The sequence below is a fragment of the Rutidosis leptorrhynchoides genome, chromosome 6, assembly GCF_046630445.1.
Source record: "Rutidosis leptorrhynchoides isolate AG116_Rl617_1_P2 chromosome 6, CSIRO_AGI_Rlap_v1, whole genome shotgun sequence".
In the NCBI taxonomy this organism is placed as follows: Eukaryota; Viridiplantae; Streptophyta; class Magnoliopsida; order Asterales; family Asteraceae; genus Rutidosis; species Rutidosis leptorrhynchoides.
In genome coordinates this window covers 63,081,251-63,153,339 of record NC_092338.1, presented here as the reverse complement: position 1 = coordinate 63,153,339, position 72,089 = coordinate 63,081,251, and the positions used below count along the sequence as shown (strand labels likewise).

At 31.7% G+C, this 72,089-nt stretch overlaps 1 protein-coding gene, 1 long non-coding RNA gene and 1 pseudogene across 2 annotated transcripts; all 3 read right to left on the bottom strand.

Moving 5' to 3' along the window:
- Positions 1 to 39,499: 39,499 nt before the first annotated feature.
- On the bottom strand, positions 39,500 to 58,026 carry LOC139853695 (DNA damage-binding protein cmr1-like; annotated as a pseudogene).
- A 1,967-nt stretch (positions 58,027 to 59,993) lies between these two features.
- On the bottom strand, positions 59,994 to 61,454 carry LOC139856017 (uncharacterized). The gene is made up of 6 exons (XR_011761639.1): positions 61,413 to 61,454; positions 61,170 to 61,211; positions 60,924 to 60,986; positions 60,649 to 60,807; positions 60,485 to 60,539; positions 59,994 to 60,222 (listed from the first exon to the last, which is right to left on the bottom strand). It is a non-coding gene; the product is annotated as an uncharacterized lncRNA (long non-coding RNA).
- Positions 61,455 to 63,357: 1,903 nt separating this feature from the next.
- On the bottom strand, positions 63,358 to 64,422 carry LOC139853694 (protein HEAT INTOLERANT 4-like). Its single transcript, XM_071843063.1, has 4 exons — positions 64,299 to 64,422; positions 63,995 to 64,173; positions 63,662 to 63,711; positions 63,358 to 63,443 (listed from the first exon to the last, which is right to left on the bottom strand). Exons 1-4 carry the CDS (start codon positions 64,317 to 64,319, stop codon positions 63,358 to 63,360), a joined length of 336 nt encoding a protein of 111 aa, XP_071699164.1. The 5' UTR covers positions 64,320 to 64,422.
- Between the last annotated feature and the right edge of the window lie 7,667 nt (positions 64,423 to 72,089).

The window sequence follows — 72,089 nt, the reverse complement described above, 5'->3', positions numbered from 1 at the left end:
AACATGAACTTTAACTATTAAACAACTTTTAATCATCCAAAATCAAAGATTAAGCTAACCCACTTCAAAAGTTCAAACTAGTTACTCAAATCAACAAATCGAGCAAACAAAACATATATTCATGCTAGACACGAGCCATAGATACTAACTAACACAATTTCAAGTCAAAAACACGAATTTATAGAAATCTAGAGTTTTTAGAAAGTTACCCAAACTTGATGAAATTTGTATCAAAATGTAGAGAATGAAGAGAGGATCACGAAAATGTAATTTGTTTTGAAGTTTGCTTCCAATCCCGAATTTAGATGATGATTTTATGAAGTTGGGGTTTGTGTTCAAAAATGAGAAGTAGAGAGAAAGGGAAGGATGAAGGTGGGTGGTGATAATGAATGGATGAGATGGGGTTTGACTAGTTGACCTAGTCACTAGTTAGGCCCCTTTGCAACTTTGGTCCCTCGAGTTTCAAAGCGGGTGCGGGAATTAACCAAACGAATATTTTAAAAACGCTCGTGTAAACGGGTGACGTTAAAATTAAATAACGAGGGATATTATTTAAAAAAAAAAGACGGTGTTAAAATAAATTTAACGGAAAAACGCGGGATGTTACATATGTAAATTATGTATTGCAAGGTACTAATATACATCCTATAATCTATTTTTTATCAAAAATCCTTCATCTGATCGTACGAAATGAATCCTTCAACCAGTTCGAGTCCCTCGAATTCCGATAGCTATTCCGATAGTTATTCCGACAGCTATTCCGACGTGGACGTTCACTTAAACTCCGAAAGCAGCGTCACCGGAATGAATCAACCAACCAACCATCCCCAATTAATATGATGAGTTCGTAGTTGATTTAATTAATGGAGACAAGAAGAAGGCAATCCTTTCCATCAACCAAATTCACCACTTAGTGAAGAACCTGAAGCACTTACCGACGAACCACACCGAAACACCATTTTCACCCTCATTTCCCGAATATCTCACCACGATTATATTCTATCTAAAATTCTAAACCTTATTCATCCGCTCGTTCCGACCGACAATCATCCTGGAGTAATAAGCCAACGAACTTCGTGCTCGAATAATCAATTCGGAGAATATGGTGCAAAATGTACCAGCTTCAGCAACATCACCGGCACCAACAGTACAATCAATAACAGCACCAATACCATCAACAATCCATGTTTCAATATCATCATCTGTACTTTGAGTATGATCTTCGTTCTACGTATCGTTCTACCTCATTTATCTTCGTTCGACATGGCGAATATGTAATCTCTAAAGTTTTAGAGATTATTTATTCTAGTTCCAACCGAAAAGCAAATGAGTTTAATATCATATTAACTCATTAAATCCATGAATACATCTGAAGAAAATATATATGTATATATGTTTTCATAAAGTTTGTAATTAAAAATTCTCTTGTACAAACTGTTAATGGTGAAAATATTTTAACGGGTAGGTAATACCCGAAGAATATTTAGATGTCGCATTAATAAGTTACACTGTACATTCTTCGAATCTGATTCAACAGTCATTTACTGTCCTACTTGCAACCACAGCTATACGAATCCGTTCATCACAGAATAACCATTTCATTCAATTTCATATTTGGATTTTGACCTAACATAATCTGACAAGTGGCATAATGAAGAAATAATAAACACAATAAAAATTGATTAGAAACAGACTAATTAACAACATGAAATTTTATTAAGAAACCACGCTAACAAGATCCTAGCTAACTGTTCCTAGCTAACTGATTACATTTTTATTTATAGCAGTTTATTTATCGCAATTTACATTCTCGCAATTTTATTTATCGTCATTAAATTTCTGTTATTTATTTTACGCACTTTATTTATCGTCATTATGTTATTTACGCATTTTAAATATCGGGACACATATACAATGTTTTGACATATCATATTGACCCATCTATATATATATATATATATATAGTTTGAGTTGTGATCGAGTCTGAGACATGTACACGGGTCACGATACGTATTAATTAATTCGAATATTATATATTAAATTATATATGAATTATTGGACTGTTAACTGTGGATTATCGATTGTGAACTAATGACATTAGACAATTAAAATGAATTAAAATATTGTTAATAAAATATGAAACTAAACATTTCTTCAAGTTGCCACTTGATTTCACCTTAAACCTCATTTGTATCTTGACAATTACAATCTGCATTTAAACCTTTCATAATTCTTGAAAACACTTCAATCTAGAGGATGAGCCAACCACACTTCATCTACAGAAGGAAAGATTTATGCATATAGTTATGCACCTGAAAACACTCGGAACCTGTGTAAACGTTTAACACGTGTCTGTTCTAGCTCCTTTGGCATTTTTATTACCGAAAATAACATTTCAATTCCTTTTCCAATTAGCAAATTTTGTCACAGCTCCAGAAAGTCAACTTCGACTTTTCATTCGAAACAACCTTATTATAACCTTGATATATATATGCGTGCTCTTTTATTGTTACCAGGGAAACTTTTATATTCCACCATATTACCAGCAGACGTACCAGCAACCTCGTTGCTTCTTGGCTTAAATCTCTCTGATAGATCACTATATTTATTCATTAAAACCCTATCATATACTCATCCGCATCTTGTAACGAGAACTGTCATACCAATTACTGGGAATCAGCAATCAGTACTTTGAAAACTCACAGCATATCTACATCAACAATTATATGTATAACATTTATCTCTTAGAATTATGATTATTCATTCTGAAATTCTGAAAAGCACTCAGTCTACAAATCAATACATTGAACTTTGAAAAAAAAAAACAAAAACAAAAAAAACTGAATGAAGCAGCAAAAACCGTAGACAACCGTAAACGACCTTAATCATCAGAAGTTGATGATAAAAATAGTATGTTGGAAAAGCTTAGAAAAGTTGGAACTGAAAAATGGATTGAGCTAACCACGAAGGAGACCAATGACAAATACAAGAACCATACCCTATATTCAAAGAATCCAGGTAATTCTGGATCCAATGAAACCTACAACGTATATCTTGCTCCGTACTCATGTTAAAATCTTGCGGAAAATCTTTCTTCATCAACCATCGATATTAGAAATTCCAAAATATCATCGTATCTTTCATTATAAATATCCTCCATATTTCTGAAGATATTTTTATAACTATTCTTATCTGAAATAATTAATTTCTTCGTGCTATCAGTGTTACATCATATAGAAACTGTTAGTTTCTATATTATGTAAACTTTCGAGCTTAAAATATGAATATTATTGAAGTAATGTTGGAAACTGATGCATGAGTTAGTATAATATAATGACACTTGATCAACGTAATTATATTACAGTAAGTCATGCTGAGTTTCTAATGGGACGTGATGATTCACAGATCATAACTTCATCACGTGCCATGTTACATAACTCTTTCATTCTGCTTAACTTCTGAACATATCAAGAAAGTATATTCTTGATAGTTCTATTCTCAGTGATTCTGGTAATTTGACAAATCAAATTGTGCTAATACATTCTTTCTTATTTAGAACATGATGTTTATCCGAAATTCCATACTTACGAATTCTGGACCGTTACTCGCTTTACTAGAGGTCGGGAGGATAATAAAAAAAAAGCAAAGAACTCCAAAATATAAGAGAAAATATAAAGCCCAATAACAACACGGAAGTTACAAACCGTGGGTATTAATACGAATAACAATATAAAGACACGGTATAATTAAGAATAGTATCACCCCAAAGCAATAGTAGAAGTAAACAGATTTTTCTGATGGAAGATTGGAAAGAAGGAGGGCAGAAATGATAATTAGCAAAATATCAGGGATTAGAAATGGATGAAACATATTGACGAATGTTTTAAAATTTGAATTGAAGGAGGAAGAATAGAAAGTGGGAGATGTAGAAATAAGGAATCGAAGGGAGTAGATTTATAGTGAAGTATCAGACGGAGTAATCGAGGCAGATCACCGTATTTAATTATAGAGATCTTAATTTCCTTATTCGCCGAAGAATCAAATCTTTTAGATTTCGAAGATTATCTTTAAATCCCTTGAATTCCGGAATTCAACCCTGGTTATGTCAAAAGCTAGGACGAATCTCTATTTCTTCATTTCATTCTTTCGTGATAGCTTCATTCCTACTCTTCGAATAATCGAATTATTTTTATCCATGTTACTCAATGATGATAAAACTCAATTTATCAACTCATATTCGTCATGAAAACATTTTTATTGTTAGTCATGACCACCTCACTCAAATTTCGGGACGAAATTTCTTTAACGGGTAGGTACTGTGATGACCCGGGAATTTCCGACCAAATTTAAACTTAATCTTATATGATTTCGACACGATAAGCAAAGTCTGTAAAGCTGAGTCTCAAAATTTTGGAATAGATTAAATGAATGCATTTGCCCTTTGACCATTCCCCGACGATTCACGAACAATTGTTTGTAAATAAATATATATGAATATAGCAACTTTAAAATGTTAACAAAGTATTAAACGTATAATGTTATATTTTATTTATTCCAATATATTTAATATATTTCAATTACATAATGAAACATAATATTAAAACATATTGTAGGTAAATAGTTTCAAAAATAATTGTTAAAGGATTGTACTACGTTGGTCACTCGATTATTATTAAATTAGTTTAGATACAAATTTATAAGGACCTTAAAATAAACATAGGTTCGTAGATAGATTATGTAAATATTAGATTTGTTAAAATTACATTTACTTTCTTCTAAGATTCACTACTCCGTATATCTTAATTGAAAATTTTACGCGTAAGATATCAACAACAGAGCACGAGGTACAAGTCCGTAAAAATAAGAAATTTAAATAAAAGTGTCGGTCACATTGAGAGGCCATATTAAACGTTTTTTCTTTCTTTCTTGTAATATATTATTATTATTATTTGTTATATTATAGATCATGTGTAGACAACTCATGAAAATTGACTACCACTAATCTTTATTCCTTTAACTAATCGACAATTACATATTCTATTTGGCCCTCATGAAAGATCATCACAACATTATTGCTAACTTCTATTACTACTTCCATATTTCTATTTCTTTTCTTATTTTATAAATCAATCATCCATCCACTGACATATCTCTTAAATATATACATACATATAAAGCAAAGTTAATCAAACACTTTATTCTACATAACCACAATACCACTGCCACAATCGAGAATCGTTGAACCTGCTACTAACACGGTTGTTGCTACTACTGCACTTCTGTTTTGTAGTTAACTCAGAATCATGAACCAACCGCTGTCCACAGCTCAATCAACCGGACTGCACCTCCTCCAGTATACGCCACAAGCCACCTATGATCATTCCTAGCCTTACCCTTCCCTTGTTCCATTTCTATTATTCGATGACCATCAGGAATTCAAACAAACACATACCATCGTTTAAAACAATTCTCCTAGTTGTTTGCTGCTACTCCAACAGTCTTTCTGTTCCAGCCTACCACGACCAACATCACCTCTGCAAACTACTATACTGCTGCTGCATACCAGGTTTCATTATGTCTTTTTCAATTGAAGAAGCTGCTACTGCAGTTATACTGTCCGGTATCTTTTATTTCGAACTCAAACACAAACCAAGCACCCTAGTTGTGCTACTAACTGGCTGCTGTTACACCTGCAAACCATCAAGCTAGAACGTTTTCGATTTCTAATGTTAAATCCTAAAACAACCCATAATACCCTCGAATATTTAATACTCAGATCCTTCATATACAAACCAAACAGATAATAAATGTATCGACTAAAAACTTATGATAAACGATGATAGTTATATGAATACATACCTATATAAAACAGGTAAATAAAACAGATGAACATCATCTACTAATTCGCTTTCTGGTTCTGCTTTCTGGTTCAACACAAGACCACATTCAATACCCTCACTGAACCTGCAACCTCTTCGATTATTATTTACTCAGATTCAATAGTCATCACTGCTTCATTTTTTTTTTCTACTTTAAATCACTATTCGAACACCAATAACCCTCATCATATTTATTGATCACCATCATTAAACCATTAATTGTTACTCTAAGTTCGATCAAATAATGTACAGGATTTATAAAAGAATTTAAGAAATTAATAGATGTTGAGGAATCGATAACATACCTGATCTATTGATGAATCGATGACTTATTGATCGATTGATGAACTGATGACCTATTGATCGATTGGTGAACCGATAACCTATTCGATCCGTTGATCGTTGCTGCAACTTTTCACTAATCGATACCTATTGATAATCAATTTCTTGTTTCTACTACACTCGACGAACAGAACCCCAAAAATTGAAATTAGGGTTGATTGATACTGTGAATCGTTATCTAAGGATAATATGGAACTGTGTTGCTAGATCCGTTGTTGATTTGGGGATTATAACATTAAACGGGCCAATTTATTTTTGTTGGACTACATTACTTGAATGGGCTTGGTAGATATGGCAATTTGGACAAGCCCACTAGCATGGTATACCATTATTCTTATTATTATTATTATTATTATTATTATTATTATTATTATTATTATTATTATTATTATTATTATTATTATTATTATTATTATTATTATTATTATTATTATTATTATTATTATTATTATTATTATTCTTATTATTATTATTGTTATTATTATTATTATTATTATTTTTATTATTATTATTATTATTATTATTATTATTATTATTATTATGTATTATTATTACTATTAATATTATTATTATTATTATTATTATTATTATTATATAAAGTATTATTATTATTATTGCTAATGTTAATTATACGACTATTATCATCGATAATATAATTAATGTCCTTAATATTATTGTTATTACTAAGTATTATTATTATCAATATTAGTATTAGAATTATCGTCTAAACATCCTTATTAATATTATTATTAACATGATTATTAAAGTTAATATTAAAAATATAATCATTATTATTATTACTATTAAAACTATTAGCATTAGTATTAAAACGACCGATAAAAGTATTGCTATTATTATTACTAACGTTAACATTGGAATTAACCTTATTATTTTCATTAATACTAATATTAAAATCATTGTTATAGTTATTAAGATTATTATGATTATTATTAACACAAGTATCATTATTAACAATATCATTATTATCATTAATATTATCATTATCAATAAAGTTATTATTATTATCACTAGTAAAACATTAATATCAAAAACTACTTTTTAAGCAGATAAAGATTTTTACATAAAATATACTTATTACATATACTATGATTATATTAAAATTTCACATAACTATATATATATATAAAGTACTAATATTATTTATATAAATACTTACAAATAACAAATTATCAATTTTCAAATATAACATTAGACAAGTATGTATATAAATATAGATATATTAATATAACTATATAAATATTAACTATTTTGAATATATACATAAATTAAATATATAATATATAAATTGAGACATAATAAATAAATTTGTTCGATTACGATTATGAGTATTAATAAATATACAAATGATATAGGTTCGTGAATTCGAGGCCAACCCTGCATTGTTCAGTTTTCACCATATGTATTTTTACTACAAAATACATTAGGTGAGTTCATTTGATTCCCTTTTACTCTTTACATTTTTGAGATTGAGAATACATGCGCTGTTTTTACAACTGCTTTATTAAATGTTTTTTTTTAAATATATTTTGAACTGCGAATACATGCAAATGCTTATTTAACTGTTTTACAATATTTATATGCGTGAGTTTCATTTTCTCCCTTTTTACTCATTACATTTTTGGGCTGAGAATACATGCAAATGCTTTATTAACTGTTTTACAATATTTATATGCGTGAGTTTCATTAATCCCTTTTTAAATGCTTTTGCAATATATATTTTTGGGACTGAGAATACATGCGCTGCTTTTATAAATGTTTTACGAAATAGACACAAGTAATCGAAACTACATTATATGGTTGAATGATCGAAATCGAATATGCCCTTTTTTATTTAGTCTGGTAATCTAAGAATTAGGGAACAGACACCCTAATTGACGCGAATCCTAAAGATAGATCTATCGGGCCCAACAAGCTCCATCCAAAGTACCGGATGCTTTAGTACTTCGAAATTTATATCATGTCCGAAGGAGGATCCCGGAATGATGGGGATATTCTTATATGCATATTGTTAATGTCGGTTACCAGGTGTTCAATCCATACGAATGATATTTTTGTCTCTATGCATGGGACGTATGATTATGAGAAATGGAAGTATGAAATCTTGTGGTCTATTAAAATTATGAAATGATTATTTATGTTAAACTAATGAACTCACCAACCTTTTGGTTGACACTTTAAAGCATGTTTATTCTCAGGTACGAAAGAAATCTTCCGCTGTGCATTTGCTCATTTTATAGATATTACTTGGAGTCATTCATGGCATATTTCAAAAGACGTTGCATTCGAGTCGTCGAGTTCATCAAGATTATTATTAAGTCAATTATAGTTGGATATATTATGAAATGGTATGCATGCCTGTCAACTTTCGATGAAATGAAAGATTGTCTTTTCAAAAACGAATGCAATGTTTGTAAAATGTATCATATAGAGGTCAAGTACCTCACGATGTAATCAACTGTTGTGAATCGTTTATAATCGATATGGACTTTGTCCGGATGGATTAGGATGGGTTTTCACATTAACAACGGTAGCTAATCGTTGTTACGCGAGCACGTCACATTAACTCGCTAGTACAACGTCCGTCTTGCTTGATGATTGCTGAACACAATACAAAACAATTAGCACAAGGTTAGTTCACATAAACCAAAGCACTTACAATTCCCGATTAGACCCAAAGTCCTACAAGTCCCGCATAAAGCGCTCACACAATAAAGCCCAAGTCTAGGCACCTATCTCAAGTCGCCTAAATCCCTTAGACCATGCTCTGATACCACTTGAAACAACCCAACCCGTATTCCATACGATAATTTTTTTTTTTTATATAATACACATTTACGCGCCAATTAAATATATAAACCATCCCACAAGTTCCATTTAAACGTACATCAATTTAAATGTTTACAAAAGGCACGAAAGCCATTAATTAAGTTTAATACAAGTTTGACCCACTACAATGATAGTTTATAATCCAAACGACACTCGAGCATGGTTTGGGACTAAACTACCCAAAACGTTAGGCCAACTTCAAAAGCTAACACCAAAAGCACCCCCCGACAACGTAAGCGGGAGACCACTAGTCCAAATGTATGCCCTTACCCTTGTCCAAGCCGGAACCTATAAAATGGTAAACAACGAGAGGGTAAGCAAGGCTAAGTGAGTGCAACAATTATACGTACATATATATAACCTACTTACTTGCAAACACTTACCAAATCCGCATACATACTAGTTACATAATTAGCATACCTTTCACATGTATAACGCTAAGAACCACGATAACAAGGCTAGTATAACAATAGCATATAACACAACAATACATTATGCTAAAATACAAGTATAACGATGATGTTCACTGTGACAACCCGGAAATTTCCAACCAAATTTAAACTTTAATCTTTATATGTTTCTGACACGATAAGCAATATTTGTTAAGTTAAATTTCAAGAATTTTAAACTATGTTCATACATTCATTCAACCTCGACCAAGTTCCAACGATTCACGAACCATTAAACGAATATGATTATATATGTATATGTGTATATATATATTATAACTTGAAACGTAAACAAAATATTAGATTAAATACTTTATATGATTGTATCTGTTTCAAAATGTTTATCAATGGAATTAGAAGATAAGATCAAATGATTGAATTATCAGATATATTGAATTATGATTACAAGTCTCTGTTGAAAGGCCCACGTTGATTTGAGAAATCTTTTCATTTTAACAATATTCGGAAAATGGTAAAGTGATTTATAAATATGAACAAATTGTCAATCATTGAGAACTAGACAAAGGATAGTGGAAGATTGAATCTCATAAAGACTCGATTGATCTATTTAGTTTCAAACGTACAAAAACGTTTTCAGTTTAAAAAGAACTTTATTATTAAAACGTATATAACTTTTATAAATATCTAGAACCACTTTTGACAACTCATTACTTAACTAGTATGATAAAGATAACGATATTTATATTTTATTTTATTAAATATATATAACGATTTAACTTAATATTATATATATTTATACGCGTATTATACGTACATAGTTTTATATTTTTACTATACTTAAACTTTACCTTTACTTTATTTTTACTTTACTTTAACTTTAATAATTCATACTTTAATAATTTACTTTAATAATTCATACTTTAATAATTCACTTTAATAATTCATACTTTAATAATTCACTTTAATAATTCATACTTTAATAATTCACTTTAATAATTCATACTTTAATAATTCACTTTAATAATTCATACTTTAATAATTCACTTTAATAATTCAAAAATCTATTATAAATAGAATTCAATAGGTTTCATTATTTCATAGAAACTTGAAAATAGTTTTCTCTAAACTCTCTCAATCGATTTACATATATATATTTACTCCGTATTATCTCAAGATATTATTAGTATACATAAAATATTACGACGGAGTGCTGTCCGAGTGATTTCGAAGTTGTTTTTTCGAGTGGGATAAGATTAAGGAAATTATGGGTTATAGCTATGGAGGTGATTGAGTATGGTTCATGGGTATGCTCGTGAGGTCAATATAGTGTTTATCATCTCCGTTGCGTTTACGTACCTTTCCTGCAATATTGAATCTCAATATTGATATATGAGTACTCATAATTTAATTTTTACATACTAATAGTGTATCCCTGACTAGTGCTCGAGTATATAGGATTATGCATGCTTGTAGTTTTGATATTGCCATTAGATAGGTTATGTTGATTCCTGAATTAGTTACATATACGATTGAGATAAGGTATAAGATATGCATGTCGTTGGAAAGCTAGCGAAAAATAGTTGAATTTTGGTTTAAGAATCACTTGAATCCAAGTAATGGTTAGAAAGTTATGAAATAAACAAATTGCATAATTAATTTCGTAATTAAAATTGCTGATGATAATTAGTGAACTAATTTTTTGGGTTATAAAAAGTGATAATTTGGATTCTACTCGTCGAGTAGATGAATTTTCATATAAAGCACGTCTCGTTTCGTTGAACGGTTGTCAAGTTATGGACAAAAGAAGTTTTGCAAATTTTGATGAAATGTCGAAACGGGAACTGAAATTCTCGCTGATCTGCGTTGTTTCATATATATAAAAAAATACCACTGAATTCTTTACTGTAAGGTCTAATAAACAACTCTAGCCGTTTGTCAATTTGAGTCTCGACGATTTTTCTAAAAATCATCAAAGTTGACAGTTTGGTCACATTTTAAAATTCTAAAAAGAGCTGAAACTTTTTTATTTAAAAATGTCAGTTTTGTATCAGTTGTCATGGTCGGCCTGATATGTGTTTACTCTTGCCAAAAATCATGTTATATCTTTGTGGTAACGAGAATTCGCAGGCTTTGACCGTTTGTCAATACGAGTTTTGAGGAATTTTCTAAAAATCTTCAAAGTAGGCTACTCGGTCACTTTTGTAAATTTATTAAAGCTGAAAAATTAACTTTGAAACGCCGAAAACGCGTTGGCAACTACGAGTTGTCTAGGTTTAGTTTACTTCTGTAATATTTATGCTTAATTTTTTTTGGTAATGTGTAACTTTTATCTTTGGCCGTTTATCAATCGGAGTTCCGATAATTTTTCTAAAAATAGCTGAAGTGGCCCGTTTAGTCATGTTTGACCGAAAATCATTTTTGTATAAGTTATTATATATTTGCATGCGACCTCATTTTTACTTTGACCTTTGACTTTTGACTTTAACCTTTGAACTTTGACTTTGAACTTTGACTTTTCCTTTTAACTTTTCAGTTAACTTTTTGTGTTGATTTTCTCTATAAAAAAAAAAAAAAAAAAAAAAAAACCTAAAATACTATTTTATGATTATGAAACCATTTGTGTTACGTTGTTTCACACGTCACCTTTTACTAGAATCTTAATTGAGCATGAGTAATATAACATGTTACTATACTGTAGAGTTAGACTCGAGCTATAGGATAGGATTACACTATGACCTGACCTAAATTGCTATACAAATATTGACCAACATATAAATATATATAATTAATATAGGTTCGTGAATCCGAGGCCAACCTTGCACTTGTTCAATGACGTTATATGTATTTTTACTACGAAATACAATATGGTGAGTTTCATTTGCCTTTTTACCCTTTATATTTTTGGGACTGAGAATACATGCGCTTTTATAAATGTTTGACGAAATAGACACAAGTAATTGAAACTACATTATATGGTTGAATTATCGAAATCGAATATGCCCCTTTTTATTAAAGTCTGGTAATCTAAGAATTAGGGAACAGACACCCTAATTGACGCGAATCCTAAAGATAGATCTATCCGGCCTAACAAACCCCATCCAAAGTACCGGATGCTTTAGTACTTCGAAATTTATATCATGTCCGAAGGAGGATCCCGGAATGATAGGGGATATTCTTATATGCATATTGTTAATGTCGGTTAACAGGTGTTCACCATATGAATGATTATTTTTATCTCTATGCATGGGACGTATATTTATGAGAACTGGAAATGAAATTCTTGTGGTCTATTAAAATGATGGAAATAAATGATTATGATAAACTAATGAACTCACCAACCTTTTGGTTGATACTTTAAAGCATGTTTATTCTCAGGTGTTAAAGAAATCTTCCGCTGTGCATTTGCTCATTTTAAAGATATTACTTGGAGTCTTTCATAGCATATTTCGAAGAACGTTGCATTCGAGTCATTGAGTTCATCAAAGATTATTATTAAATCAATTTATAGTTGGATAGTGGATATTATGAAATGGTATGTATGCCTGTCAATTTTCGATGTAACGAAAGATTGTCTTTTAAAAACGAATACAATGTTTGTAAAATGTATCATATAGAGGTCAAATACCTCGCAATGTAATCAACTATTGTGAATCGTTTATAATGTATATGAACGGGTCCTTTCAGTTGGTATCAGAGCGGTGGTCTTAGCGAACCAGGTCTGCATTAGTGTGTCTAACAGATAAGTCGATAGGATGCATTAGTGAGTCTGGACTTCGACCGTGTCTGCATGTCAATAGTTTTGCTTATCATTTTGTGTCAAAAATTAACTACTTATCATCCTCAGGAAATTACCTGCTTATCATTTTTAGTCTAAGACACGTCTTGCTGCATTGATTGCATGAATAGTGTATAGACAAAAATTCATATCTTAGCGTATCTGCTAAATCATATCTTATCGTATCTATTATTGTAAACGTTGCTTGATATATCCCGTAAATTCCTCCGTAATTTACGAAATCTTTTGTTCTAAATATATGGATATTCTATGTAATTAGAATACCATCCGATAACCGAAAATCATTTCATATCGGAAAAAAAAATCCTTATTCAATCGTACGAAATGGAATTCATCATTAATTCAAGTTCCTCGGATTTCGAAATGGAATCCCACTCCAGCTCCGAAAGCAGTGTGACCGGAATAGATCAACCAATCAGTCATCACCTATTCTGGATGAATTGGGGATGGGTTCGTAGCCTCCTCAATCATTGGAGACAAGAAGAAGGTGATCCCTTTCATCCACCACATTGCCCTCTTGACGAAGAACCTGAAGCACTTACCGGCGAACCTGTCTGAAACACCATTTTCTCGCTCAATTCCAGAGTATCTCGTCACGATTATATATTACATCAAATTTTAGATTTTATTTATCCGCTCGTCCGAACCGACAATCACCCCGGTGTAATAGAAAAAGTCAACGAGCTTCGCGCTCGGGTAGTGGCTTTGGAGAATATGGTGCAGAGATTACAAACACCAGCAGCAGCATCAGCAGCATAACCAGTAACACCGTCATCAACGCCAATAGTACCATTACCACCCCAACCACAACCACGTCGTAAACCTCAACTTTACACTCTGTCCCACGAGCACCAATGTCATACGCCCTGTAGATACCAAGGAATACCAACAACAATAACCGACGAAGTATTAATTCATAACTTCATTGGAGAAACATTCCGCGCAGATTATGTAATCTCTAAAGTCTTAGAGATTATCTAATCTAGCCCTAACCATAAATCAGTTAAGCGAACCAAAATGATAGAAGGAAGAGTAGAAACCCTGACAAAAATGGTGTGTGATTAACAAGCTAAACTTGTTTTACCAACAGCATCAACAGTACCGTCAGCGTCACCAGCATCATCAGTACAGTCAACATCAGAATCAACAACACCTATAACATCACAAACTCCGTCAGCTCAAGAATCACTATGGACATCATTACGAATCAATAACCCGTATATTGTATCAACGAGTTATGAAGAATTAACTCATTCCCTTTGAAGAAATTATATATATATTTTATATATTTTGAAATAAAAATAAATCTTTCCGTGCTAAGCTATTGTGTGTGAATCTTAACTACTCGGTTAATTCATATTACAAATATGCAATAATGTACGTCCTTCGGCCGCAACTTAACCAGCGTTAACTACAATCTCTGTCGCAATTCAACAAATTCCAATTCATAATAAATCAAGTATATATTTGATTTTACACTTTCATCATCGATGTACCCGAAACTTTTCAGATAACATCATTCGTACTTTGCGAAATTCACAAGAATTCCACGAACCGAACATCATACATCAACAAATAACGAAGTATTGATTCATAATTTCAATGTCATTAAAGAAATACTGCGTAAAAGTTATGTACTTTTTAAAGCCTTTAAGGATTATTCAATTCTAGTTTCAACCGTAAATCAAATGAGTTTAATTTAACATTAACTCATTAAATCTATATTACATCTGAAGAAAATATACATATATATATTTTCATAAAGACTGTAATAAAATTCTTTTGTACAAAATATTAATTGTGAAATTTTTTTTAACGGGTAGGTAATACCCGAGAGATATATAAATTCACAATTAATATATTACATTCTTCGAATCTGATTCAGCAAATCATCCATTATACTCCCTACTTTCACAACAATATACATTCTTTTATAGAAATCAAAACAACCATACTCATTCAAAATTTAATTACATATTATGATTTTGAAATCTCAAAATTCAACTTGAGATATGACCAAAATCATCACTCTTAGATCCTTACATCTTTCACAAGCTATATTTTGACTTCAAAACTGTGTTAGAACATCAAATGTATGTTAACGATTACAATCTGTGTTCAAACCCTTCGAAAATTTCTGAAGACACTTCGAATGATGAGCAATCGAGATGATGATCCAACCACATGTTACCCACAGTTATGTACCTGAAAAACTCTTGAAACCAAAGTAAAAGTTTAAACAGCGTATCCGCGTCAGATTCTTTAGCATTTATTAGCAAAAATAACTTTGCGACTCCTATTCAAAGTAGCCAGTTTTGTCACAGCTCCAGCAAGTCAACTTCGACTTTTCAGTCAGACTAACCTTATTATAACCTTGAGATATACACCATCATTACCAGAGAACCTTTTACATTCCACCACATTATTAACAGATGTATCAACAACTTCATTACCCTTTGACTTTAGCCTCTCCAAAAAGTCATTATAATTATTCATTGAAACCCCATCATTTACTCATTCGCATCTTGTAATGAGAATTTCCATACGAATCATTGGGAATTAGCAATCAGTATTTTGAAATCTCGCAGCATGTCTACGCCAACAGTTATATGTGTATATATAACGTCTATCTTCTAGACTTAATTTGAATGTGAAGATTCTGAAAAACACTTCGAACTACGAATTGGTTCTCCGAAAATGGAAAAATACTGATGAAGCAGCAAAAAAACTATAAACGACCTTAACAGTAAAAGTTTGATGATAATGAATAGGTGTGCTGGCAAAGCGCAGAAAAAGAGAACTCTTGGAACTGGAAAACGGATTGAGCAAAGTAGGAAGGAGGCTGTGGACAAATTACAAAGACTGAACCTGACTTCAAAGGATCCAAATAATTCAGTATCTGCTGAAGTCATTAACGAATACCTTGCTTCTGACTCTAAGCCCCTGCGGACAATATTCTTCTTCATCCTCTGATATTAGAAATTCTAAAATATCATCATATCTTTCATTATAAATATCCTCCATATTTCTGAAGATATTAATTTTTCTTATTTGAAATCATTTACCTCTTCGCGCTATCTGTATTACATCATAAAAGAAACTATTTTAGTTTCTAAATTCTGAAACATTCAAGTTTAAAATAGGAATATTTTGAAGTAGTGTTGGGAACTGAAGCATGAATTAGTATAATATAATGACACTTGATCAATGTGATTATATTACAGTAAGTCATGCTGAGTTTCTAAATGGAACGTGATGATTCACAGATCATAACATCATCATGTGCCATGTTATACGACTCTTGTATTCTATTTAACCTCTAAAATATCAAGAAAATATTTCTTGGTGATTCGGCCTTTTCCAAGGTATTTTAGTAATTTGACAAGTTAAGATCGTGCCATCACAATTTCCTTCCTAGAACATTAACAATGTTCATTTCGAAATTCGTATCTGTGAATTCTGGACCATTACAAGCGGTGCTTAATCGCAAGAAGAAGAAACGAAAGGACAAAACTTTGAAATAGAAATTGGGGTATAAATTGCAGCAAATAAAAGAGAGCATTAACTGTGAATGATAATGATTATAGAAGACAGAAGCAGAGACTTTGAAATATAAGGGAACATATAAAGCCCAACGACAAACCAGAAATTATAAACCATATATATCGATGCATATAGCAATATAAAGACACGGGAGAACTAGGAACACTATAAACCCAAGAGTATAGTAGAAGTAAATAGATTCTTCCGGCGGTAGATGAAAAAAAAAGAAGAATGACCGATATGAAAGTTAGAAGTATATCGAGAATCAGAACTGGATGGAGCATATTGATGAATACTTTAAAATATGAGTTGAGGGGGAAAGAATAGAAGGTGGTGAAACATGACTAGGAACTTAGAAATCAACAGATTTAACTCACACAATGGCAGAATAAGTGAATCAAACCCTCTAGTGAATAGGTTAAGTTTTTTTTTGATTAATTTAGTCAAACCACAACTAAATCAAGTGTGATTAGATCAAAACCTAGAGCTATTATTCACCACCTGGGTGATTTGGACTGAGAGAGAATCGAAGGAGCTCACTAGATCTGAGTGTGTGTAACAAATGAGAGGCTTAACCTAAAATGAAGAACATAAGACTTTATATACCCCTGCTGTTGACACACCCATACGATTCATTCATCACACGTACGAGTTGGCTTCATCAACTGTACGGGTGATCACTCACTCATGTCTTATCATTTAGGTTGTAATTGTGAATTAGCTCAGCATCAACCATGCGTATGAGCCTGTCAGCCGTACTAGTGAGGCTTCACTCATACGTCTGACTAAGTCTAACATAGTCAAACATCTAAATCTCGTTCCTGTAGTTCCTGTAACCACATACAACCACGGATAGGATAATAATGAGCAATCATGGTGGCCTGTAAACTGTTGTACCTGCAATGGACGTGGGTAGATGTCTAGGGACTTGCATAAAATGCATCAATAGATGGTGTGAGTTGTAAGGAAATGAAGGAGGTGAATTTATAAGAAAATCTCCGACAGAATAATTAAAATGGACGATCGCATTTAAAGCGGATCCTAATTCCCTTGATTACCGGAGAGTCAAATCTTATTAAGAAAATTTTCTTCAAATCCCTTAAAATCTGGGAATCAAACATATCTACGTCAAATGATAAGATGAATCTACACTTACTCATTTCACTCTTCTATGTTAGCTTCATTCGTACTCTTCATATAAATAGATTGTTTATCCAAATTATTCGCTGATGATAAAACTCTAATTTTCAGCCCGTATGCATCATGATAACATACTTATTATCATTCACGACCTTTCCACTCAAATTTCGGGACGAAATTTCTTTAACGGGTAGGTACTGTGACAACCCGGAAATTTCCAACCAAATTTAAACTTTAATCTTTATATGTTTCCGACACGATAAGCAATATTTGTTAAGTTAAATTTCAAGAATTTTAAACTATGTTCATACATTCATTCAACCTCGACCAAGTTCCAACGATTCACGAACCATTAAACGAATATGATTATATATGTATATGTGTATATATATTATAACTTGAAACGTAAACAAAATATTAGATTAAATACTTTATATGATTGTATCTGTTTCAAAATATTTATCAATGGAATTAGAAGATAAGATCAAATGATTGAATTATCAGATATATTGAATTATGATTACAAGTCTCTGTTGAAAGGCCCACGTTGATTTGAGAAATCTTTTCATTTTCACAATATTCGGAAAATGGTAAAGTGATTTATAAATATGAACAAATTGTCAATCATTGAGAACTAGACAAAGGATAGTGGAAGATTGAATCTCATAAAGACTCGATTGATCTATTTAGTTTCAAACGTACAAAAACGTTTTCAGTTTAAAAAGAACTTTATTATTAAAACATATATAACTTTTATAAATATCTAGAACCACTTTTGACAACTCATTACTTAACTAGTATGATAAAGATAACGATATTTATATTTTATTTTATTAAATATATATAACGATTTAAATTAATATTATATATATTTATACGCGTATTATACGTACATAGTTTTATACTTTTACTATACTTAAACTTTACCTTTACTTTATTTTTACTTTACTTTAACTTTAATAATTCATACTTTAATAATTCACTTTAATAATTCATACTTTAATAATTCACTTTAATAATTCATACTTTAATAATTCACTTTAATAATTCATACTTTAATAATTCACTTTAATAATTCATACTTTAATAATTCACTTTAATAATTCAAAAATCTATTATAAATAGAATTCAATAGGTTTCATTATTTCATAGAAACTTGAAAATAGTTTTCTCTAAACTCTCTCAATCGATTTACATATATATATTTACTCCGTATTATCTCAAGATATTATTAGTATACATAAAATATTACGACGGAGTGCTGTCCGAGTGATTTCGAAGTTGTTTTTTCGAGTGGGATAAGATTAAGGAAATTATGGGTTATAGCTATGGAGGTGATTGAGTATGGTTCATGGGTATGCTCGTGAGGTCAATATAGTGTTTATCATCTCCGTTGCGTTTACGTACCTTTTCTGCAATATTGAATCTCAATATTGATATGTGAGTACTCATAATTTAATTTCTACATACTAATAGTGTATCCCTGACTAGTGCTCGAGTATATAGGATTATGCATGCTTGTACTTTTGATATTGCCATTAGATAGGTTATGTTGATTCCTGAATTAGTTACATATACGATTGAGATAAGGTATAAGATATGCATGTCGTTGGAAAGCTAGCGAAAAATAGTTGAATTTTGGTTTAAGAATCACTTGAATCCAAGTAATGGTTAGAAAGTTATGAAATAAACAAATTGCATAATTAATTTCGTAATTAAAATTGCTGATGATAATTAGTGAACTAATTTTCTGGGTTATAAAAAGTGATTATTTGGATTCTACTCGTCGAGTAGATGAATTTTCATATAAAGCACGTCTCGTTTCGTTGAACGGTTATCAAGTTATGGACAAAAGAAGTTTTGCAAATTTTGATGAAATGTCGAAACGGGAACTGAAATTCTCGCTGATCTGCGTTGTTTCATATATAAAAAAAAATACCACTGAATTCTTTGCAATAAGGTCTAATAAACAACTCTAGCCGTTTGTCAATTTGAGTCTCGACGATTTTTCTAAAAATCATCAAAGTTGACAGTTTGGTCACATTTTAAAATTCTAAAAAGAGCTGAAACTTTTTTATTTAAAAATGTCAGTTTTGTATCAGTTGTCATGGTCGGCCTGATATGTGTTTACTCTTGCCAAAAATCATGTTATATCTTTGTGGTAACGAGAATTTGCAGGCTTTAACCGTTTGTCAATACGAGTTTTGAGGAATTTTCTAAAAATCTCCAAAGTAGGCTACTCGGTCACTTTTGTAAATTTATTAAAGCTGAAAAATTAACTTTGAAACGCCGAAAACGCGTTGGCAACTACGAGTTGTCTAGGTTTAGTTTACTTCTGTAATATTTATGCTTAATTTTTTTTGGTAATGTGTAACTTTTATCTTTGGCCGTTTATCAATCGGAGTTCCGATAATTTTTCTAAAAATAGCTGAAGTGGCCCGTTTAGTGATGTTTGACCGAAAATCATTTTTGTATAAGTTATTATATATTTGCATGCGACCTCATTTTTACTTTGACCTTTGACTTTTGACTTTAACCTTTGACTTTTTACTTTGAACTTTGACTTTTCCTTTTAACTTTTCAGTTAACTTTTTGTGTTGATTTTCTCTATAAAAAAAAAAAAAAAAAAAAAAAAAAAAAAAAACTAAAATACTATTTTATGATTATGAAACCATTTGTGTTACGTTGTTTCACACGTCACCTTTTACTAGAATCTTAATTGAGCATGAGTAATATAACATGTTACTATACTGTAGAGTTAGACTCGAGCTATAGGATAGGATTACACTATGACCTGACCTAAATTGCTATACAAATATTGACCAACATATAAATATATATAATTAATATATTTTCGTGAATCCGAGGCCAACCTTGCACTTGTTCAATGACGTTATATGTATTTTTACTACGAAATACAGTATGGTGAGTTTCATTTGCCTTTTTACCCTTTATATTTTTGGGACTGAGAATACATGCGCTTTTATAAATGTTTGACGAAATAGACACAAGTAATTGAAACTACATTATATGGTTGAATTATCGAAATCGAATATGCCCCTTTTTATTAAAGTCTGGTAATCTAAGAATTAGGGAACAGACACCCTAATTGACGCGAATCCTAAAGATAGATCTATCGGGCCTAACAAACCCCATCCAAAGTACCGGATGCTTTAGTACTTCAAAATTTATATCATGTCCGAAGGAGGATCCCGGAATGATAGGGGATATTCTTATATGCATATTGTTAATGTCGGTTACCAGGTGTTCACCATATGAATGATTATTTTTATCTCTATGCATGGGACGTATATTTATGAGAACTGGAAATGAAATTCTTGTGGTCTATTAAAATGATGGAAATAAATGATTATGATAAACTAATGAACTCACCAACCTTTTGGTTGACACTTTAAAGCATGTTTATTCTCAGGTGTTAAAGAAATCTTCCGCTGTGCATTTGCTCATTTTAAAGATATTACTTGGAGTCTTTCATAGCATATTTCGACGAACGTTGCATTCGAGTCATTGAGTTCATCAAAGATTATTATTAAATCAATTTATAGTTGGATAGTGGATATTATGAAATGGTATGTATGCCTGTCAATTTTCGATGTAAAGAAAGATTGTCTTTTAAAAACGAATGCAATGTTTGTAAAATGTATCATATAGAGGTCAAATACCTCGCAATGTAATCAACTATTGTGAATCGTTTATAATTAATATGAACGGGTCCTTTCATTCACAACATCCATAGTACTCAAGATCTCATGACTAGCCCAACGAATGGTATCGTCAACATCGAACTTAAATCCCATTCGCCTACATTAATGTGGTATCGTCAACACCGAACTTTAAACCCACATATGAGGTATCGTCAACAACGAACTTTAAACCCTCATTAACGTCACTACAATAATCGTATGGCATCGTCAACATCGAACTTTAATTCCATACGTGAGGTATCGTCAACAACGAACTTTAAACCCTCATCAACAACACAATATACTCTAGGGTATGGCATCGTCAACAACAAACTTCAACCCATACCTCACAAGTAAATAAATTATATACATGCATATATAATTATTCCACTCACCTTATCGTCTTCGGTGAATTAGGAAGTAAGCTCGCAAACTTCAAAGTAAAGCACCTTTTACATTATGCATATAATTAACACACCATCAAGTTGAATTAAATGTCAACTTCTAACAACCGAGCATTTAATGACCCGAGCATTAAATGACTCATCTACACCAACCACCCAAAATTGGTCAACACTCATTATAATCACTAAAGCTAGTGAATTAAAGTCCATTACTCTTCAAGTAGCACAACCTAGGGTATTTCTCACCCATTTTACCCAAATTAGGTCAACTTTGACTCATGTGACCCATCTAACACTTAAACACATAATTTTGGTCAAACATGACCCATTTAACATCTCTTTCAACTTTGAACAAGTGTTTTAATGCTTACAACACCTTTGACACTTACAAACCTCATTTCATTAGACCAAAACCCTAGATTATGGTAATTAGGGTTTCCTTTCAACAATCTAACCCAAGATCCACCCATTTATCCCTCAAATGGGTCATACAAACCCCACATGAACCAAACCCTAGCTTAAACAAAATAAAACTCAAAACATGGAGTTAAGACTTACCAAACTATCAAAATGTAGCTAGAGACGCAAGGAACAACTTTAAAACTTGGATTCGGGTGAGATTTGGTCTCCTTCTTTTCCAAGTGAGCTTTCTCTCACTAAGCCCTAACTCTCTCTCTCTCTAAATTGAATGTGGTGTAGGTGAAGATGTGTTAAATGAGTTAGGATAACTCATTTATCAGTTTTCTAGATCTAAAACCGTCCACAAGTGAAAAAACTTAAACACCCCCAAAGATGCCATTTAAATTGGGTCAAATTTGTCAAACAGCGACATCTGTCGCGTTTCGCGACAACCTGTCGCGTAACACGACGCCCAAACGCGACAAACCACAACAGAACGTGATAACCTTGACAGAACTGGGGTTCTGGAGCTGTCGCGTTCCAGCCCACTTTATCGCGTATCGCGACGCACCAGGACGCGATGAAACCCATTCAGACGCGACAGAGGGCCTGATCAAACCATTTTCCAATATTTTCACACATTAAACTAAAATAAACGATCATAGATGCAATAATAAACGTACACGGGGTTAATTACGCACCTTAAGTCATATTCGAGGAAAACGGGATGTTACAATTGGATTCAACAAATTACAACTCATCTATTATTATAACAAAAGAGAAATTAGCAAAACCTATTTAATTTTAGCCATCGGATCATTATTTAGAAAGCAAATCTAATCATTACCCCTACATACTAATACTCACCAAAATTTTTGTAGTTTTACTTATTTTGAATTGTATCTTTAATTTTGCGTTCACACTACAATCGGCCCCTCATCTTTGCCTCAAATTTCAAAACAACCCCTCAAGTTCACATTTTTTAAGGGGTAAAAAATGTAAATATAGAATTTTACTAAAGTAAAATAAACTTATTCCACCCGAATTTTTATAGGGCTCTATCTTCTCGCTCGGTACGAGTTAAATTTTTTCGAACACACCATTCAACTCAAAAAAATCTTACGACCACAACGGGCCTAACTATACGCAAAACGGACACTTAAAAAAAACGCCCAATACCTCAGACTATATTCAATACTTATACACACCTATAATACGCTCCGTTAACTATGAATACGCAACTCAAAGGTCCCGTTAACTATGAATACGCAAACCAAAGGCCCCGCGGCATCGCGCGGGCTCCTTTTTCTAGTTAAATTAGATTATTAGCCAATATTTCTTTAGTTTCTTATATCTTAAAAATTCTACTATTCTTACAATTCTATTATTCTATTATATTTATCTATCTACTACGGAGTATCTAGTATCTACTATGTATTATTTTATTTATATATAGACTTTTTTGCTCAGTTGGTCCCTCTATTATACTCCAAATCGCTAGTTTGGTCCCTCAGTTTTTAATTTGGCAATCAGCGTCCCTGAGTTATTTTAATTTTGCAATTGGCGTCCCTCCGTCAAATTTCTGTTAAAAAGCTCCGTTAACCTGGTCATGTGCAATGCATGTGAGGGTAAAATCGTCTTTTTACTAAAACAAGGGACCACCGGCGCAAAACTAAAACTGAGGGACCACTGGCGCAAAAATAAAAACATAGAATTTCTCTTTTTTTCTGTTCTTTTTTTTATTCTTTTTTTTCTCTTTTTTTTTTATTTTTTCCTTTTTTTTCTTTTTTTTTAACTTTTTTTTTTGTATCGAAACTTTTTTTAACTTTTTTTAATTCTTTTTTTTAACTTTTTTTTTGTATCGAAACTTTTTTTAACTTTTTTTAATTCTTTTTTTTAACTTTTTTTTCTTGTTCGAAACTTTTTTTTAACTTTTTTTTTCTTGTTCAAAAAAAATTAATGCCATAGCCGAGACTCGAACCCGAGACCTCTCATTGACCCGACACCTCCCTAACCATCTGAACCATTCTGTTTTTCTGATTAAATGTGAGACCCGTAAATATATAACCCGTATTAATAATGTTTTTATTCCCTTCATCATTTTCTTCAAACCAATCGGCCCAAAACAATACTCAATCGTAATAATCAAAACGTTGAAATGGGTTTTAGGATTAACAAACAGAAACGATTTTACTGGAATGATCAAACACGAAAAGAAAGGAAACAAAAATAAAGAAACAGCAGAAGCAGAAGCTGTTCGTGAAAAAAAAAAATATAAACTCAAATCGTGTTTTTGAAATTAAAGCTGTTTTAACCCACGATTCCTAAACAAAATATGTTGCAAATCTTTTATAGAAACTTTCTGAATCATCAATTTCAACAGAAACACTAAAACAAATACGAATTTCGCGATGAACAAAACGTTTGACTTTTACAACCGAAACTTTGACTCGTAAATTCGACTTTGATAACAAAAATTGGAAGTTGATATTTTACAGGAAGTTTCACTAGAGGATTCCTAACAGGACTGCATTATTACTTTTTGAAAATTGAATCGAATTCGAGGTTTTGGCAAAATGGGTCAAAAACAGAGGTGTCGATGGAAAAAAAATATTCCTGTTTAAATTCGATAAAAAAATAACTATAATAATAATAATAATAATAATAATAATAATAATAATAATAATAATAATAATAATAATAATAATAATAATAATAATAATAATAATAATGAAACCGGGTTGTCACATTTGTTGTATTATTTCGATAAAAAAAAGTTAAAAAAAAAGAAGAAAAAAGGAAAAAAAAAAAAAAGAATAAAAAAAGAACAGAAAAAAAAGAAAAGAAAAAAAAGAGAAAAATTCTATATTTTTATTTTTGCGCCAGTGGTCCCTCAGTTTTAGTTTTGCGCCGGTGGTCCCTTGTTTTAGTAAAAAGACGATTTTACCCTCACATGCATTGCACATGACCAGGTTAACGGAGCTTTTTAACAGAAATTTGACAGAGGGACGCCAATTGCAAAATTAAAATAACTCAGGGACGCTGATTGCCAAATTAAAAACCGAGGGACCAAACTAGCGATTTGAGGTATAATAGAGGGACCAACTGTGCAAAAAAGTCTTATATATATGAATGTATATTTTTTCTCCAACTCTAACTCTAATCTATTCCAATCCTAAATAAAAATATCGATCCTTATTGCCCGATATACTCTCTTCAAAATTGGGAGGTGATGAAGCTCATATAATAAATTTTATATTTGCCGCACATGATTTGTGTTTACAAAAATACACATTTCAAATAACCGAATAAATAATTGATCAGTTATTTTTTAATCAAAGAAATTAGTTATATATATAATTTCCAATCACAAGCATATCGTACAATTGATAAAATCAATTATATGTAAGTATCTATAAGAATACAAGTATAGAAAACATATACAGAGTATACTTTTCCTAAGGACATACATAAACATTCTATACATATAATATATAAGTTATAAATGTACGTAAAATATTTTATATATAATTTATAAAACATAGGCAGAGGACTTATCGCGGTGCCCACCAATTTAAGATGTCTTAATCGATGATGTTCGTCAAGCAGGCCACGTGGATTGGCCAAGGTCTTCTTCGGTTCATGAGACCTCGATCCCGAAGAAGATTGTATTATGGGTTCAAATACGGATTTTGCTTAGGAACAAAGGAAATGAATCGGGCGGGGCGAAATGAAAGAAAGAACCTCTTGGTGGATTTGGAGGCTCTTGGTATTTGAGAATATTTAATTAATTATTAATTAAGTAACAAAAACTTATATTAATTTGTGGGTTAAATGCTAAAAAATTCACCCATAGGTGGGTCGATTAAATTCTTTTTACATATTGACGAGTCACAGGAGAGTCATGAATTTCGAACTCTTTGCATGTATTTCTTAGTTTTTGTCGAGTTAACTTTTGTGATTAGATTGTTTTAATTACATATGAGGTTGCTCACGTTTCGTGGATATCCGAGGGCCACATACATGGCAGAAAAACGTAATTTTTGATTGGTACAACCATACAAGGACCCCACGAATAAAAAAAATATGATAGATGTATCGCAAATATATGGAATCCATACCTGACGCATGCAAGTATCATCCATGTACACACACTTAATAACAATTATAACTGATTATTATAAATTACAAAGTTAACATAAATCGCGATTATCAAATGCGTCACAAAAAATCAACTCGACAGAATTACAACACTAGCTCAGATTTAAGTACCGCGAAAACGCGGGTTATAAACTAGTGTATAAACGAAACAAGAGTAATGAATACTATGAAGTAGGTCAACTTTATGAGTTAACCAACTCAATGTATAAATGAAACAAGAGTAATGAATACTATGAAGTAGGTCAACTTTTTGTCTTCAGTTAAAAAAAAATTTCTTGCTGGTCGAGCTTTCGAAATGTTTATGCTTAAACATAACTTTTGATCATAGTGCTTAGAACTAAATTTGAAAATTTCTTAAAGTTGCTTATTCACTATTGCTAAAGTACATTTCTTACTTGGTGTTACTAAAGTATAGTGTCTTGTTCACTATTACTAAAAATACAATATTTCTTATTCATTGTTAATAACTAGTGGTGACACCCTCGCGTTGTGTCGGTTTATGAAATATCAATAGTTTGCGTTTGGTAGACGTTTTGTTGAAGCTTTAATAACTGATTTTCTAATCGTTAAATGTGATAATAAATTAATTAATAAATCATATTTTTAAAAATTGTCGTGACATATTGCATTTGACCCACACCCGAGGTATTTTTTACTCACCTGATGCCCGAAGTGGATAGATTTGGACATTGCGTTCAAATCCTCCGTCATTGATATTTAACCGCGTTAAAAATTAAATAAATGAACATCATATTAATTGTAACTTATTAGGCTAATAGATAGTAATTGACTATTTTTGTATTTAAATTTTCTTATATATATTTTAATAATGAGCTTTACCTATTTAATATTAGCCATTAGCAAAAGACGATTTTTGTATTCAAATTTATTAATATATATATATATATATATATATATATATATATATATATATATATATATATATATATATATATATATATATATATATATATATATATATATTAATAATTAGTCTTCATTATTTAACATTACCCATTAGTATTATATGCATTATTTGTTGTGCTAATTTTATGTTTTAGTAATGATAGTAGTAGTTGTATATTAGAATGCTACTATAACTTGTACATCGCTATTAAATCACTTCATTTTTACATGTTTTAGAATAAATAATACAGCGAACGAATGTTTATTGAGGGAAAGCATGAATAGTACTATTCTTAATTATAAGTTTCTTTATAAAAGAAAAACTAATCCTGATTCTAAGTTTTTTTTTTTTTTTTAAAAAAAAAAAAACGAGTTTAGAAAAAATAAAATATTCAATAATATCATTCATGGTGTATGTAACAACCCTCACTTTTTGACTTCTAAATTTACTGAATTAACCCTAGGGTTATCTGTCTGACTATATGTATTAAGGGTTGTTATATACAATTAAATATTGACCGAATAGTAATTTTTAGTCAACAATGTACGCTTAAATAAATAATATATTATTAATTTATATAATTTAACATAATTTAACTAAGTATATAAACTTTGTATCACTTTTATTATTTAGTTAATGTATTATATATTTAACTATATAATAAATCCAATTATATATAAATGTAATAATATTTACAAACTTACTAAAACTATAGTTTAATAATTAAAATGATAATTATTATTAAAAATACAAAATACCGAATTATTTATTATTTTTATACAAAATTTGTATTTATTAAAAAAATATATTATTGACAAATACTCTTGGAAAAGCACTAAATCAATTTGTTTATTTATATATAAAAAAAAAAGAAATCCTTAAAATAAATGAATTAAAAAAATAAATAAATAAATTACTTTTTAATTAAAAATTATAATGGAAAAACTACTTTTATTATTTTATTTTGTGCATTATCTCATGACCTAACATTTAATACTTTTGAATTTTAAAATCTCATTAAAAATTAAAATATTTCTTTTTCTTTTAATTATTTTATTCTTTTTACCTAATTTTTACAAGTATAAATACCTCTCATTTCTCATTCAAACTCACACCAAAATTTCTCTCATTCTCTCTTTGAAGAATTACTACTAGTAAGTATTCTTTTCTTACTTTTTATTTTTACTTTTTACTTTTACTTTTTTACTTTTTACTTTTTACTTCAGTTATTATTTTTACCGAAACATGTAAATAATGTTATAAATTATATGCAATTAAAAATAAAATAAATAACATGTATACACTATTACTATTACTAGCACCTATAACCTACTACTTATATTGTAACATAAAAACATTTTGGGATATGTATTAGAGATGTATAGATCTTCGAACTTTCTTGACGAATGGTTTCTACGAGATTCTAGGCAGAGGGTTTGGATTTCCGATTTAAAGGGTCCTATAGCTCAAGCCCCTAGATCTGAATTGGCCATTCGAAGGGAAAGGGGTGATTGGAAGCTTATCTAATACGACAAGTATCCTAAAATGGAAAACACTCTTTAAGTAGAAACTCTCTAGTCATAGAAACTTACTAGAATAAGGAACCTACTAAAATAAGAAACTTTCTAAAAATGGAAACTTTCTAAAAGTAGAAACTTACTAGGAATAGAAACTTAGTAAAACAAACTAAACTTAAACACATACTTAAACTTAAACATGGGCAAAACACTTAACTACTCTTAAATGTCAATAGGTTGACTTTCCTGCTCACTCGTTTAACTCTCTATTCCGAGGAATAACCCTCTCTCAACTTACTAAGGTGAATTCATATCCCCTCTTTATTGCTAGCAAACTTACTTACTTTTACTTGGGGTGAGACACATGCTGTTTTTACTTTTTACACTTTAGACACAAGTACCAAACTGTTAAACTATGCTATACCCGGCTATGTCCGACTAAGTCCCTACAGTGATATTTTTAATTGCTGCGGCATGCTTAATTATTGGGGGTAGGCCTATCGGGAGTAACGTCCCCGATACATTTGACCAAGTCATTGTATTACTTAATAATGAAATTAAACCGACAAGGACAGACACAACTTGTCATGGGGCAAACTTGAATTTTTAGTCTAAATATCACGCTTTGGCATAACTTTTTGATCCTGCGGGAGATCAACTTTACAAACTAAATCTTGTGTTCTAAAACAACGACAAACTTTTTTTTAAACCTATGAACTTCACTCAACCTTTTTGGTTGACACTTTAGCATGTTTTGTCTCAGGTGCTGTTTGATTCAAGCTCTTATACTTACTGCTTATGTGATGCTACTTGGACATAGGATCAAGAAATTATCGCATTTATTATTATTGCATTTAAACATTTACTGTACTCCTTTGTAACGACATTTCATTTTCCGCTGCGTACTCCATAAAGTTTAACTTTATCATTTAGTATTGTTCTCGTTATTATAATATGTTGGTATATTTTGATATTAAGTCACATTTCGCCCAGGCCCTAACTGGGGGTGTGATAGATTGGTATCAGAGCATAACCAGGCTGTTATAGAGAACCAGGATTGTATTTTTGTGTGTGCCTTATGTGTTAGCTAGGGTGTCTTAGCAATCTAGGAAACTATAACCTTTCCTGCCTTAGACTTAAAGCACTTAGGATTACCTTATAATCTTAACAACCTTGCTTTGATAATCTTGGCTTAAAATGCTAATCAAAGTCTCTTTCCTAATGTTAGAATGTCTAATTTTCATCAAACGAACAAAATGACTCTTTTCAAGCCGACAGAAGTTACGTGTCTAGTGAATTTTGCACTTTATTCACTGAAAAGCCTTAACCCTTAGAAACTAAACGATTAATAGAAGTAGCCAATGGAAAAATCATGCAAGTCGATAAAATCTATAAAAACTGCAACTTAATCTTAGCCGATAAGGAATTTAAGATAGACCTTTTGCCGGTCGAACTAGGAAGTTTTGACGTTGTAGTCGGAATGGATAGGTTACGTCCATCACATGCTGCTATCATGTATTACGATAAAACTGTTCATGTTCCATTGGGAAATGGAGAGACTCTCATCATTCAAGGTGAAAAGAGTGGTTCCAATCTCAATATCATCTCCTGTATTAAAACTCGCAAATACCTTATGAAAGGTTATCCAGCTATTCTAGCTCACGTTAAGATGATTGAATCGAAAGAGAAGAGTATTGAAGATGTACCTGTGGTTAAAGACTTTCCCGATGTGTTTCCCGAAGATCTTCCTGGTCTTCCACCTCCTCGACAAGTTAAATTTCAAATTGATTTAGCTCCCGGTGCTGCTCCTGTTGCTAAAGCACCATACTGTTTAGCACCTTACGAAATGAAGGAACTTTCCAACCAGCTCCAAGAACTATTGGATAAAGGTTTCATTCGTCCAAGCTCGTCCCCATGGGGAGCTCCTATTCTATTTGTTAAAAAGAAGGATGGTACGTTAAGGATGTGCATTGATTACCTCGAACTTAACAAGCTTATTATCAAGAACCGTTATCCGTTGCCACGTATTGATGATCTATTCGACCAACTTCAAGGGTCAAGTGTTTATTAAAAGATTTATTTAAGGTCCGGATATCACCAACTTAGAGTCAAGGAATCCGATATTCCTAAGACTGATTTTTGCACTCATTATGGGCACTATGAATTCTGTGTCATGCCTTTTGGTTTGACCAATGCTCCTGCCATTTTCATGGATATCATGAACCGTGTCTGCAAACCTTATCTCGATAAATTCGTCATTGTTTTCATTGATGACATTTTGATCTACTCCAAGAGTGAGAAGGAACATGAGCAACATCTGCGCGTGATTCTTGAACTCTTACGAAAGGAACAACTCTACGCTAAGTTTTCTAAGTGCGAGTTTTTGCTCAAAACCGTACAATTCCTAGGACATGTTATTGATAGTAATGGAATACATGTCGATCCAGCTAAGATTACCGCTATCCAGAACTGGGAGATACCAAAGACTACGAAGCATATTCGCCAATTTTTGGGACTTGCCGGTTACTATCGGAGATTTATAAAGGATTTTTCACTTCTTGCTAAACCTCTTACGAAACTAACACAAAAAGGGAAGAAATTTGAGTGGCCCGAAGAACAGGAATCTGCTTTCAAGATTCTGAAGGAGAAGTTGACCACAGCCTCGATTCTATCTTTACCTGAAGGTACTGACGATTTTGTTGTTTACTGCGATGCCTCAAAGCAAGGCTTTGGTTGTGTCAAATGCAACGTGAAAAGGTTATTGCCTACGTATCTAGACAGTTGAAGAAACATGAGGAGAACTATACCACACATGACCTTGAGTTAGGTGCCGTGGTATTTGCATTAAAGATATGGAGACATTATCTATATGGTACCCAGTTTACGGTGTACACTGACCATAAAAGTCTTCGACACATCTTTGATCAAAAACAGCTGAATATGAGGCAAAGCCGATGGCTCGAGTTATTGAATGATTATGACTGTAAGATGGAATATCATCCTGGCAAGGAAAATGTAGTTGCCGATGCCCTTAGTCGAAAAGACGATGTTAAACGTGTTCGTGCCTTAAACCTGAAAATCAAATCAAATCTTATATCACGAATCTGCGAAGCTCAACTGGAAGCTATTAAACCAACACTTATCGAAGATGAAGGACCTATCGGTTTCGAGAACCAACTCCAAGTAAAAGCTAATGGTACGCGGTACTTTGGCAATAGAATTTGGGTTCCTCGCTTCGGTAATCTCCGTAAACTAGTCTTGGATGAAGCGCATAAGACTAGGTATTCTATTCATCCGGGTTCCAGTAAGATGTACCACGATGTGAAGGAATTCTACTGGTGGCCTAACATGAAAGCCGACATTGCTACTTATGTTAGTAAGTGTCTCACTTGTTTAAAAGTCAAGGCTGAACATCAAAAGCCTTCTGGTCTGTTGACACAACCCGATATTCCGCAGTGGAAGTGGGAATGTATCGCTATGGACTTTATTACTAAATTGCCCAAGACTTCTAGTGGCAATGATACTATATGGGTCATAGTAGACCGTCTTACTAAATCTGCTCATTTCTTACCGATCAAGGAGACCGACAAGATGGAGAGATTGTCACAACTGTATATCAAAGAAATTGTCTCTCGTCATGGTGTTCCTATATCAATCATATCCGATCGTGACAGTAGATTCACTTCCAGATTCTGGAAATCCTTACAAACTGCTCTTGGAACTCAACTCGACATGAGTACTTCTTATCATCCGCAAACCGATGGTCAAAGTGAACGAACCATTCAAACATTGGAAGATATGTTTCGCGCTTGTGTTATCAACTTCGGCAAAGGCTGGGATAGACATTTGCCTTTGGTTGAATTCTCTTACAATAATAGTTACCACTCAAGTATTAAGGTTGCAGCTTTTGAGGCCTTATACGGACGAAAATGTAGATCCCCACTGTGCTGGGATGAATTAGAGGACAGACAGTTAACTGGTCCTGAAATCATACACGAGACAATCAAAAAGATAGTTCAGATTAAGAAACGAATAGAAACTGCCCGCAGCCGACAGAAGAGCTATGCTAATAAAGGTCAGAAAGATTTGGAATTTCAAGTTGGTGACAAAGTCATGTTGAAAGTATCCCCTTGGAAAGGCGTCGTTCGTTTTGGTAAACGAAGCAAACTAAGTCCGCATTTTGTTGGACCCTTCAAGATTACTGAAAGGATCGGACCCGTGGCTTATTGATTAGAATTACCTGCTGAACTTAGCAGCGTACACGACGTATTTCATGTCTCGAATCTTAAAACGTGTCTCGCTGATGACACTCTCGTTATTCCTTTGGATGACATTCGCATTGATGATAAAATGCACTTCATAGAGGAACCCGTAGAAGTCATGGATCGATCTACTAAACGCTTAAAACAAAGCACCATACCTATTGTTAAGATCCGTTGGAATTCACGACGTGGCCCCGAGTATACCTGGGAACGTGAAGACCAAATGAAACAGAAATATCCTCATCTCTTCTCAACCGCTGATGCATCCGAGAAGTCTACCTAAAACTTTGGGACGAAGTTTTTATTAACGGGGAGGTACTGTAACAACCCTCACTTTTTGACTTCTAAATTTACTGAATTAACCCTAGGGTTATCTGTCTGACTATATGTATTAAGGGTTGTTATATACAATTAAATATTGACCGAATAGTAATTTTTAGTCCACAATGTACGCTTAAATAAATAATATATTATTAATTTATATAATTTGACATAATTTAACTAAGTATATAAACTTTGTATCACTTTTATTATTTAGTTAATGTATTATATATTTAACTATATAATAAATCCAATTATATATAAATGTAATAATATTTACAAACTTACTAAAACTATAGTTTAATAATTAAAATGATAATTATTATTAAAAATACAAAATACCGAATTATTTATTATTTTTATACAAAATTTGTATTTATTAAAAAAAATATTATTGACAAATACTCTTGGAAAAGCAATAAATCAATTTGTTTATTTATATATAAAAAAAAGAAATCCTTAAAATAAATGAATTAAAAAAATAAATAAATAAATAAATTACTTTTTAATTAAAAATTATAATGGAAAAACTACTTTTATTATTTTATTTTGTGCATTATCCCATGACCTAACATTTAATACTTTTGAATTTTAATATCCCATTAAAAATTAAAATATTTTTTTTTCTTTTAATTATTTTATTCTTTTTACCTAATTTTTTCAAGTATAAATACCTCTCATTTCTCATTCAAACTCACACCAAAATTTCTCTCATTCTCTCTTTGAAGAATTACTACTAGTAAGTATTCTTTTCTTACTTTTTATTTTTACTTTTTACTTTTACTTTTTTACTTTTTACTTTTTACTTCAGTTATTATTTTTACCGAAACATGTAAATAATGTTATAAATTATATGCAATTAAAAATAAAATAAATAACATATATACACTATTACTATTACTATTACTAGCACCTATAACCTACTACTTATATTGTAACATAAAAACATTTTGGGATATGTGTTAGAGATGTATAGATCTTCGAACTTTCTTGACGAATGGTTTCTACGAGATTCTAGGCAGAGGGTTTGGATTTCCGATTTAAAGGGTCCTATAGCTCAAGCCCCTAGATCTGAATTGGCCATTCGAAGGGAAAGGGGTGATTGGAAGCTTATCTAATACGACAAGTATCCTAAAATGGAAAACACTCTTTAAGTAGAAACTCTCTAGTCATAGAAACTTACTAGAATAAGGAACCTGCTAAAATAAGAAACTTTCTAAAAATGGAAACTTTCTAAAAGTAGAAACTTACTAGGAATAGAAACTTAGTAAAACAAACTATACTTAAACACATACTTAAACTTAAACATGGGCAAAACACTTAACTACTCTTAAATGTCAATAGGTTGACTTTCCTGCTCACTCGTTCAACTCTCTATTCCGAGGAATAACCCTCTCTCAACTTACTAAGGTGAATTCATAGCCCCTCTTTATTGCTAGCAAACTTACTTACTTTTACTTGGGGTGAGACACATGCTGTTTTTACTTTTTACACTTTAGACACAAGTACCAAACTGTTAAACTATGCTATACCCGGCTATGTCCGACTAAGTCCCTACAGTGATATTTTTAATTGCTGCGGCATGCTTAATTATTGGGGTTAGGCCTATCGGGAGTAACGTCCCCGATACATTTGACCAAGTTATTGTATTACTTAATAATGAAATTAAACCGACAAGGACAGACACAACTTGTCATGGGGCAAACTTGAACGTTTAGTCTAAATATCACGCTTTGGCATAACTTATTGATCCTGCGGGAGATCAACTTTACAAACTAAATCTTGTGGTCTAAAACAACGACAAACTTTTTTTTAAACCTATGAACTTCACTCAACCTTTTTGGTTGACACTTTAGCATGTTTTGTCTCAGGTGCTGTTTGATTCAAGCTCTTATACTTACTGCTTATGTGATGCTACTTGGACATAGGATCAAGAGATTATCGCATTTATTATTATTGCATTTAAACATTTACTGTACTCCTTTGTAACGACATTTCATTTTCCGCTGCGTACTCCATAAAGTTTAACTTTCTCATTTAGTATTGTTCTCGTTATTATAATATGTTGGTATATTTTGATATTAAGTCACATTTCGCCCAGGCCCTAACTGGGGGTGTGATAGTGTACTCTTCTTAATTTAAGTTTCTTTATAACAAATAAAGTATTCTTAATTTCAAAAAAACTTTAAAAAATGTGAGAAAAGACAAACCATGAATAGTACTATTCGTGGAATAGTACTATTCGTGGGGACTTTGTCATTTAGAAGGAGTAATGTACTCCCGGTCTAATATTTCTTGTCACTGTAATCATGTCAATACTACTAGAAACAAGAAACATGATCCTGACTTGTGTTGTGTCAAAACACACTCCTTTCTACTCCGTATTGTGTTAGTCAGTTTATTAACATTGTCGATGTTTTTCATCATGTTGCCAGGATTATAAAAATTCCTGATCTCCAACTATTGACATAATCACAGAACTAGAGAATTATGTTTTAACTTCGATTATCTGATATGTCCTAGATTTTGATTTCTTTGCTTGACTAACTTCGATTTCCTTGTTCAAAATAACACATACATACTTTGTTCAAATGCATTAATATAGAGAGAAACAGTTAAAAGAAATGGCCAAGATGACATTTATCAACCTTTAAACTTCTTCGATTTTCTATAATAGACACTAACCCCCCGATTTTGAGTTTCCTCTCTTCTGTTTCACTACCAACAACATAAACCCTATTTTTTTTAGCCGTCAACACCGATCCTTGTTGTGCTCCTTCGTTTGTAGGTTTGTAACCTTTAATTTGTTTTCCTCACCGACCACCGGAATCTCGCCGGTGGTCCGGTTTTACTCGCTTTCTGTTTGAAATAAGATCCATCATTTATCTCCTTTTTCGGCGACGGCTTTTGCCAGCTTGGCTTCTTTGGTCACAAGGCCGGTATCCAGGCGGCGATCTTGTTAGGATTTTCCTCGGGATCTGGCTTCCAATTCTTGGTTTGGGGTTGTTTTGTCGGTTTATCGACGTCGGTCGGGGTGGGGAGCTTCAGCTCAGGTGGCTCTTTCCCTTTCGCTGCTGATCATCGTTCTTAGTGGGTTTGTAGGCGGCGAGTTCCTTTTCTGGAACTCTACTTTCCGGTTGGTCGGTAATCGGTTATGGGATGGGGTGGGGCGATTTGGGCAGATCTGCGGTGGTGCGTGTGTTTTGTGTGAAATCCGGCTGTTTCCCGGTGGTCTTCTACCGCCGGCGGTGATAGGTGTTGGTGGCTGCTGTTGGCAGCTTTAGGTGGCTGTTCACAGTAGTGGCTGGTTTCTAGGTAGCCGCAGATGGTGGCTTATGGTGGTGGGATGCGGGTAGTAGTCACTAGGTGGTGCTGGTGGTTGGTAGCCATATTTGGTCGTCGTTTGTTCGTCTGTTTGGGACCGGGGGTTGGTAGCCATATTTGGTCGTCGTTTGTTCGTTAGTTCAGTCATTCCATCTTTCTTGTCTTCGAGTCTTTTGAGGGTTCGATGTTGTTGCCGGCGTTGTTGACTTAGTTGACTTCGGTAAATAGGCCTCGGATTAGGTGTTCTTTGGTTGCCCGGTGATTGGTTTGGATTTGCGATTTCTGAGGAGTGCTGTTGTGGGGTTGAATTCGGGATCAGGTTTATGTGTTTATGTTTTAGGCTTAGGTTTGGTGGGTTATCTTTGCTTGACTTTTCAGTTGTAATTCTTATAGTGCTTATGTGTCGTTCATATTGTTTAGAACGAACATAGTTTCTCTAGAGATCGTTATGACCTGTTTAATGTTGTACCACCAGAACCTTGGTTCTTTTATATATATACATATTAATATTTTTGCCAAAAAAAAAATAATAAAAAAAATAGCCAAGATGACATGAAAGTATTGGAGTCAGAATAAATATGGGTCAATTTTACTGGGTTTATTTGATAAATATCATCTTTTGACAAACAAAAGTTTATAAAATGAAATGGCATAAAAGTTTGGACAATTAAATAAAATTTTATTTCATCTTAATATCCTCCTTATACATGATGCATATCAACTTCATTTTGTGAGACTAAACATTGCTCTTCTAAAAAAAATCTCATTTGTGACGATCTTTTAGTGACGACTCAATATTTGGTCACTAATAATGTTATTTATTTACCATTAAAAAAGTGGCACTAAATATTGGTCATTATACAATATTAGTCACCAAACAAATGATCTCTATAGTGACCAATTTTGGTATTTTGGTCTCTAAAAATATTTTGTGACAGATCTATAATGACAAGAAGTGACCAACCTATTTTGATCATTCACTTAATTTAGTGACCAATTTTGTGTTATTAGTGACCAATAGTCTTCGTCACTAAAACTCATTTTTCTTGTAGTGTATATATTATTTAACAATGAAACCATTTCAAGAAAGTCTAGTGGTTAGAGTTATACACAAAACATGTTCAAAACTCATTAGCAACATAAATTATCAAATGTAACCAATCATTTCAATGTTTTGAGAAATTTACACCCCTCTCTACCTGAAGACATGACATTGTACTTTAAAAATGTTCACGAGATTAATGGTAAATCCAACCTTTAAAAAACATACATTTAGGGCCTTTTTACTTTTTTCTCATTAAGTTCTGTATGAATATGTATGGCAGAATGAATATTGATTAGCTATATGCAGTAAGTAGAGAATTAAATAGCTGTTTACTTTTTGTGCTAAATGAAATTAAATAATTTTGCAGATGATGGTATCCATGATACATGATAACATAGATATACAACAAAGCATATAGAACTTCAACTCTCTTCAATAAGTCAATAACATATTTTGAATTCTATCACAACATCAATAACATACATAAAACCGTGATCTAAGTTTCAAACCAGAACATCAGTTGCAAAAATTTTGAAGAGCGCAATCAGACAATAACATAATCAAAATTCACTAAATTAAGCTAATACATTACTATTAGAATCTTTCAAGCCTTAAGCAGTACTTCAACAAAACTTTGATTGGGGTTAACTTGTGAATCGTCAAACGTACACCTGGTAATTGAGACCCTCACTCTCAAATTTGGGTCAATTAGGTCAAGTTTTTGGGTCAATTGGGTCTTGGAAAAAGCCTGACAATGTAAACTCAAAACCTTTAAAAAAAGATCTAATGAGTTTCCTTCCAACCTATTGGATCCTATACAAAATATAAAAAAAAACATATCCAATATGTATCAATTCCTAGAGCTCAATAAATAGAGATATGTCTAATGGGTCATGCGAGTGGGTCAAATGGGTCGAGCATAAAGATCATAATAATTTCCTCCGTCAAACATTTATGAAAGCGTTCATGTTTATATCATTTAAATTAAAACACGAAACTGAAACGCAAACATTTTAAAAAATTTCTAACCCAATTGACCCATGACGCTTTTCGACGCGTTACCGAACTGACCCATGACCCATTTCAATTAAAAAATTATGTTGACCCATTATCCAAACTAACACGTTTGCCATGCATAGTAAAACATATGCTAAGATGAACATTGAGCGAGCATCTGAGTTTCCAGTGATACCAATCTCAATGGTTTTAAGACATTAGGGATCAAGAATACAAAGGTACGAGCCTATAGAACAGATCTTGTTCAAGTAAGGTCGTGGTTTTAAGACATTAGAAAAGATGAGCATAGGACTTTAATTAACATTAGCAAGGCCAAAGGGTACATGTTTGTTTATTGGTAGCAAAACACTGAACCAATAAGATTCGGAAAAATAACATGCACCAAATGCTTTCCGAGGAATACAATAATATACACAGCTTTTATACAAGTTACAACCTTTTGCTCACTACATGCAATCAGTAATGACACGTCACTTTACTGCTATGAACTCCAGACATAGACCTGGCGATAACTTGTAGCCCCTGCAAGGACCCGGGCTTCAAGGGATGAGCATCAAAACGAGATGTGATTGCAGACATGTGAGGACTCTCAAGAGTAGTAACAAGTCTCTTTTTCTCAGTACAAATAACATCAACTCCCCTTTTCAACTTTTCCAATAAAGATATAAGAATCATCCCACCCCCATACTCCTCTGGTTTCCAAACAAAAAAGATACCACAATTGAAGTATATACGGGATTAAATAACTCAAATGTTATCATGCAACCAAAAAGAAAGAAATAAATAAATCAGTAACTCCTATAGCTTCAATATACATTTGACATTGAGAAGATAATAAGATAGAGCCTCATACTAGCTTAATCAACCCATTTAAATTATTGAGGTGAACCACGGTATTAGCATAATCTCTTCTTTTAGAATGCCACAAAGTCATAAAGAAAAACGCTTTATACATTCAGAAGTGCCCAAAAGGCCAAAACTTATAGAACTTAAGTATACAGAACTTTGTTGAATGATAATATGAAGATGCTCACTTCAATGTAGATACCCTTTTGCCTGCTGGAGTATTTTTATGGTTTATCATGAAATCATTGTCATAATTTGCACCACTTAGCACTCCAATCTTATCATCAACACTAAATAAAGACATTTCAAGATTGTAACATTTCAGGTAAATCATCTATATAATAATACGCAGGAAATAGGAGAAGCTCTTTAGAGCATTATTAACTTTGGTGTTGTTTGTTTTTCAGTAAGAAGATCTTATAATTGTTGGGTTTATTTATGTTTCCATTTATGAGGAAGCCCAAGCCCAACAAAATAGGCCCAAGATGAAGGTTGACTTGGTCAAGCATCTGTGGGTATTATTTAGATCAGTTAATTGCAGCTGTTTGTTGACTATCAAGAGGGAGAGAGATCAAAAAGTAATCAAGAAAAAGAGAGAAACCTCAAATTTCCATTTTTGTGTACAGCAGCTCAGAAAAGAGACGATCCAAGGAGATCCGACCGTTGAATCTTCTCCAATTTTGGACTGTGTCTTCCTGACATCAGTGCCAAGGTTTTCAATCGTTGAATTCGTCTAAACAGGTCTGTAGCTCGTATTTTCGCTGCTGGAACAGTAGCAGTTTTTGGGGTAGTGTTGTTCATCTTTTGTCTTTAATTTCTTCATATACTTGTTGATTATTATTGTTCAAGAGTATGATGATGTTGTATGCCTCTAGTTAATCTAGAGAAGGATTATTGTATTGCTCTCCTTGTTGATGATAGTTTACGAGTCCCGTGATTTTTACTCTCGATGTTGAGAGGTTTTTCACGTAAAAAGTCTCGTGTGTATTGTGTGTGCTTGATTATATTTATTTGCTGATTTGCTACTGATTTGGGGACATATTTGGGTTGGTTTTGGTATAGCTTATTTGTTAGCATCCTCACGGTTTCATACGGGTCGGGAAATGCTTGTCAAACGGGTTTGTTTCCGCTTTGTAAATTGCCCGTGGTGACTATTTTCCCATCAAATTGGTATCTAGAGCTTAAGGTTATTTGATTGACTTGTGTGAAAGATGGAAGCTAATACAAGTAAGATGGTTAGTTTAAATAGTTCAAACTATCATGTTTGGAAAGGTAAAATGAAGGATCTTCTTTATGTGAAAGATTATTATTTACCTATTTTTACTGAGAGTATGCCTGAGGGTAAGTCTGAAGCTCAATGGAAAATTTTGCATAGACAGGTATGTAGGTATATTCGGCAGTGGGTTGATGATAATGTAGTGAACCATATTACTGGGGAAACTGATGCTAAAGCCTTATGGAAAAAGCTTGAACAGTTATATGAACGAAAGACTGGGAATAACAAGTTGTTCTTAATTAAACAGTTGATGGGTTTAAAGTATCATGATGGGATTCCTATTACAGATCACCTAAATGCATATCAGGGTATTATTAATCAGCTTGCAGGAATGGGTATCAAGTTTGAGGATGAGGTTCAAGGTCTCTGGTTACTTGGTACGTTACCGGACTCTTGGGAGATTTTTAGGACATCTTTGTCCAACTCTGCACCGAATGGTATTATCACCATGGAATTGGCTAAGGGTAGTATTTTGAATGAAGAGATGAGAAGAAAGTCACAAGGTTCCTCTTCACAGTCAGATATCTTGGTCGCAGAAATGCGGGGGAGAAGTCATAGTAGAGGTCATGGTAAAAGAGGCAAGAATCGTAGTAGCTCAAGAAAAGGAAAATTTTCTAATGTTGAGTGCTATCATTGTCGTGAAAAAGGGGAACTCATGATGACACGAGTTGGATTGTTGATAGTGGTGCTACATGTCATGTTGCAATATGTAGAGATCACTTCTCATCTTACACTCCAGGTGACTATGGATTTGCTAGGATGGGTAATTCTGGGTTATCAAAGATCGTTGGTATTGGAGATGTTTGTTTGAAATTTGACACGAGAATGGAGTTAGTTTTGCATAATGTAAAACATGTTCCGGATATGAGACTTAATGTTATTTCAACAGGCATTCTTGATGATGATGGTTATTATAACGGTTTTGGTAATGGTATTTGGAAACTAACTCTTGGTTCTATGATAGTGGGAAGAGGCAAGAAAGACTCAAGATTATACATAACACGTCCGAAGATCATCCAGAACATTGTTAACGCAGTGAACAATGTTGATTCTACCGAGTTGTGGCATAAAAGACTTGGCCACATGAGTGAAAAAGGGATGTCTATCTTATTTAAGAAGAATGTGTTGTCGGGTGTTAGTGATATTAATTTGAGTAAGTGTTCTCACTGTTTGGCAGGGAAACAGACCAGAGTTGTGTTTAAGAGTCATTCTCCTTTTCGAATGGAGAACGTACTTGATCTAGTACATTCGGATGTGTGTGGGCCTATGAAGACTAGGACACTTGGTGGATGTTCCTACTTTGTTACATTCATCGATGATCATTCCAGGAAGGTGTGAGTTTACACCTTAAAGTCAAAAGATCAAGTATTTGAGAAGTTTAAGGAATTTCATGCACTAGTTGAAAGGCAAACGGGGAAGAAACTCAAGTGTATTCGGACTGATAATGGCGGTGAATACATTGGCAGATTTGATGCTTATTGTAAGGAGAATGGTATTCGGCATCAAAAGACTCCACCAAAGACACCTCAGTTGAATAACTTAGCAGAAAGGATGAACAGAACTTTGGTTGAGAGAGTTAGATGTTTGCTTTCACATGCAGGGTTGTCCGATTCCTTTTGGTGTGAGGCTTTAAATACGTCAGTTCATATTATTAATCTAACCCCTTGTGTACCTTTGCGTTTTGATGTTCCTAACAGGGTTTGGAGCGGCAAAGATGTTTCTTACTGTCATTTACGAGTCTTTAGATGTAAAGCATTTGTTCATGTTCCCAAAGATGAAATGTCAAAGCTTGATATGAAGACTAAGCCATGTGTATTCCTAGGTTATGGTGAAGATGATTTTAGGTACAGGTTATATGATCCAGTTCAGAAGAAACTCATACGAAGCCGAGATGTTGTGTTTACAAAAAATCAGATGTTAAAAGATGTTGATAAGACAGATTCAGTTCCTCAACCTAGTGCTGATCTTGTTGATTTGGATCCAGTTACTCCACAACATGTTGGAGATGATGTTCATAATGATGAACATGGTACTAATGATGATTATGCTCTGGAGCAGGTAGAGATTCCAGTACCAGATGTGCCCCCATTTGTCCCACTTAGGCGGTCTACCCGAGACCGTCATCCTTCTGTTAGATATTCTGCTAATGAATATGTACTACTCACTGATAGGGGAGAGCTAGAGTGTTATGCAGAAGCTATGAAATATGAGCATAAGAAGGAGTGGGGTGAAGCCATGCAAGATGAGATGAATTCCTTACAAGAAAACAATACTTATGAGCTGGTGAAGTTACCTAAAGGCAAGAGAGCTTTGAGAAACAAATGGGTATTCAAAGTGAAGACAGATGAGCTTACTTCACAACCAAGGTACAAAGCTAGGTTAGTCGTTAAAGGATTCAGCCAGAAAAAGGGTATTGATTTTGATGAGATTTTCTCACCGGTTGTGAAGATGGGATCTATTCGAGTGGTTCTTGGGTTAGCTGCTAGTCTTGATCTTGAGGTTGAACAGATGGATGTCAAGACTGCTTTTCTTCAGGTGATTTGGATAAGGAAATCTACATGATACAACCTGAAGGTTTTCGGGTTAAGGGTAAAGAAAATTATGTTTGTAGACTTCAGAAAAGTCTATATGGGTTGAAGCAAGCACCGAGACAGTGGTATAAGAAGTTTGAGTCGGTTATAGGAAAGCAAGGCTACCGAAAGACAACTTCAGATCATTGTGTTTTCTTTCAGAGGTTTGGTGATGATGATTTCATCATATTGTTGTTATACGTTGATGATATGTTAATTGTTGGTAAAAATATTAAAAGAATTGCGCAGTTGAAGCGAGAATTGAGCTAGTCTTTTGCTATGAAAGACTTGGGACCAGCAAAACAGATTCTTGGCATTCGAATTTCTAGAGATAGAGGTGCTAAGATGTTATATATATCACAAGAGCAATACATTGTAAAGATGCTTAGTAGATTCAACATGAATAATGCTAAAGTGGTTAGTTCCCCTCTTACTAACAACTTTAAGCTAACAGATAGAGATTGTCCTACTTCAAAGGAGGATGTTGAGGAGATAGACAAAGTTTCATATTGTGACGACCCGGAAATTTTTGACCAAATTTAAATTTGATCTATATATGTTCCCGACACAATAAGCAAAGACTGTAATGTTGAGTCTCAAAAATTTTGAACTATTTTTATGAATTCATTTTACCTTGTGACTATTCCCGACGATTCACGAATAATTGTTTGTAATTAACTATGGATATATATATGATTTCTAATAAATGCATATAAAATATATAAACTATAACTATTCAGTAAATGTTATCATGGAATATAATATTACATAAATAATAAATAGTATTATATTAAATTGATTACAAGTTTGAATATAATTGTTATATTAATATTCATATTACTACTATTATTACTGATAATATTGATATTAATATATGTATTATTAATATTAAAATTTTTAATATAATATATATATATATATATATATATATATATATATATATATATATATATATATATATATATATATATATATATATATATAACTAATAGGATTAGTTATATGTATAATAGGATTAGTTATATATATATATATATATATATATATATATATATATATATATATATATATATATATATATATATATATATATAACTAATAGGATTAGTTATATGTATAATTTGATATGTATAATTAATTATATTAATATTATTAACAATATTATTATCATTAATAATATTAATATTATTATAACTAATAGGATTAGTATTATTATTATTTTTATGATTAATTATCATTATCCTTTTTATTAATATTAATTATTCATTATCATCATAGGTATTATTAAAAAAAAAAAATATCATTTGTTATTAATATTATTAATACTATTATTATTATTATCATTATTGTAAATATGAGTTTAGTTATTATTAGTTTTATTCTTATTATTAGTATTTTGATTATTTATAACATTATTAATTGTATTATTATTAATATTATATGTAAATTTTAAATATATATATATATATATATATATATATATATATATATATATATATATATATATATATATATATATAAAGACATATACATACACATATTACATCCGATATATACCTCACCATCTATCTATTTGATGAAATCAAAGTCAGATTTCTCCTCCTAATTATTTTCTCCTTTTTCTTGGTTACCCGTGAGTATATGTTGACTTCTCTTACCTTTTATAAATCAATCGGTTTATGTATAGGAGATGGATTATTCGACTTCCATCATCAATCCTTCAATTACATATCTTAATTCATTTACTGCAATTTCAAAAGAAAATCAAACAGTTCATTACCCTGTTCGTAAAAAGTGAAAATCAAAAGCTCAAATTTCGATTCAATTTTCAAAATTTAAAAATGCAAAGTTGTTAGGAAACCTCTAAGCAATCTTTCTGGAAAATTAGAGCTTCCAATTCCTCTTACTCATTTCGAAATTCGAAGTCAAAGGTAATATAAAAAAAAAAAGTCAAAAATCGTGTTAATCGCAAAATTCGTGATTGTGTTGAAGTTTTCAGTTGAATTGATGATTTGAGAAGTTTATATGATCGATTTAACACCGATTTCATGTTATAAAAATTGTCCAAAAACAAGTCTATTGTGAAATCAAATTTTTTTTTTTTTTTTAAAAACTGTCGAACAGGTACAGTATGTTTAATATTTTTATAATTTGTTTTTCTTTTTATTTTTCTCTAGTTTCCAATTAATGAATTTTTTTTATATTTATTGTTATTATTATTATTATTATTATTATTTATCTAAACATGTTGGATTCAATTTTTTTTTTTTTATCATTGAATTTCTCTGGTGGCTTGTATACTTGAAGAAGATGAAAGGGTATACAAACGGGTTATAATGGTGTCTATTGGGTTATAAAAACAGAAAAGCAAACATGGTTCAATGGTTGGGTTGTGTTTCAGTAGCAAGAGGTCGATGGTTCAATCCCTGCTCGTGACAATTCTTTTTAGACTAAGGTAGTTTCAATACTAATTTTATTATTATTATTATTATTATTATTATTATTATTATTATTATTATTATTATTATTATTATTATTATTATTATTATTATCATCATCATCATCATCATCATCATCATCATCATCATCATCATCATCATCATCATCATCATCATCATCATCATCATCATCATCATCATCATCATCATCATCATCATTATTATTATTATTATTATTATTATTATTATTATTATTATTATTATTATTATTATTATTATGTTTACTACGATTTTTGTAGTTGCTATAATCAGTATTATTATTATTATCATCATCATTATCATTAATATTAGCATTATCATTAATAATAGTAAAAGAATTACTATAAGAATTATAATTACAATTATAAGTGATAAACGGATTTTGACATGTCAAATAAATAAAAATGCGAGTTAAAACAAGAAAGTAATTAATGGTTCATCGGTTTGGTAGTGGGTTGCTGGACAGGAGGTCGTGGGTTCGAAACCTGCAACAGCAAATATATATATATATATATATATATATATATATATATATATATATATATATATATATATATATATATATATATATATATATATATATATAAAGAAGCTGTCATGATAAGCCTGGGCCTATTGGGCTGTTAATGGAAAACTGAGTTGGGCTAGTAATTGAAAACTTGATTGGGTTATTTAGGATTAGAAATGGACTAACAAATTTTGGACTTTTAATGGACTGCAAGTTTAAGTATAAATCATTATTATTAATATATTATTAACATCATTATTAATATTACTAGTATTAATATTACCATAAATATTTTTATATACAAAATGAATGTATTTAATTAAATAATAAAATATATATAAGTTATTAATATAAATTATATCACTAATAATAAAAGATATATTTATTCGATTACGATTATATATATTAATGAATACACAAATGATATAGGTTCGTGAATCCGAGGCCAACCCTGCATTGTTCAATGTCGTCATATGTATTTTTACTACAAAATACAATATCGTGAGTTTCATTACTCCCTTTTTATATATATTTTTGGGCTGAGAATACATGCGCTGTTTTATAAATGTTTTACGAAATAGGCACAAGTACTAAAACTAATTCTATGTGGGTTTAAACCAGAAATATACCCTTAGCTTGGTAACATTAAACTACTTGTCTATGTACGGTAGGCGCGAATCCTAAAGATAGATCTATTGGGCCTGACAAACCCCATCCTGACTATGGGATGCTTTAGTACTTCGAGGTTATTTTAAACACACCTGATCTGGTGTACTTCAGAGGGTAAAACATGAATGTTAAGGCTTGTTACCGGGTGCCTACAACTTATAGAATACTTTTATACACTTGCGAGTGTACATATATTTATAAACGAAAATCTTGTGGTCTATTAATATATTGAAATGATTGTTATGTTAAACCTATGAACTCACCAACCTTTTGGTTGACACGTTTAAGCATGTTTATTCTCAGGTACGAATTAAGTCTTCCGCTGTGCATTTGCTCATTGTAAGAACATTACTTGGAGTCGATCATCGCAATGGAACCTAATGTTGCTGACTTCGTCCTGCTGGATTAGGACGGGTCATTACAGGTGGTATCAGAGCGGTGGTCTTAGCGAATCAGGTCTTGCATTAGTGTGTCTAACTGATAGTTGTTTAGATGCATTGGTGGGTCTGGACTTCGACCGTGTCTGCATGTCAAAAGTTTTGCTTATCATTTCGTGTCGAAAATTACATGCTTATCATTCTTAGGGAATCACTTGCTTATCATTCTTAATCTAGACATATCTTACTCCCTGAATTACATGAATAGTGTACAGACAAAAATTCATATCTTAGCGTATCTATTACTGTAGACTTTGCCTGACAGCTTCCGTAGATTCCTCCGTAACTTATGGGATTTTAGTATTATATATGCATATGTAAATTATGTATTGCAGGGTACTAATCTACATCCTATAATCAATTTCTTATCGAAAATCCTTCATCTGATCGTACGAGATGAATCCCTCAACCAGTTCGAATTCCTCGGATTCCGACAGCTATGCCGATATGGAGTGTCACCAGAATGAGTCAACCAATCATCCATCCCTAATTCATCTGATGGGTTCATAGTCGACTTAATAAATGGAGACTATCAGAAGGTGATTCCTTCCACTAACCGAATTCACCTCTTGATGAAGAACCTGAAGCACATACCGGCGAACATGTTCGTAACACCATTTTCACTCTCATTTCCCGAATATCTCACCACGACTATATCATAACTCAGATTCTAAACCTTATTCATTCGCCCGTTCTTACCGACAATCATCTCGGAGTAATAAGTCAACGAACTACGCGCCCGAGTTGTTGCCTTGAAAAAAAATATGGTGCAAAACGTACCAGCTTCAGCAACATCAACGGCACCAACAGTATCACCAACATCAATACCAGTACCACCAACAACCTAAGTTCAACATCTCACATCTCAACATCACAATCGGTACCCCGAACATAATCATCGTTCTACGTATCATTCTACATCGATTATCTTCGTTCTTCATGTCGATTAAGTAATCTCTAAATGTTTTAGAGATTATATATTCTAGTTCTAGCGGTAAACCAAATGAGATTAATATCATATTGACTCATTAAATCCATGATTACATCTGAAGAAAATATATATGTATATATGTTTTCATAAATATTGTAATTAAAAATTCTTTCGTACAAAGTGTTAATTGTGAAAATATTTTAACGGTTAGGTAATACCCGAGGAATATTCAGATTTTACATTAATAAGTTACAATGTACATTCTTTGAAGCTGATTCAACAGTCGTTTACTATCCTACTTACATCCACCGATATACAAATCCGTTCACCACAGAATAACCATATTCATCCAATTCCATATTTGGATTTTGATTTATCAGAATCCAACAAGTGGCATAATGAAGAAAACATTTGAGAAAATAAAATTTGTTAGAAACAAACAAATTAACTATGAGGAATTTTGTTAAGAATCCACGCTAACTGTTCCTAGCTAACTGTTCCTAGCTAATTGATTACATTTTATTTATCGCAGTTTATTTATCGCAATTTAATTATCGCAATTTTAATTATCGTCATTTAATTTCTGTTATTTACTTTACGCATTTAATTTATCGTCATTTAGTTTCTGTTATTTACTTTACGCATTTAATTTATCGTCATTTAATTTCTGTTATTTATTTTACGCACTTTAAATATCGGGACACGTATACAAGGTTTTGACATATCATATCGACGCATCTATATATATTATTTGGAATCACCATAGACACTCTATATGCAGTAATGATCGAGTTCTCTATACAGGGTTGAGGTTGATTCTCAAATAATATATATACTTTGAGTTGTGATCGAGTCTGAGACGAATACAGGTCACGATACGTATTAATTAATTCGAATATTATATATTAAACTATGTATGAATTATTGGACTGTCAACTGTGGACTGCCAACATTGGACAAATTAAAATGAATTAAAATATTGATTATAACATATGAAACAAAACAATTCTTCAAGTTTGCCACTTGATTTCATCCTAAACTTCATTTTTATCTTGACGATTACAATATGCATTCAAACCTTTCATGAATCTTAAAAACACCTCAATCTAGAGGATGAACCAACCGCACTTCATCTACGGAAGAAAAGATTGATGCATATAGTTATGCACCTGAAAACACTTGGAACCTGAGTAAACGTTTAACACGTATCTGTGCTAGCTCCTTTTGGCGTTGTTATTACCGAAAATAACTTACAATCTCTCTTCAAATTAGCCAATTTTGTCACAGCTCCAGCAAATCAACTTCGACTTTTCGTTCTAAACAATCTTATTATAATCCTGATATATATGCGTTCTCTTTTATTGTTACCAAGGAACCTTTTATATTCCACTATATTACCAGCAGACGTACCAGCAACCTCGTTGCTCCTTGGCTCAAATCTCTACGACAAATCAATATATTTATCTATTGAAGTCTTATCATGAACTCCATATATTTATCTATTGAATTCTCATCATGTACTCATCCGCATCTTGTAACGAGAATTGCCATACCAGTTACCGAGAATCAGCAATCAGTATTTCGAATCTCGCAGCATTGCTACATCAACAGTTATGTGAATATGTATAACATTTATCTCTTAGAATTATGATTTTTAATTCTGAAATTCTGAAAAGCACGCAGTCTACGAATCAATACTCTGAATGTTGAAAAAGCTTAATGAAGCAGCAGAAATCATAGACAACCGTAAACGACCTTAATCATCGGAAGTTTGATGATAAAGAATAGTATGTTGGAAAAGTTCAGAAAAGTTGGAACTGGAAAACGGATTGAGCTAACCACGAAGGAGACCAAGGAAAAATACAAGGACCATACCCTATATTCAAAGAATCCAGGTAATTCCGAATCCGTTGAAATCTTTAGAGAATATCTTGCTCCGAAGCCATGTTAAAATCTTGCGGAAAATTTTTCTTCATTGACCTTTGAACTTGGAAATTCCAAAATATCATCATAAATATCTTCGATATTTCTGAGGATATTTTCATAAATATTCTCGTCCGAAATTATACACCTCTTCGTGCTTCCTGTGTTTCATTATATTGGAAAGTTCTGAAAAATCTAAGTTTAATTTATGAATGAATTCTGGAGAAATGTAAAGAAATTGATGCATGAGTTAGTATAATATAATGACACTTGATCAACGTGATTATATTACAGTAAGTCATGCTGAGTTTCTAATGAAACGTGATGATTCCTAGATTATAACGTCATCATGTACCATGTTACACGACTCTTACATTTTATCTGATATATAAACATATCAAGAACATATTTTCTTGATAGTTCTATCTTTCCCGGATATTCTGGTAATTTGACGAATCAAGATCGTGCTATTAACATTTCTTTCTTAGAACATTAACTATGTTCATTTCGAAATTCATATCTATGAATTCTGGATCATTATTCGCTTGACTTAAAGTCGGGAAGAGAAAACAAAAGCATAGAGCTTAGAAATATAAAGGAGGATATAAAGCCCGATAACAACACGTAAATTACAAACCGTGTATGTCAATGTTTATCACAACATAAAGACACGGGAGAATTAAAAACACGATAACCCAAGGGCGAAGTAGAAGAAAACAGATTCCTCCGGTGGAAGTTGGAAAATGAGAATGATTGTGGCGATAGTCAGAATAAGGACAATGATCAGAACCGAATTAAGCATTTTCACAAATCTTTTGGATGTATGAACTAAGAAAGAAAGTATAGGAATGGTGAGAATAATAGAACGGAAGAGCTTAATTTATAATGAAAATATCAGACAGAGAAATCGAGGCAGATCATCGTATTTAATTATAGAGATCTTAATTTTCTTATTCGCCGAAAAATCAAATCTGTTAGATTTCGAAGATTTTCTTTAAATTCCTTGAATTCCGGAATTTAGCCCTCTACGTCAAAAGTTAAGACGCACCTTATTTTCTAAATTCAACCACGTATACGTCGAAAGTTATGACGAACTTTATCTCCCTAATTCACTCTTTTGTGATAGTTTCACTTATACTCTTCGAGTAATCGAATTGTTTTATTCATATTACTCAATGATGATAAAACTTTATTTATCAACTCATATGAGTCATAAAAACATACTATTTGTCAACTATGACGATTCCAATCAAATTTCGGGACGAAATTTCTTTAACGGGTAGGTACTGTGACGACCCGGAAATTTTCGACCAAATTTAAACTTGATCTATATATGTTCCCGACACAATAAGCAAAGACTGTAATGTTGAGTCTCAAAAATTTTGAACTATTTTTATGAATTCATTTTACCTTGTGACTATTCCCGACGATTCACGAATAATTGTTTGTAATTAACTATGGATATATATATGATTTCTAATAAATGCATATAAAATATATAAACTATAACTATTCAGTAAATGTTATCATGGAATATAATATTACATAAATAATAAATAGTATTATATTAAATTGATTACAAGTTTGAATATAATTGTTATATTAATATTCATATTACTACTGTTATTACTGATAATATTTATATTAATATCTGTATTATTAATATTAAAATTTTTAATATAAAATATATATATATATATATATATATATATATATATATATATATATATATATATATATATAATTTGATATGTATAATTAATTATATTAATATTATTAACAATATTATTATCATTAATAATATTAATATTATTATAACTAATAGGATTAGTATTATTATTATTTTTATGATTAATTATCATTATCCTTTTTATTAATATTAATTATTCATTATCATCATAGGTATTATTAAAAAAATATATATCATTTGTTATTAATATTATTAATACTATTATTATTATTATCATTATTGTAAATATGAGTTTAGTTATTATTAGTTTTATTCTTATTATTAGTATTTTGATTATTTATAACATTATTAATTGTATTATTATTAATATTATATGTAAATTATATATATATATATATATATATATATATATATATATATATATATATATATATATATATATATATATATATATATATATATATATATATATACACATACGCATATTACATCCGATATATACCTCACCATCTATCTATTTGATGAAATCAAAGTCAGATTTCTTCTCCTAATTATTTTCTCCTTTTTCTTGGTTACCCGTGAGTATATGTTGACTTCTCTTACCTTTTATAAATCAATCGGTTTATGTATAGGAGATGGATTATTCGACTTCCATCATCAATCCTTCAATTACATATCTTAATTCATTTACTGCAATTTCAAAAGAAAATCAAAACAGTTCATTACCCTGTTCGTAAAAAGTGAAAATCAAAAGCTCAAATTTCGATTCAATTTTCAAAATTTAAAAATGCAAAGTTGTTAGGAAACCTCTAAGCAATCTTTCTGGAAAATTAGAACTTTCAATTCCTCTTACTCATTTCGAAATTCGAAGTCAAAGGTAACATCAAAAAAAAAGAGTCAAAAATCGTGTTCATCGCAAAATTCGTGATTGTGTTGAAGTTTTCAGTTGAATTGATGATTTGAGAAGTTTATATGATCGATTTAACACCGATTTCATGTTATAAAAATTGTCCAAAAACAAGTCTATTGTGAAATCGAATTTTATTTTTTTTTTTTTAAAAACTGTCGAACAGGTACTGTATGTTTAATATTTTTATAAATTTTTTTTTCTTTTTATTTTTCTCTCGTTTCCAATTAATGAATTTTTTTTTATATTTATTGTTATTATTATTTTTTTTATCTAAACATGTTGGATTCATTTTTTTTTTTTTTTTTTTATCATTGAATTTCTCTGGTGGCTTGTATACTTGAAGAAGATGAAAGGGTATACAAACGGGTTATAATGGTGTCTATTGGGTTATAAAAATAGAAAAGCAAACATGGTTCAATGGTTGGGTTGTGTTTCAGTAGCAAGAGGTCGCGGGTTCAATCCCTGCTCGTGACAATTCTTTTTAGACTAAGGTAGTTTCAATACTAATTTTATTATTATTATTATTATTATTATTATTATTATTATTATTATTATTATTATTATTATTATTATTATTATTATTATTATTATTATTATCATCATTATTATTTTTATTATTATTATGTTTACTACGATTTTTGTAGTTGATATAATCAGTATTATTATTATTATCATCATCATTATCATTAATATTAGCATTATCATTAACAATAGTAAAAGAATTACTACAAGAATTATAATTACAATTATAAGTGATAAACGGATTTTGACATGTCAAATAAATAAAAATGCGAGTTAAAACAAGAAAGTAATTAATGGTTCATCGGTTTGGTAGTGGGTTGCTGGACAGGAGGTCGTAGGTTCGAAACCTGGCAACAGCAATATATATATATATATATATATATATATATATATATATATATATATATATATATATATATATATATATATATATATATATATATATATTAAAAGAAGCTGTCTTGATAAGCCTGGGCCTATTGGGCTGTTAATGGAAAACTGAGTTGGGCTAGTAATTGAAAACTTGATTGGGTTATTTAGGATTAGAAATGGACTAACAAATTTTGGACTTTTAATGGACTGCAAGTTTAAGTATAAATCATTATTATTAATATATTATTAATATTACTAGTATTAATATTACCATAAATATTTTTATATACAAAATGAATACATTTAATTAAATAATGAAATATATATAAGTTATTAGTATAAATTATATCACTAATAATAAAATATATATTTATTCGATTATGATTATATATATTAATGAATACACAAATGATATAGGTTCGTGAATCCGAGGCCAACTCTGCATTGTTCAATGTCGCCATATGTATTTTTACTACAAAATACAATATCGTGAGTTTCATTACTCCCTTTTTATATATATTTTTGGGCTGAGAATACATGCGCTGTTTTATAAATGTTTTACGAAATAGGCACAAGTACTAAAACTAATTCTATGTGGGTTTAAACCAGAAATATACCCTTAGCTTGGTAACATTAAACTACTTGTCTATGTACGGTAGGCGCGAATCCTAAAGATAGATCTATTGGGCCTGACAAACCCCATCCTGACTATGGGATGCTTTAGTACTTCGAGGTTATTTTAAACACACCTGATCTGGTGTACTTCAGAGGGTAAAACATGAATGTTAAGGCTTGTTACCGGGTGCCTACAACTTATAGAATACTTTTATACACTTGCGAGTGTACATATATTTATAAACGAAAATCTTGTGGTCTATTAATATATTGAAATGATTGTTATGTTAAACCTATGAACTCACCAACCTTTTGGTTGACACGTTTAAGCATGTTTATTCTCAGGTACGAATTAAGTCTTCCGCTGTGCATTTGCTCATTGTAAGAACATTACTTGGAGTCGATCATCGCAATGGAACCTAATGTTGATGACTTCGTCCTGCTAGATTAGGACGGTTCATTACACATATGCTTCAGCGGTTGGTAGCTTGATGTATGCTATGGTGTGTACTAGGCCTGATATAGCTCATGCGGTAGGTGTTGTTAGTCGGTTTATGTCAAATCCGGGTAAGAAGCATTGGGAAGCAGTTAAATGGATTATGAGATACTTACGAGGTACTTCAAAGTTGGGTATCACATTTGGAAATGGAGAGCCGATGCTTGTTGGTTATACAGACTCAGATATGGCAGGAAATAAAGATAACATGAAATCCACTTCTGGATATTTGATGACCTTCGCAGGGGGAGCAGTTTCATGGCAATCAAGGTTACAAAAGTGTGTTGCATTGTCTACAATCGAGGCTGAATATATGGCAGCAACAGAAGCGTGCAAAGAACTATTGTGGATGAAAAGGTTTCTACAAGACCTTGGGTTTAAGCAATCACGATATGTGGTTCTTTGTGATAATTAGAATGCGATTCATTTGGCTAGGAATTCTATGTATCATAAGCGGACAAAACATATAGATGTGCGGTATCATTGGATTAGAGAATGTCTTGAAGATGGTTCGTTTGAACTTGATAAAGTTCATACCGATGATAATGGTTCCGACATGTTCACAAAGGCTTTAGCAAGTGAGAAGCTCAAGGTATGTTGCTCGATCGCCGGGATGACGATCCTTTCCTCATAATTGGAAAGGGGGAGATTTGTTGGGTTTATTTATGTTTCCATTTATGAGGAAGCCTAACAAAATAGGCCCAAGATGAAGGTTGACTTGGTCAAGCATCTGTGGGTATTATTTAGTTCAGTTTTGCAGCTGTTTGTTGACTATCAAGAGGGAGAGAGATCAAAAAATAATCAAGAAAAAGAGAGAAACCTCAACTTCCCGTTTTTGTGTACAGCAGCTCAGAAAAGAGACGATCCCCGAAGATCCGACCGTTGAATCTTCTCCAATTTTGGACTGTGTCTTCCTGACATCAGTGCCAAGGTTTTCAACCGATGAATTCGTCTAAAAAGGTCTGTAGCTCGTATTTTCGTTGCTGGAACAGTAGCAGTTTTTGGGGTAGTGTTGTTCATCTTTTGTCTTTAATTTCTTCGTATACTTGTTGATTATTGTTGTTCAAGAGTATGATGATGTTGTATGCCTCTAGTTGATCTAGAGAAGGATTATTGTATTGCTCTCCTTGTTGATGATAGTGAAGTTTAAGTGGCTTACAAGTCCCGTGGTTTTTACTCTCGATGTTGAGAGGTTTTCCACGTAAAAAGTCTCGTGTGTGCTTGATTATATTTATTTGCTGATTTGCTACTGATTTGGGGACATATTTGGGTTGGTTTTGATATAGCTTATTTGTTAGCATCCTCACGGTTTCATACGGGTCGGAAAATGCTTGTCAAACGGGTTTGTTTCCGCTTTGTAGATTGCCCGTGGTGACTATTTTCCCATCAATAATGTCTTATGTCTACACGCCCACATACATTTTTAATGCAGACTGTTTGTTTTTCTGAAAACATAAGATAAAATAATGTCTGTTTGCAAACTCGCAGACTTAGAAATATGCTTCCAAGTAATGGATACAAGATTAAGTCACATAAAAACAAACAATCTTTACATTCAACATACATTTAAGCCACATCTTCTTTACAGAAGTGGTTCGTAGATCTTGAGACAAAAACATCTTAAATAACAAACGACACCTTAATTATAGTCAAACCCATATAAACTTCAAAAAAAATGTATGGTACCTTGTTGTAGCAACAAGGCTTCCTGAAGGAGAGAAGTAGGGAATTTACAGCCCTCTTATGAGTAATCACCATAAGAGGTTCAGGCTTAAAATTAACAAGTTTTCTCAAATCCCAAATGCACGTAGTTCGATCCAATGAACTTGTAACCATCATATTAAAGTTTTTTGAATTGAAATCAATCGTATAAATCCGGGCCTCATGTAAGTCACCTGAAAATGATAACTTCCCAGACCTCTCATCCAATATACAAACTACTCCATTACCCTTGCCAAATATATAAAGAGTTCAAATCATCACATCATTGAGCCATTGAAAATATTCCATGATCAGTAGTATACGCTAGACCACCATAGCAGCTTGTAATTATCTGCAACAAAAGTTACTATTTGGTAAAACAATAATAAAATGTTCCCTTTATTCCAAAAAAGGGTTTTAACACATAACAATGTTCCAATCACGTATATCATTATCAAGTGTATATAATCGATGAAAGACCTAACCCTGGACTTCTTCACACAATCACCATCATCATCATCATCATCTTCTTTGAGTTGTGATTGCTTACAAACACTCAAAATCTTATTGACTAGTGATTCACCGGAAACGGAACAAGTACTAGCATCGCTCATAGTAATCGGTACCAATTCACGAGGGGACTTTTTAGGGATAATTTTTAACTTTAGGGTTTTTGATTTCCTAGGCTTAACTTTAAAATGTAACCCTTCTAAATCTGGGGATTTTCCTTGACTTCTGAGAGATCTACAAATAACGATCGGGGTTTCAGTTTTCAATTTCTTATCAGGTCTAATTATATATGCTTTAGCCTCTACTCTGTTCAATCACCATTAGCATAATCAACATAAAAACTTAAAAAACACACATTTACTCAGATATCTATTACATACACATATGAATAAATCATTGTAAATGTGAAATGAAAGAGCTAAACCTGTGGCGCTTGGAGGAGGCAGCTAAATCAGAAAGTTTCGATTTAATGTTGAGTGAAGCGAATAATTCTTCGTTTCGTTTGATGTTTTCCATGCGTTTGCGTTCGTAATCGGTGAGAGTTTTAGTCGCCATTATGTAGTTCTACAGAAAAAGTAGAGCGACAACAAATTGGTATTTTGATATACAGTAGCAGAAGAAATGGTGAAGAGCGGCGGGAATGGTGAAAAAAGCGGGAAAGTTATTCGGGTCACAACGAACGGGTCAAGTTATTTGGCTGATTTGAGCGGCAGATTTGTTTAGTTTTATTTCACATTTTCACCCCCTAATTTATGAATTTGAATCCTCTAAAATTATATTTTAACATACTGTGTGTTTATATTATGTGTTTATATGAAACTAGTTTTTTTAACAATGATTGGGATCGCCCGAGCGGGACAAAATCATCTGTTGCGATCATCTTCCGTTTCGACTATGCTGATGCAGCGATAATAACTCCGCCGCCATCACTGCCGGAGAGGAAACCTTGAAACCGATCCAAGGGCACGGTCAAATAAAACCGACTCATTTAATATTGTGTGTTTATATAAAACTAGTTAATAGTTGTAACTAAAGTTTATGAATATAAAGTCTATCTATCTACAATTTATTCCTTTACTATTTAAAATCTATCTATCTACAATATATGTATTATGGAGTAGGTTTTTTTAATTAGCTAATTTTTTTTTTCCTTTAAAATCTGTCTACATAGTTATCACATATAATTGTGTTTTTTAAAATAATTGAATTAATGGAAATTTAGTACTTTTAATATCAAATGATAAAAATTATTAATGGAGATTCAGGAATGGTGTTATTTTTAATCCCGACTCATTTAAAAAGAGTCATATTATAGATTTCATTATTGTTTATGCTTTTGATTGGCTTTCTTCTCGATTTGCGGTTGCTAAGGTTGATTGAAATGTTTGGCTCCAACATCCTATGAACTCTTTGTAATTTTCTAACTTCTTGCTAGTTTTTTTAATTTTATTTTGCCGTTCTAAAAAAAAAAAAAAAGTAATCCCAATTAAAGGATGAGATTAAAAGTTGAAAATTAATTTATATAACACATTCTTTAAGAATTATTATTGACTATTGTTATTTTGAACGTCCGTAAAACGCACGTGCTCTTAACCTAACAAATAACGATAATTAAATTAATGAAAATTTACTATTTTTAATATCAAACGATAGAAATTATCAACTAATAATTAATCGCATTCAAAGGCTAAGATTAAAAGTTGGAAATTAATCTATATAACACATTCTTCAAAATTATTCATGACTATTATTATTTTGAATGTCCGTACAACACACATGCTCTTAACCTAACAATTAACGGAGACGATAAAAGTAGTTAAAGGTAATTATGAAAAGAAGAATCTGCTTCATGTATGAACCAACATCCTTTATTTTTAAATACTCATATACATTGGTGTTATTATAATTGATTAGTTATTTTTTTATTTACAATATTGTGCAACGCACGAATTCATAAAACTAGAAATAATAATAATAATAATAATAATATGAGATCAATTACAAACAAACAAACAAAAAAAAAAAAAAAAGATTTGGTATTGATTGTAGATACTAATTATTATAAACAATTTGTAAGGAGAGAATAAAGAATTATTATTGTTTTTTAAAAAAATGCTGACTAAAATTTTATGAGTGACACCTGACAAAATTAACCAAAAGTTGACATGTGACAGAATTTAATCAAAAGATGATACGTGAGCATATTAGTACTTATATATGATATGATGTAAAATAGATAGATATCATATATATTGATAATAAGAAGAAACTTGGTTACAGAGTATGATATATGCCAAAATCCAGATTGGTCATATGTTGATTATAACTTAAAATTAGACTCATCCATAGTGGGTTGACTTTAATCTATCTATATAAGTAATTACAAACCTGTGCGAAATCATCAGCCAACCAAGACATTTCCTCATGGACAAAATCCCACTTACGTCCTATTAAGCCACTATTTGAAGATTAAAATTTAAATTCTAATGAGAACATGATTCAGTTTGGATGATCAAAGTAGAGAAAGATAATTGTGAGCAACAAATAAATAGTCAACAAGTTCCCGCATAATGTCAGCAAATCAAAAACAACCAAACAGATGTCAGTAAACAACGTATGATCAACACAGTACTCTTAAAAAGCAGCCAATATATATGCACCATATCTACACAACCGGTAATCTATTGCTTGGTCTTCATACAATCTTTCCCACCTTTAGCACCAGCTGAATCAAGTTTCACCTTTGGATCCCTGCTCCAACAATCCCCCAAAATTAGTCAACTACTCCATAACAACAAATATATACAAAATAAATAATGTATAGCTAACTGATAAATTATATCACAAGTCTACATATAATAAACTTTCATTTATTATATAGTTTTTTAAGGGCAAATTACATTAAAATGTCACTTTTTTACTTCGATTTCCTATAAAAAAGGTAACATATGTTTATTTTGACGTTTAAATGATTGTTTTATAATTTGTAAATTAAAAAGAGGAGTATCGTTACTTTTAAGTTAGAGTACTTGATGTGCATCCCCGTAAAAGTCGTTTATGTAGGGATCCTGCATGTGTTCAAACAAATAATGAGCAAAGCGTATAGAATATAATATAATATAGAATATAAAATATAAAATAAAATAAAATAATTATATAAGGTTAACCGAATACAACCTTGCGAAGATGGAGGGATTTATGCGTTGAAACCGGGTAAAATTTATAGAACCTCATGTTCTTAAATGTATCAATGTCGCCCGGGGTCAGACTCTCTCTAAGTCTACGTACCTCCATATTCGCTGTCTTCCTTTCGTTAACCTTGTCCGTGACCAATTCCTATATACAACAAAAATCATCATAAACCGATAAATAATACAATTTACAATTATACTTTAAACGAACACAACAGAAGATATTAACACATCACGAATGATCGAGTAGAGTATGTCTACCATGAAGTGACCCTTCTGATCCTCAGACAATATGTTTAGAGTAATGAATCCATCCGTGAATTCCTAGAAGATATTTAAATGTTTAGTCATAATATTGTATGATAACTTAAACTAAAGGTGGCAAATGGGTCAACACTAATATGGGTGAGTTGACCACAGTTTTGTGTACAGACTGCCTACGAAACCATCCAAAGCTGGTCGTTACAACAGTCCAAAACAAAAAAGCATATAAGAGTAAAGACTCACCTCAATCTCGGATTTCTCAAAATCAAAGTCAAGGTCAATCACCTATAGAAATTCAAGAAAAACAAATAAAGCAAATTAGTACCAACTCAAGTCAAAAGTTAGGTTAAAAAAATCAGTCGATTGTTAGTTGATAAAAAGTCACTAATAACGACAGTCCAAAAAAAATAAAAAAAATAAAAAATAAAAATAAAAAAAAAATAATAATAAAAATAAAAATAAAAACATATAAGAGTAAAGACTCACCTCATTCTCGATTTCCCCAAAATCAATGTCATGGTCAGTCACCTATAGAAATTCATGTAAAACAAATAAAGCAAATTAGTACCAACTCAAGTCAATAGCTGGGTTAAAAATCAGTCGATTCTTAGTTAATAAAAAGTCACTAATATGTGGTTGTAGGTGTAACTGATTTTAGTAGAGCTTTTTTATAAGTATTCAAAAGATAATAAATTAATGCCACACGTGATTGGTGCACATACTAAAGAGAAATGGAACATATCACAAAAGACTTTTTTGCACAGTTGGTCCCTCTATTATACCTCAAATCGCTAGTTTGGTCCCTCGGTTTTTAATTTGGCAATCAGCGTCCCTGAGTTATTTTAATTTTGCAATTGGCGTCCCTCTGTCAAATTTCTGTTAAAAAGCTCCGTTAACCTGGTCATGTGCAATGCATGTGAGGGTAAAATCGTCTTTTTACTAAAACAAGGGACCACCGGCGCAAAACTAAAACTGAGGGACCACTGGCGCAAAAATAAAAATATAGAATTTTTCTCTTTTTTTTCTTTTCTTTTTTTTCTGTTCTTTTTTTATTCTTTTTTTTTTTTCCTTTTTTCTTCTTTTTTTTTAACTTTTTTTTATCGAAATAATACAACAAATGTGACAACCCGGTTTCATTATTATTATTATTATTATTATTATTATTATTATTATTATTATTATTATTATTATTATTATTATTATTATTATTATTATTATTATTATTATTATTATTATTATTATAGTTATTTTTTTATCGAATTTAAACAGGAATATTTTTTTTCCATCGACACCTCTGTTTTTGACCCATTTTGCCAAAACCTCGAATTCGATTCAATTTTCAAAAAGTAATAATGCAGTCCTGTTAGGAATCCTCTAGTGAAACTTCCTGTAAAATATCAACTTCCAATTTTTGTTATCAAAGTCGAATTTACGAGTCAAAGTTTCGGTTGTAAAAGTCAAACGTTTTGTTCATCGCGAAATTCGTATTTGTTTTAGTGTTTCTGTTGAAATTGATGATTCAGAAAGTTTCTATAAAAGATTTGCAACATATTTTGTTTAGGAATCGTGGGTTAAAACAGCTTTAATTTCAAAAACACGATTTGAGTTTATATTTTTTTTTTCACGAACAGCTTCTGCTTCTGCTGTTTCTTTATTTTTGTTTCCTTTCTTTTCGTGTTTGATCATTCCAGTAAAATCGTTTCTGTTTGTTAATCCTAAAACCCATTTCAACGTTTTGATTATTACGATTGAGTATTGTTTTGGGCCGATTGGTTTGAAGAAAATGATGAAGGGAATAAAAACATTATTAATACGGGTTATATATTTACGGGTCTCACATTTAATCAGAAAAACAGAATGGTTCAGATGGTTAGGGAGGTGTCGGGTCAATGAGAGGTCTCGGGTTCGAGTCTCGGCTATGGCATTAATTTTTTTTGAACAAGAAAAAAAAAGTTAAAAAAAAGTTTCGAACAAGAAAAAAAAGTTAAAAAAAAGAATTAAAAAAAGTTAAAAAAAGTTTCGATACAAAAAAAAAGTTAAAAAAAAGAATTAAAAAAAGTTAAAAAAAGTTTCGATACAAAAAAAAAAGTTAAAAAAAAAGAAAAAAAAGGAAAAAATAAAAAAAAAAAGAGAAAAAAAAGAATAAAAAAAAGAACAGAAAAAAAGAGAAATTCTATGTTTTTATTTTTGCGCCAGTGGTCCCTCAGTTTTAGTTTTGCGCCGGTGGTCCCTTGTTTTAGTAAAAAGACGATTTTACCCTCACATGCATTGCACATGACCAGGTTAACGGAGCTTTTTAACAGAAATTTGACGGAGGGACGCCAATTGCAAAATTAAAATAACTCAGGGACGCTGATTGCCAAATTAAAAACTGAGGGACCAAACTAGCGATTTGGAGTATAATAGAGGGACCAACTGAGCAAAAAAGTCATCACAAAAACCAACTTACAGGAGGATATTGGATGCGAACAAAAGTATTTTGTTCCGTATCGTCTTCCCTAAGGGGATTCAAGATGTCTGTAGAAACAATAACACCCGTATCATCATTCAAATTATGATGACCATATTGTTATAATTAATAATAATTTTTTTATTAAAAAAAAAAAAACAAGGGCTAGCATATTCAACAACTTAAACCCTTTCTCTCTATATTCCAGTCAACTCTACCTATTTAAGTAACTAGTCAAACGGTACATATCCAGGTATTCTATGTTAAACCACTATTTTTTACTTACACGGTGTGCAGCTTGTGACCCCCTGTGATTTTAATTGCCCCAAAATCTCCCTACATAAACTCAGATAGTAAACAACATTAGTTACCGAAATTTTTTAAATTAATAAACTCAAGAGCATCAAATTAAAATTAAATTAAATAAAACTGTATACACATAAAAATTATGTCTAATGCAAACAATATATATATATATATATATATATATATATATATATATATATATATATATATATATATATATATATATATATATATATATATATATATATATATATATATATATATAATACAAAAAGATAGAATGAAGCTAAAGTAGACAAAAGTGACAACCTACCTATCTTCACAGCTTAGCATAAAGATTCGAGGAGATTCATGGCTTTCAGCTGTTGGAATATTATAAGGAATCCACCCAAAATTCAGATCGTTCGTGTGAACAATCTTTTCTTCAAAACATTCCATACTTGATTTATATTCAACAGCAACCTTATCAGAAGGTGGAGTTGGAGACTCAACCTGTACAAATGTTAAGCATAACCACTTAAGATTCAATTAAACAAAGAAGCAAAGGGTGTCAAGTTTTTAAATATGGTAACAAAGTACAGTACCAAAAACTAAAGCAAGTTTATACTACTACTTACAGCCAAGATCACAGGTACCATGATTGGTTGAGCATGGACATTAATAACAGGGACTATTTGCACTGAAACAAAGAGAACCAAAAAGTCACATAGAGCCCTGGAACAGAAACATTAAAAAAAATAATACTCCGTAATAATAATAAAAAAAAATTACTACTAATCAAGGCGGAAGAACTTTTTAGGGGGAATCATTTTTTACCACACATTCACCTCCCTGAATTTTAGTATCTTGTCCCCACCATTGTCACCTTAAAATGGGTTGAGGGGTATTTTTGTCACTTTCTTAATTTTAATATTTTTTAAAAATAAAAAAAAATTCCCAAATTTTTTTTTTCCCCAGGAATATTTTTTCCCTAGATTTTTTTTCGCTGGAAAATAGTATTTTTTACAAAATATACTATTTTTTAAAAAGTATATATTTAACATTTTTGAGTTAACATTCTAGATGATTGTGAACTAGTTCGTCTAAATTGCTATTATTATTTTTATAGAATAGATATCCACATAGTAAAAAAAATAATTTTTTTTTGCGTAAAAAATTAATATTCTTTACAAAAAATATCATTCTTAACGAAGAACATTACTAATTTATAACTAGTAATATAATATTTTTTTCTTCTAAATTTAGTCCGATTTAGAGTTTAGGGTTTAAATCCCCAAACTCAAAACCATAAACCCTAAACTTTAAACCTTACGTTTTAAATGCTAAATCTAAACCCTAAACTGTAATTTTAAACCCTAAAACCTAAATCTAAACCATGCGACTAATAGTTCAACGCATGCATGGTTGGAGAATTCAGAATTACCCCCCTAGTACTCGGTCTTATCTCAGCTAAAAATGGGGATTAGTCACATAAAACCGGTCAAAAGTCAAACTAGGTCGACATACGAGTACTTACCCTCTGAATAGCAATAAAGGTAGACTTTATTTCCGTGCAACACCCCATTTTCTTTAAACGCATCCTGAAACATAATTTAAAAATCATGGTTAATTAGTGCTAAAAGTTTCAAAAAAAAAAGAAAAAAAAAAGAAAAAAAAAGACAGTGGAAATATGAATAAAAAACTCACTTCTAAATTTGAGAAATTCCACCCAAAGCCAGTTGTTGGCGAACGAAGCCACCACGGCTGAAATAATAAAAAACGTCAAACACAAGAAACAAAGTAACAAAACAAACATATATAGATGGTAACTAAAGTAGCACAAACACGTACAATTGTCTCAAAAACGAAGAAGTCCTTCCAAACGTTCACCTGCAAGAACAACAACAGTTTTTATTTTTATTTTTTTCAAATGTAACAGAAGCTATCATCGTAATCACAAGTATCTTCTAAATTTATTAAATTAAATATGAAAAAAATAAAAATAAAGTTAAGTTATATAAGAATCAGATACACATCCAAAATATCACTCAAAATTAGATGTGATACCCAAGATAAGAATTATCACTTAAAATCAGGATAGATCTCTTCTTCTCTATGAGACATAAAATACATAGCACATATCTGACAATACTATTTTATATGTAACTTAAACTTTTACTAAAAAGAAAATGCATCAAGTTCGCTAACAAATTGATTGCGTCTAACCTGTAGATCAATGTGGACATGATCATACAATTGTCTGCATATACAAATTGATTATGATCATGTCCACCCATACTATTTTTAAGATAGAAAATGTATCAAGTTCACTACCTAAATTCTTATTTGATCAAAACACATTCTCTGCATATATACTAATCAAATGCCTGCGCAACATAGGTGGACATGATCATACGGAATAACTGAGTACATAACTATGAGCATCAAATACACCAAACAAAGCCAACAATATTGTAAATTCAATTATGAAACTGGTACCTGAAAAGTTATTACAATTACAATTAGAAGAATAACAAAGCCAACATTGAAGTACACCACTTACTATTTAATTAAACAAACAAGCACAGTGTTTCAAAAAGGTAGTGTGACTAGAGGGTGCGCATAATGCGCAATTCACCCGGTACCAGGTCTCGCGCTCGGCGGACTTGATTACCCGAGGTTTTACCTTCAACGGGGAGCCAATGTGCTCGTCATAGGAGGGTTTCCTCGCTTACAAAAAAAAAAAACGAATTCGAAGAAGTTGTTTTGGTAAACAGAAGCTATCATCGTAATCACAAGTATCTTCTAAATTTATTAAATTAAATATGCAAACAAACAAAAAACGTTACGATACATAGCACAGAACTGACAGTTATTTGTGTAAAATTTAAACCTAAAAATCTGTGAAATATAGATTGAACAAAACGAAAAAACTAAGACTGTCATTACCAATTCACGACCAGCCATTGAAATCGCCGTATGAAGTTTCTTGTTCGGTTCTAATTTTTCTTTAGGGAGTTGGGGTTTTATAGAAAAGAAAGATGAGACGAATATATAATACTCCGTAACACAAGATAATAATAGTAATTAATAATAGACAAAATTTCTCAAATAGTCCCTGTACTTTTTGAGTTTTGCTATTTTAGTCACTGTCATTTTATTACACTAAATAAAAATACGGCTCTCTCTCCCAAACGTTCACCTGCATCTTTCTTTTATTACCTCCTCCAAAACCCCATTTACTTTTAAACCTCATTTTCTCTCAAATTAGAGAGATCTAGACCAAGCCACCATCACCACTTTATTCTATTTTGTTTTCCGAACACACCCGCACTAATTTTATTGCAGTTGGTCTCTCGACGCGCCGCCACGCGCTAAAACCCATCTCGGCGGTTTTGTGTTTTCCGGCATACTTCCCGGAATTTTCCGACCATCTTCAGATCTTGGGGTGTGTGGACTTGGCCAAGCTTCTTTTTGGTGTTGGTTTTTGCTTCAGCAACTGCCGGGCAACTCCGACCACCGCAACTTGACCTTACTCCGACTGGTTTTGTGTTCTTGCCCATCTTATTTTTCCTATTTGGCTGTTATTTTCTAATATACGTTTTGTATATATCTTAATTGTATCGTACTAGTACTATTTTTTAGGACGGATTTTTGAATTTTTGAATTTTTGAATTAGTATTTGCCTATGCTTCTTCTTTTGCTTTGACGGAGTATTACTTACTACTGCCTCTACTCTTTGAATTACAACTGTGTATTGACTGTGTTTTATTAATATAGTATTATATATTATATGAAACAACCCAACTCGTATTTTCATACGATAAAATCTTTTTTTTTTATATAATACACATTTACGCGCCAATTAAATATGTAAACCATTCCACAATTCCATTTAAACGTACATCAATTTAAATGTTTACAAAAGGAACAAAGGCCATTAATTAATTCAATACAAGTTTGACCCACTACAATGATAGTTTATAATCCAAACGACACTCGAGCATGGTTTGGGGCTAAACTACCCAAAACGTCAGGCCAACTTCAAAAGCTATCCCAAAAGCACCCCCTGTCAACATAAACGGGAGACAACTAATCCAACCGTATGCCCTTACTCTTGTCTAAGCCGGAACCTATAAAATGATAAACAACGAGAGGGTAAGCAATGCTTAGTGAGTGCAACAATTATACATACATATATATAACCTATCCATTTGCAATCACAATACCAAATACCTCATACGAACTTGTAACTCAAATGGTATGTCAACATACCCGTAACACTAACAAGTCGTACATTATCACACCACTTCATTAGCATATACCCAACTCAGTATATATATAATATGCTAAACAAAAACAACAATCTCAATATGGTTAAACAATATCGCTATGGTGCTACCGGCTCGTGATGGAATTCAACATTTCAACAAGATCATGATATAAATGTATTCATGAAACCAATTCATTAAGAGTTAATATAAGCGGAAGCATGATATTAAGAAAGCATGTTAATATGTTAAACCACTTTAGATGAATTCCATATAGTTATCAAGTCATGAAATAATGCTTACATATAACAACAAAGGAAGTAAATTGTACCTTGATGTTAAGCGAGGTGTATATAAAATAGTTATTAATTTTAGCAGAAAACACTATTAAATACGATACAATTTTACACAAGATATTTATTTATTTATAGAATGGATATACTTAAACCTTGCTACAACACTTATAGGCAGTGTACCTAATCGTACAGTAGTGTAGTTTTTAGTAAGTCCGGTTCGTTCCACAGGGAAATCTTTAAACAAAGCTCAACGCTATATTAGTTTACTTTTATAAAAATACAAACATATATATAAGTAATATTATTATTATAAAGGGGGGTTTTTACCGTTTAATGACCGGTTTATCGATTTTAAAACTTTAGTCGCAGTTAAAACCTAATGTAAAATATAAAATAAATACAAGACTTAAATTAAAGCGTAAAGTAAATAACGATAATGAAATTGCGAATAATAAAAGTGCGATAAAATAAAATTGCGATAATTAAAAAGTATGATAATTAAAAGTGCGATTAAATAACAATAAATAAAAGTGCGATAATTAGAAGTGCAATTAAATATAAAATAAAGGAAATTAAATATGAAATAAAAGAATTATGCTTATTTAAACTTCCGTAATCATGATGTTTGACGTGTTGATTTTAGTTTTATGCCCATGGGTTAATTGTCCTTTGTCCTGGATTATTTAATATGTCCGTCTGGTTTTTGTCCATAACAGTCCATTAGTCATAAATATAAAGTGCGAGTGTCCTCGTCAAATTATTATTATACCCGAAGTTAAATCTTCCAACTAATTGGGGATTCGAATTGTAACAAGGTTTTAATACTTTGTTTAATGAATACACCAGGTTATCGACTGCGTGTAAACCAAGGTTTTACTACTTTGTTAACAATTACACCAATTGCCCTTGAATGTAATTTCACCCCTGTTTTAATTATTCTAGTGGCTATTAATCCATTCCCGTGTCCGGTTAAATGAACGATTATTCGTACATATAAATACCCCGCCCATCGTGTCCGATCGAGTGTATATGGTAATTTATAGGGACGCCCAATTGTAAATCTTTATATTAACATTAACAAACTTTCATTTAGTTAAACAAATATAAAGCCCATTAATAGCCCATAGTCTAATTTCTACAAGTGTCGTTCTTTTGTCCAAACCCCAATTATGGTACAAAGCCCAATTACCCAATTTTAGTAATTAGCCCAACATCATGATTACTTCGTTTTAAATAAGCATAATAATAACTTAGCTACGAGACATTAATGTAAAAAGGTTGAACATAACTTACAATGATTTAAAAATAGCGTAGCGTTACACGGACAGAATTTCGACTTACACCCTTACAACATTCGCTAACATACCCTTATTATTAGAATTAAAATTAAAATTAAAATATAAATTATATATATATATATATAAATTTTACGTATGATAAGAGAAGAAAAAGATATGAATTTTTGATCAGAATTCGGTTTGCTTTATAGGCAGAGTTGATTTTTGAGGCTCCGCGACTCGCGGCATATTTTGCCTTCAAACTCCGCGAGTCGCGGAGATTGAAATTACAGCTCACATCTTTTGGAGTCTTTCTTGCCGACGGATTTTATATATAAATATAAAATATAAATAATTAATATAATTATTTATATATTATATTATATTCTTGTGCATAGTAGACTTGTAATTTTTAGTCCGTTGCGTCGAGCGTTAAGAGTTGACTCTGGTCCCGGTTCCGGATTTTCGAACGTCCTTGCGTACAATTTTATATTTTGTACTTTGCGTTTTGAATCTTGTACTCTTGTAATTTCGAGACGTTTCTTATCAATAATTGGAACCTTTTTGATTGTCTTTTGTACTTTTGAGCTTTTTGGTCGTTTGCGTCTTCAATTCGTCGAATCTGTCTTTTGTCTTCACCTTTTATTATTTAAACGAATATCACTTGTAAATAGAACAATTGCAACTAAAAGCTTGTCTTTCTTGAGGAATAATGCTATGAAATATATGTTCGTTTTTAGCATTATCAAATATTCCCACACTTGAGCGTTGCTTGTCCTCAAGCAATATCGTCTTAAAATACTAGAATCACTTCTTTATTCTTCACACTTTGTACATCAGTGATTTCTATACGGCGGTATAAACAATGGTAGTAACGATATGGTTTACAGTCCCACATGACTATAAAAATTTAGATCCATTAAGGAAATTGGATCTTTATGAAAACATTTGATCTTTTGAAAATTAAATCTAGTTTTTACCCTAGATAAGTTTTCCGGAATAACCCTTTACCGGTGTTTGCAAAATATTTTTGTGGGTTTGGTGGGTTTCAGAATTGAAAATTTTAGCTCAAAACTTGTTGTTTTGTGTCACCCACTTGCTAACCTTGTATTAGGAGAGCAACACGTCCAGTTTACTTGTCCCGTATATTACCTTTCGGTAAACTACCGTCCGGTTGAAAGGAAAGCGTTGAACAAGCAACTGTTAAGGCAATGTCCCGTGACATGCTTTTGATTATGGTCTATAACGTGTCGGACGCAATTACTATCCTTGGTAGGAGCAATAGTAAAGCTCACCCTTATAATTTTTCGGTATGGCACGAGGTCCTGTCTCCGACCATGCTATGCAACCACCGTTCTTACGGTTGACACCCGATTTGGTTCAGGTGACCTAATGAATTCCAGGTGAATTTCTTAGGATTTTACGTTCAATGGTAATGAACGCATTGAAAATGGTTTTTCAGAAAACAAATCGGTTTGTATTTTTGATCAAAATATTTTCTCGTTCATGCTCGAGTTTAGATATCATCGAATTCCATGAGTTTGAATTCTCAATCTTTAAGGTCAATCTCAAGGATTGAGTAATATCAGTCTTAAAAGCTGATTTTTAATCTTTAAGGAGATTATCCTTTTCTGGGGATCTGATTCATTAGTCTTATCCAGCTAATTTGCACGGTGCCCCCCCATTGTACGAGATAAATCCTTCTCATGGTTAGGATAAATCTGACCACTTGGCGACCCTGTTTGATGCTGAGGTCCGTGGATTTCCAGCCGATTTTAGTGATGACTTTTCTAGATTTTTCGTCAACCTACAGCTGATCTGGACGACAACTTCATGACCTAAATCAAGAAGCGCGTGTCTTTTTCGGAAGACTTTACTTCCTTTTAATGATGGAATTTGTAGCGACCCGACCAAATCATGTTTGACGGCGCCGTCTACTTAGGTCCCGTTACGTAGTCATAAGTCTTTAAGACAAAGTTTGACCAAAATATGTCGCCTTCATTTCAAAATAAAGATTTGTTCCCAAAGTTTACAAGAATTGTTCAACCAATAGTTAAGTTACAACGTTATAATACGAATGAAATCTAGGCGACACGGTTTAAAGTAAAGTCAAAAGACGCTCCATGAAATGCACATATACTCGACATCCAATGCAAGTATCAAATAATGAGCGGAAGCATGTATCATGTATCGTTCAAGGACCTGAGAAAAACATAGAAATCTGTCAACGAAAACGTTGGTGAAATCATAGGTTTAAGTAAGTATGTACAAGTGAACCACAAGATTTGCATCAATGAATTAATAGTAATACATTCCAAAAGTTTGTTTCACGAGCACCCAATTATCAATGCTTAACATTTCCTTCCATTGAACCCCATCACTTAGTGCTAGAACATACACTGTTTCTCGAAAATATATTTCATTCGTAAACGGTAGCGAACCGTTTGAATGAGGGTTTGTCAAACCCATATGGATCCATACAACATAAGTTCTCGCTTACACCCGGCAAGTGTAACTAATGATAATCGAATTGAGGATTTTGTTCTAAACTCGTATGTAGAATGTTTGTTTTCCTGTACTTGTGT

Bases quoted from the DNA above. Each gene is read 5' to 3' on its own strand.
- LOC139853694 (XM_071843063.1), bottom strand. From the start codon at position 64,319: ATGGTACCTGTGATCTTGGCT. The intron at 63,712-63,994 runs GTAGGTTGTCAC...GAGTTTATGTAG, and splicing joins ATGCTAAGCTGTGAAGATAG to GGAGATTTTGGGGCAATTAA. The intron at 63,444-63,661 runs GTAAGTAAAAAA...TTGTTTCTACAG, and splicing joins GGTCACAAGCTGCACACCGT to ACATCTTGAATCCCCTTAGG.